Genomic DNA, 70,341 nt, shown 5'->3' on the forward strand with positions numbered 1-70,341 from the left:
CCCTACCCGGAGGGTCCCTTCACGACAGGGAGAGTCTTCTGTCCCACCGGGAGCAGTGCTCCTCCCCAGAGCAAGACTGACCTGTGTGCAGGGCGGAGCAGGCCGGACTGCGGGAGCTGAGGGCAGCTAGCTCGCTTGGAGGTGCTTGTGGTGTGGGAATGTTTTTGCATGAAACTCCGCCTTAATCAATACTGTCACTGGCAGTGCCCCGGGAAGCGTGTGTCTGTTTCTCCCCCACATACACACACAACTTTCTGGTGAAGCCCCCTTCCTGCCAGCTCAGAGCGGGCGTGACCTTTAGAAGTCCCATTGCTACAGACTGCACAATGCAAACGACCCTGAGAGAAGACCCCTGGGGCAGCCACTGCATGGTGAGACCTGAGCTGAGCTCAACGGGTCTCCAACTTTCACAGGGAGAGGCAGAGTCCACGACTTCTGATGAGGTCTTCTGAGGCAGGGTTGCCCCAAGATGAGGAACGACCCTTGGGGGCAGAGATTAGACTTGCCAGGAAATTCTTTGGGGCCAGAGCAAGGTGGGCCCTGGGTTGGTATCTGCAGAACCCTGCTGGGTGTCACCCAGTCTTTTTTTTTTGGGGTCACACCCAACGATTGCTCAGGGGTTACTCCTGGCTCTATGCTCAGGAATTGCTTGGTGGTGCTCGTGGGACCATATGGGATGCTGGAATTGAATCCATGTTGGCCACGTGCAAGGCAAATGCCCTACCCACTGTACTATCACTCCAGCACCCTGTCCCCCAGCCTTGACTGCTACACACAGAGCCATCCTCCTCCTTAGTGAGGGGCCCAGATGCAGACCTTGCCTTGGGGGGCAGTGCTGTCCTGTCCTTTAGAGCAACTCTGCCCCCTCCCCCAAGCAGGCCCTGGCTACCCTTCAGCACGAAGCCTCTCACTGGCCCCAGGGATCCGCTGTGCTCCCCTTGGAGCCTGCAGATAGTGGATGCCCCACCCTGGGCTGTCCCAGCAAGCTGGTGATGGCGCTGCATCCTCAGCTCCTACAGCCCTGCCCGCTCTTGGGACAGGCGTTTCTTCCAGTCACAAAACCTCGTAGATACCGCTCAGCCTCTTGCAGCTGCTAGGGACTTAGCCCCCTAGATAAAGAAACGGGTACACCGACACAATGGAACATTACTTGGCTGTGAGAAAAGAGGAAATCATGCAATTTGTAACCATGTGACTGGATCTGGAGAGTACCATGAGGAGAGAAGGCAGAGGGAGAGGGATAGAAACAGAATGATCTCTCACCTGTGGGATATAAAATAACACAGTAAAGGATCAATGGACACCAAAGGCAACAGAAGCAGAACTGGTCTTTAACAGGTAGCATATTGGAGGGGGCATATAGTTGGAATAAGGGGATAGGAATTGGGGGAACACTAGTCACCTGCTCTTGGACACTTGGGCTATTTCCAAATTTGGGCTACTGTGAATAGTTCTGCAATGAACATAGGAGGGGAATGTCCTTTCTGAGGAGAGATTTTACATTTTTACCCCTGGACTATTTATAATGTAGTACCCTGTATTTTAACGCATTTGGAATGTTCTTTTGGAAAGCAGGAAAACTACATTTGGGGACCACCCCCTTCTGGGAAATCCTTCCACCTGTTCCTTCCGGGGCTTTGTCCCTCCCCGCTGCTGAGGATGGCTGAGTTGTATCTGTGAGGTTTGTAAATCTAGATGGAAAACTTGTGAGAACTCCATTTACAAGTGAAGGACTTTAGATGGTTTTGGAGTGTTTAGAGAGTTATGCTCATTAAATATCTTCTATGGGCCCATTACATTCATTAAACATTCCTGATTGAGGAAAATGCAAAATTTGAATTAGTTCACAACTCTGCAGATGTGAGTTTCCATTAATAATAGAGAGCTCTTGCCCAAGTAGTCCATTCTGATATAGAGACATTTTGATTTTTATACATGGCAGGAACACCTTAGACATTTGTCAAATAAGAATCTAATAAATGGTCACAATATATTCCAGTGGTGTCTGGCACTTCCATTGAGTCTTTTGTCCACATTTATTCATTAAAGCTACCTAATTTTAAACCAATTATCATCCACATCATTTCCACCATGGGCACAAACTATTCCTTTATAACAGCTGCTGGGGGTGGGTTGGGGAGGATATTTTCTATGTATCTCACTTACCTAGGAAAAAGTTTTAATCCCACTTACAAATGAGGAAACTCATCAAAATTAAGTACATTTTCGCCTTTTATACTATGGAGCTTTTCATGGATCTGTCGTATGCAATCCTGACTTTCTACCTCAGGGATATGGGTGTTTCTACCTGAGTGTCTGATTCCGCCTCTTCCATAACTCTGGGAGATAGATCTGTGAAGTAGCAGTTTCCTGTTTGTCTAAGAGCAGGCCCACAAGAAGTGATGCATCTGTCACGGTGCCTGGCAGGCTAACACCCCTTAACTTTTCTCTTCGGCTGCTTTCCCTGGGTCCTGGGCCTTGCTCAGACTCAATCCCATGGCCCTGCTTCTCTCTCTGCTGTTCTGTTGGTGTCACTATCTCCCTAAAATGCCTCCCAACATCTGCTGGGGGGCAGTGATGTCTGTGGAGGTCCCGACCAATGGGCATGGGGGACCTCTAATGGGAAAATGCTTCCAGCTGAGAAGCCCCCTCAGCTGGGTGGGGGTGCGGGATGCAGGGACTCCGCAGGAGGCTGAGTGCAGCCTCAGTGTCCTGTATCTGGGCCACCGCAGCTGCCCTGTCACTCTCCACTGCCTCTGCCTCCACCTCTCCCAAGGACCCATCTCGGTCTTCGCTCACCTCACCTTTCACCTCAGACTTCACCTGAAGTGTTATTCCATAGGTCAGGGGGAAGAGGAGAACTGAGAGTGACTGACACCTCTGTGTCAACTGTGTCACACACGGAGCCCTCTAGGTGCAGGGGCTCCACTTCTTCTACACTGTTTCTTGCTGCTGAGAGTTGGATAGGAATCACGTGAAGCTCCAGAGGACACTAAGTGGTGTCCATGTCAGGACTGCATGAAAACATGACTCTGCAGCCTCAGCCCCTGGTGTATGCCACAAATCAAACCACAGGCGAAGCCAGATCCAACCAGGGCCACAGTAAGTGACAGGACTGTCAGTGTCCTCAGACTCTCGGGGTCACATGAAAGAAGCAAACGAATCAGGAACCAGAGAGATAGTTCAGTGGGTTAGGGCACCCGCCTTGCATGAGGCTGATCTGAGTTTGATCCCTGGCATCCCATATGGTTCCCACGCAAGCCAGGAGCACTACTGGGTGTGCCCCAAACAAAAACAAAGAGAAAGAATTAAAGACACAGAACAGATGGGGCCCACTGGTTCACTTACAACACTTTGCTTTATTGAGGGGCAAGTCAGATGTGTAAAGCTATATGTAGACCAAAAATCTATTCCTTTTCATCCACACCCATGGTTTCCAACAGTGTTAAATGAGCGTCATGCCTACATCGTGCCAACATCACAGTGCCCACTTCCCCTGAAAACATTCCAAGGACCCTCCCACTCCCTTCTCCTTTCACCCCAAGTAAGCTCAGGTCAGGAGATCAACTCAATTGCCGATGTCTTTGGCCATTTGCTGTTCCCTCCCTGTGTCTCTTTACATCTGGCACATGGGAGATGGTTCTGCACCTGTGCCTCTCCTTCTCTCTAGTTCCATCCACTTAGTGCCAAACTGCATGATTTAATTTTCCTTATTGCCGAATAGTATTCCATTAGGTAGGCTTGCCACACTTTCTGTATCCACATATCTGTTCTGGGGCACTGGGGTTGTTTCCAGATCTTGGCTACTGTGAATAGTGCTGCAATGAACACAGGAATGCAGAATTTTTGTTCTAAATAATGCTTTTAGGCCTTTGGGTAGATGCCTAGAAGTGGAATTGCTGGGTTGTGCAGAAGCACAATTCTGAGTTTACATTGTTTTTAACTAAATGTGTTTTAAGCCTAACAGAAATACATTTTTTAAAGCTATGGGTGAAAATTAATAAAATACATCTTAATCATCAACACTGTCATTGTCACTGTCCTCCCATTGTTCATCAATTTGCTAGAGTGGGCCCAGTAACATCTCCATTGTGACAATTGTTACTGTGTTTGGTGTATCGAATACATCACGAGTAGCTTGCCAGGCTTTGCTGTGTGGGTGAGATACTCCAGGTATCTTGCATGGCTCTCCAAGAGGGGTGGAGGAATCAAACTCGGGTCGGCCATGTTGGCCACTTGCAAGGCAAACGCCCTACCTGCTATGCTATCGCTCCAGCCCATCATCAACACACAGACAAAAATTGAATATAAAATGAGCATTCAAAGCATGAGACATATCTCATGTGGAGGGTCCTGATTGAGGCTGGAATGCTGACGGCCCACACTCAGCTCTATGGGAAACCCAGAGAAACCCTGTAGGGGTGGAAGTGTGGGCCACAGTCTGCTTTCAGGGCAAAGGTCTGGCAAGGAAGGAAAAGCCATGTCCTCCCCCTTGGCCGCTGATTTAGGTGATGACAGTAAAAAGTCAGTGAGTGAAGATCTTTTAGTGCTGCAAAAGAGCAATGCACAACCTGGGCAGGGGTTCAGCCATAAATGCAGGGAGATTTTAGTCTGCATTTTAAAAATAGTCTTTTCTCTACTGAACAGAGCATGAGCAGCTCCAGCGCCGAACAAGAGTGTGATGGATCCATACACACAGGCAGAGCTGCAGACAACATGAATTTAAAAATTAATCAGATTGTGTATTATATGCATTGCAGATTAAAGTTTTATTAGATTGCAGAGTGCCTTTTTATGGAGATAAAGATGAACATATGCTTAGACAAGATATCCTGCCACAAAGATACACATAAAATGTACAGATATGTTACAGGGGACAGAGAAACAAGATTGATCGTGATTGCATTTACAGGAATTCATAAAGGCTTCTCTGGAGGGAACGTGTCACAATTCAAACTTCTCATCTTGAAAGTAATCTGCAGAGTTGAGATAGTCTTGAAGTTGGCTGTATTTCTGGGTGTGCAATAGAAAAGCAAGTTACTGAGGGTGGCACGGACAGAGAGGGAATGACTCGCCAGCTACTGACAAGGTTGGGAACAAACCCTGTTCATGGTATCATGAGAAAAAAACACATCACTTTTGTTTTAGCCATACACAGGGACTTGGTTTCAAATAAGTGTTTCCGAATCCTACAGAGCACTGAGGGGAGACGAACCCTCACCTGACGTGCCTCTCTTGGCATCAGGGGCTATTCTACAACCCGTTCGTCATGAAAGTAGAACAGCCCAACAGAAGTATGGTTCCTCACAGTCCAGAACAGCAGGGACAGAGCCAGCAGGGCCGCGCCAGCTCCAGAGCCCAGCATGGTGACCACCAAGGCACAGACCCGACAGAGGTGGGGTTCTGGCAGGTAAGGCCACAAGAGTGGCCTGTGCACCCCACAGTGACATTTTTTATCTGGCAGAGATGTGAAGGGCAGCGGCTTCTGTGGATATCAGTCCACACCCTCTAGGGGGGACAAGATGGGAGAGCGAGGGGGACTGACCACAGCAGTTGGCCCCCAACCAGGAAAGCAAACAAAATATATACATGCATGGAATCTTCACAAATGTTTTCCAAATTAGTTAACATAATTAACTATGCTAAAGCCAGAATTTCTGAAAAGAGTGAGACAGACCTGCATACTTAAGGATTCTTTTTGTGATGTATCTGAAATGTAAATACAAGAGCAAAGCAGAGACTGCCCTTGGGCTGCTCCCTCCACTTACCTCCTGGTCTCTTTGCTCTTTCCCTGGCGACCTGCTGACCCCTGAGTGCCCAGGTGGGCATCATGCCCTGTTCCTTTTTTTTAAGCATTTTTTTGGGTCACACCCGGCAATGCACAGGAGTTACTCCTGTCTCATGCACTCAGGAATTACTCCTGGTGGTGCTCAGGGGACCATGTGGGATGCTAGGAATTGAACCCGGGTCAGCCATGTGCAAGGCAAACGCCCTACCCGCTGTGCTATCACTCCAGCCCCCCCCCCAGCCCCTCTCCTCCCCATGCCCTGTTCTTATCCCCCACTTGCCCCTTTGCCTTACCAGTGAGGGTCACACACAGAGCCTTCGAGAGGGGGAGGGGAGAGCCCCATCTGTGTGTTTGTAGGCCTTTGGAGAGGTCCAGAGTCGGGAAGGCAGTGGGTGGAGAGGGCGAGGGCTGTGTGTGGCAGGACCAAGCAGTGGGGTGGGCACAGGAGTGCAAAGGAGAGGGGGAAGCTGGAGGGTACAGGGGGGGCACTGGGGTGGGGACAGACTAGCTGGATCACTTAGCACTCAGTTTGTGACTGTTTTCCTCATTCCTTGAGATGGAAAGCAGGTGCTGGGGCTCCCGTCAGCGTCAGGCTCTCCTTTGTCCATTCAGACTCAGATATTGATTAGGGCTGTCTGGGGACCCCCAGGCAGTTCTCTTGTTGACTCCCAGCCCAAGGCTCACCTTGAAGAACGCCAAAGCACATCCTAAGGGCTCGTGGGGGGCTGCCAGCAGACGGCAGGGCAGCCTTAATGCCCCCACTTTAGCCCTGACATTCACATCAGTGCCCAACAGGACTGGGGGGACATCAGCACTACCTGACAGTGCTGTACCCTGACTCTGTCCAGCATGCGCTGCTAGCAAGTCCCCACATGCATAAGCAGCAAGGGCAGTCTTGGGCTGGGCGCCGCTGGGAGCACCGGCCTTAGATGTGGGGGCCACGCAGAGGCGCCAAGAATAAAGACATGGAGAAGAGAGTCTGGGCCTCATGCAGCTCGTCTAACTATCTCTGCCCCCTTGACAATCACGACTCAGACCAAAGGAGGACGAGACGCTTCTTTCCCATTCCCCTTACCTCCTTAATCCAGCCACTTTCTTTGGACTGATTGAAAATTCTTTCCACTGTCTCTTTAACCTGCTCATTCTCCACCTCTTCTGTCTTCGCGATAGAGCAACATTCCTGGTACAGCTTGAACTTAAAGTGCTTCAGTGCGTGATAGATTTGGGTGCGGTTGGCACAAATCCTGCCGACGGTAAACACCTAGGGGGAGAGACAAGCCTGACCCCACGGAAGGCGGGAAGGCACAGCGGCGGGCACACAGCCTCGGCTTGACTCTGTGCTCCGCGGGGTTCGGGAAATGGGCCTGGCTGCCCCTCTGCTCTCTGATGCATAGTCCCAGTCCCAAATGGAGCAAGCGCTGGGCCTGGTGCTGGGGCTTGTGAGAGGAGCCCCCCCTCCCCCCACATGGTTCATCGATGCCCTAGAGGGGTCCCAGGAGAAGGGGCCTCGGGCATAGGATCTGGAGCATGGTTACCCAAGGCAGGATGAACCCTGGTCGGCCAGGTACAGAGAGCGTTTGGTGGCCGTGCCCAGGCCCCTCCAGGGGTGGGAATGACAGAGAAGTGACTGCAAGGCGATAGCACAGCCTGCTTGGCCTAAGACAACCAAGTCTTATTCTGAAACTAATGAATGTCAATTTATTGCTGAATTCTTTATCCCCAACACTCCCCCCCCCAATTCTGTGTATAATTTTGCATATGATCATATTTTCTTCCTTGATATCTGGGACAGGCTAGTGGCCCTCCTGGGTCAGGTTCAGAAACTGCCCCTTGCCCGCCCTCTCCCTCTCAGCCTCCTGCTGCCCGTGAACACAGAGGGCATCCGTGAGCGCGCAGACGTGCCTGCTTGTCGTGCGACATGAAGTCGTCTGTCTCCATGGTCTTGGTGTTGTAGAGCCTCCCAGACAGGAGCACCGAGTAGCGGCAGAAGCGCTGCAGCCCGCATGCCTGGCAGTTGCACGTCTCTGGGTTCCTCAAGTGGATGGTGACGTGGGAGTAGTTCTCCACCCGCTCCTGGAAGCGACAGAGCGGGCACGGGCAGAGGCGGCCCAGACACATGCGTGTCCCTACCCGGCGTTTCAGTAAAGCAGCTCAGGGAGTGGGAGGGAGAAAGGGAGTGGAGGGATGGTAGGGAGGACCCGAAATAAAAGGAAATCAGTGGTCTTTCTTTGAGTACTGAAAAGCGGAGGGCAGGTTAGCACTCAGACTCTGGATATGGGGGACCCCAAAGAGGAAAGCCTGGGTAAGATGTTTGAAAAACTTTTAAAAAATAAATTTATCATTTAGGTCAGTGAAAGAAAAGAGCCTGACTCAGGGAACATTAATGCCACAGCTCCCACACAAGCCACTACTAGTTTGGAATTCTTACAGATTTTAATTCACATCCCTTTTTTCTTTTTTCTTTCTTTTTTTTCTCTTTTTTTGGGTCACACCTGGTGATGCACAGGGGTTACTCCTGGCTCATGCACTCAGGAATTACTCCTGGCGGTGCTCAGGGGACTATATGGGATGCTGGAAATCTAACCCGGGTTGGCTGTGTGCAAGGCAAACGCCCTACCCACTGTGTTATCACTTCAGCCCCACATCCTTTTTTTTTTTCTTGCTATCTCTAGTTAGTGTCCATCAGCTAGGTAAAAACAGGAAAAAAATATGAGCAGGAGAAAAGTTCAGAGTAATGGAAGGCAAAAATTTTTGTTCAGGTCAGTCAAATGGAGAAAACCAAGATTGCTTTCGTCCCCACCGTGTGAATCAGTAATTAGCCACACTTTGTCTTAGGAATGTCTGTGTTCTCCCGTGTCCCGTGTGAGGGCTGAATTGGCACCCTGGAGCCTGGAGTGTTAAGTGTTGGTTTAATGGGTATAGCCTGGCACCTGTGTTAGCAATGGGTAAGCAGGAAGGACTGGGCACATGCTGGTGAGCTTGGTGAGGCCGCAGGGTTATGGTGTAAGGGCATTTCTGTGTCTGCCCTGGGCTGGCCCCAGATGCTGTGTAACTTACTTGAGGACACCTCAGTGAGGGCATCACACAGTTTCCTCATAGGCAGCAGCCCTCAGTATGGCGCCATTCACAGATCATAAAACAGTTCTCTCCTGTCCAAGCAGAGGGACAGAGTGCCTACACACACCCTGTGAAACACTTCAGTTTGCAAGTAATAAATATATGCATCCCCCCCATCCCCCCCAGTAGTAGATAAAGCTATTTTGGATTGTGCCAGGCACTTTACCTTCAAAAACAATTGACATTTCCCTGTAAATGAGAAGGCACACCCCCAGGAACTGGACTTCAAAGAGTTTCACCAGGGTGGGTGGAGGCGTTGAAATGTAGCCTGATGGGATGCAGCCTCTGTCTCAGTCCCTCCCTAGGCCTGGGCCCCATCCTGGGGGACTTACTGGTGCCTTACTGGTGACTTATTGGTCACCAGATCATCCAGACCCTTGGGGAAACCTGATCTGAGAACAGAGAGAGACCAGCTAGCTCTGGATTCAGTGCCCCTGGCTCCATTCTTGTGCTATTCTTCCTTTTTCTAATCCTCAGGACATGGAAGAGAAGCACAGCAGGAAATCCAGCCCGGGAGAGAAGAAAGGGCTCCTTGAAAGCCACACAGAGTGGCTTCTCCTCTGACACCACAAACTGGAGAGTAAGAGGGTGGGGGCTGCCCTGGCCTGCTCCTCAGGGTCTCCTCCAGGTCACTGAGCTGTTTCCCATCCCGGGAGACCACCTCCCTCTGTGAACAGACAGGCAAACCCCAAGAGAAGCATGCAGAAGCGCTTCATTCCCAGAAGGTGGAGTTACAGCCAAGCATCACTGTGGCAACCGCTTTAATGAGAGGACAGTGGTAGAGGCCAGTTACAGCGATTTTAGGTCTATAGTCTGTCAGGACACTGGGGTGCCCTGCCCTGGCACGAACCCCAGAGACTGTGACCCAAGTAGTACCTTGTATTGTTCTTTCCAGCGGCTTCTAGAAACTAAGCTCTCCAGACGGGGCTGGATGAAGCGGTTGTCCAGATAATGGAGCGATGTTAACATGTCTTGTGCGTAGGTCTTCTGCCTGGTGCCATCTGCTCGGGGTGTAACAACAAAACATCACTTTGCCCTTAGAATATTGGAAAGATGGGGGAGGGGTTACACCGCCCCCCACGAACCAGGTGGAGACCAGTTTACTGGTCGAGTGGAGCAAGTCTGAGGGCATGAAACAGTCTAAGCTGTCTTGGCAAGATTCGAGATGCCAAGAGAGCCTGGGAGGAGTTGGGAGAACTGTTGATTGCTTGGGGAGCTCTCCTGGGACCCTGCAGAGTGCAGAGAAGACACTCTCAGGCTTTAGCAGTCAGCAGGATCCTCCTGAGGACCAGTGAAGGTCTGACCTTCCTCTGGATGCATGCAGAGGTGCATGCTATGCTGCTGTTTCTTATCCTCACTACGCTTTAGATCGACACACACAGGCACACAGTAAGGAAAAGCAGCAGGCCTGCTGGTTCCGCCCCTATGACAGACTTACCATAGAGCGAGCCCAGAAAGGAGGCATCCAGAGCATTGATAAGCAGGGCCTTCACCACACGCTCAAAGTGGGTATAGTGGTCACTAAAAGAATCTGAAATCAGTTTAACATTGATATTAGGACGCAGCAGACAATGAGATTTCCTCCCTACCGTAGGCCCCTTTCTCCAAGGCAAGACACCATTGCTATAAATAAGAGCAAAAGCTATAATTGTCCTAATTTTATCGGGTTGTCTTGGCAAACTAGTTGGCCACTGAGCAAACCTCACTTTTCAGAGGAAGTGATTCTAATTCCAAACATCTGTCATGCTGAATGATTGTCGCCTTCTAAACATTGAGAGGAATCTGCCCAGGAAGGCAGGGAAGGTAAGTCATGAAGAGACCAGACCACTGCCCAGAGCAGGATGGAAGCCTCTGAAGGAATCCTGGCAGCACACCCATGACCTATCTCACTGCTTCATGCTACATGAGGTCACCTAGGTGTCACCACAGTAGCCAGCAGAGCCCCAATGGTGCCACACCAGGTGCCTGTTTTCTGCAGAGTAGTTATTGTACCCTCTGTCCATTTTCTGTAGAACCCCAGTGACACTCCATCCTCTGCCTGTTTTCTGCTTTTCCAGATTCAGGATTGTCCTTGCGCCAATGCTAAGGAACATTCTACCTGCTCTGTGAGCCTGTGAAAATGTGAAAAGAGCCTGAACATGGCAGCAAAAGTGGGACATGCTTGACCAATGGCTGAAGCAAAATAAGGGGACATTCTTGAATGGCAGTTGAAGCAAAATAAGGCCTCTTGATAACATCCACCAGTGGATTGGATGGGTGGATGGAGGCTGGGATTATACCAGACAGTGCTCAGGGATTATGCTAAACTCTGTGCTCACAGATCACTCCTGGCAGTGCTCAGGGGACTATATGAAGTGCCAAGGATAGAGCTTGGGTTAGCCATGCACTAGGCACATCCCCTGCCCTCTGTACGGTCTTCTCTGGCCCTCACCAGCAACACATAGGTCACCTAACAGCCACCAGGAGTGACCCCTGGGCACAAAGCTAGAAGCAAGCCCTGAGCACCACCAAGTGTGACCCCAAATCAAAGAGCAAAACAAAACAGATTTTGAAGTAGGAACTAAAACTTTTTGTTGGCTATTCTATTCTTAACAGCCTCCCCAAATCTAAGGAATTTTCTGGTGAGACTGAGTTATGTTTAGAGGCATGTTTTTGAGGGCTGGGAAGGTGACTTGACTAGGGGAGGCACATTTCCGGCAAGGGCATTGTAAAGCCCTAAGTCTGCCCACTGCCTCACATCCCCACTCCCAAGACAGCAACATAGCCCCAAACACGGCCTGGTCCAGAGATGTTAGCATGTGGCTCCTCTGAAATATTCTAAATATGGGGCCCAGAGTGATCAGACAGAGGCAGGTGCTTGCCTTGCACACAGATGACCCGGCTGTGTGACCCCAACATCCCATTTGGGTTTTCCAAGCCCCACAGAGAGTTATCCCTTAGGAGTCAACCCCAAGGACCACTAAGTTTGGCGCAAATCCAAATAAACATTCTTTTTAAAAAATAAAACCACAGTGAGCTTTAAAACTTAAAATTATTGGGTCCAGAGAGTGCAGTATGTAAGGCACTTTTCTTGCATACCGCCTACCTCAGCTCCATGCCCAGCATCCCAGAGGGACTCCACAGCACCTGCAGGAGTGATTCCTGAGTGCAGAGTCAGGAATAAGCCCCCAGCGTCACCAGGAATGGCCCGCAAAACAAACCAACAAAAATTTAAAAATGTTGTATAAACTATTTTACACTATGCCAACCTTTGGGAGATTTGCATAACCCAGGCAACCAATATTTTCTTGATGCCCAATGCATAATATTACAAAGCCATGCATGTAAGATAACCATTGCCAGACAAAGAAATGGATTATAATGTAAGTAAGGAGGGATTAAATACATGGTTACAGATTCCATTCTGCAATTAACCTTGTCAAACTTTGGTATAGTGTAAAAAGGGAGTATTTATAAGGGTTTTTTTTTTTTTTTTTGCTTTTTGGGTCACACCCAATGATGCTCAAGGCTTACTCCTGGCTCTACACTCAGGAATTACTCCAGGGGTGTTTAGTGTTTAGGGAATTATATAGGATGCTGAGGATTGAACCTGGGTTGGCTGTGTGCAAGACAAATGCCCTGCTGGCTATATTATCACTCCAGTCCTACAAACATTTTTCAAAATTGACTTGAGAACACCCCTCCCTTTTTCATTAATTTTTTTATTATATGAATGAAGCAAATTTGTTTCCACTGACTTCAACAAAAAATACAACAAACTGAACATAAAAGCAAATATTAAAACATGACTGCCTTATGGGCTAGAGCGATAGCACAGCAGGTAGGGCATTTGCCTTGCAAGCAGCCAATATGGCCAACCTGAGTTCAATTCCTCCGCCCCTCTCAGAGAGCCTGGCAAGCTACCGAGAGTATCTCGCCCTCACAGCAGAGCCTGGCAAGCTACCCGTGACGTATTCAATATGCCAAACACAGTAACAATTGTCACAATGGAGACGTTACTGGGCCCGCTCAAGCAAATCGATGTACAATGGGAGGACAGTGACAGTGACTGCCTTATATTGAGCTAGATGTTAAAAATATTTAATGAAGTGCAAAACAAAGTATTTTTTCTGTGGGGAAAACTAATTATAAAAATAATTATTTTTCATGAATTATGCCATTTATGTGAACATATAATAGTAATGCCATTTTGTCAATTCCATATATTATAAATCTGTTTTGCATTTCTATAATGGCAAATGTTGATAATATTCATAGGCTCAAAAATATATAGGCTACTTAATAAATTTTAAGAGTGCAAAGCATTCCCCAAACCACCGGAATTAGCTACTTATAAAGTTACTCAAACATGCAAACATTATTCTGGGTTAATAGTTAGAACACAGTGTCAGAGAGGAGGATCTGGAAGCTCTGTGGGTTGCGCTTGCCTTGCACGTGGCCGATCTGGGCTCATTCCAGGACCCCGTATGGTCCTGAGCTCCATTGGGAGTGACCCCTGAGCACAGAGTCAGGAGTAAGTCTGAGCACTGCCAGTTGTGGTCCCAACGCAAACAAACAAATAAAGAGAGATGAGATGTTAAACAGACGGTGATTGGAACAATCCACCAGGTACTTCTTGTTTGTGAACTTACAAAGGGAATTCTGCTTCACTAATTTCAGCTGTGATGTGGTCAGGTTTTCTCCTTGCTGGCTTTTATTTTCTTCTTCACCCTCCTCATCTTGCACTACAAAGTCATCAATAACGTAATCATCCCCGTCATCACCATATTCTAAATTCTCCTCGTCCTCATCCTCCTCTTCCTCGTTGTCCTCCTTGTTGTTGTCCTCATTCTCATCACTGCTCGGGTGTGATTCCTTTTCAGAGTCCTAATTAAACCCGAACAGAATGGTCGGTCAGTAAGTGGTCCTTTTAAAACAATCAAGCATGACTGTAAAGCACAAAGATCAACTCTGAAACAAACCCAAATAAATAAATAACCCTACACATCAATTTTTCTATTTTCAAGTTTCGAATATTAAAGTGCTAAATGTCGAAGATGACAACATACCTGGGGGAGTGATGGAAAAATTTCAAATGGATGTTAAAGTTACAAACAGAAATTAAAAGCAGGGGAGACCCTCCAAGACAAATCACCTCTGTTTGAAAAAGAAAAAGGAAAAAAAAAGGAAAGTGGTGTCCAGAGAGAGGCATGCTCAGACTATGGGGGTGGGAACTACCCCACCCTGGGGCGCACTTGGGAATGCTGGGCTCCTGAGTGGGTTCCTCAGAAATAAACCCTCGAGTGGCCTGTGGGCAGTAGGAACTCCGCTGGTGGCCTGAAAGCCAGAGCCAGGGGAAGAGAAGGGCAGCGGTGAGCATGGGCACACACCTGCTTGTCGCGGCTCCCAAGACGTCCCCGGCAGGCCCTCTGCCTGGACAGCTCCTGCAGCTTCTGCAGCTGAGCACGCCTCCTGGCCACCAAGGCCTGGCCCGGGCTGCCTGCCTCATCCTCCACTACTCTCCGCGGGCGCTTCGTGCCCACCTTCCGCACCAGGATGTCACTGTCCTCGCTGTCGTCGCTGTCATCCATCACCAAGGATGCCCGTTTCCTCCTCCGGCACTGGATGCGCCCTTCCTCCTCTAGATCCTCGTCCACGGCACCTCCTGCTGCCCCCGACGCTGAGGGCTGCTGGGAGTCCCAGGCATCCACTTTGCTCTCCTCCTGGCCTGTGGCACTGCTGTGGGTGTCTGTGTTTCTCTCACTTTCCATGGTGGCAGATTCCAAGTCACTTAACAGTGCTGACTCCCTGTCCCGCCCCTTGTCACTGCAGAGATCTGTGTCATGATCAGTGCCACTGCTGTGGTCACTGTCCAGCTCTTCGCCACTGTCCAGGTCTTCATCGCTGTCCAGGTCTTCATCGCTGTCCAGTAACTGAGAGAGGCTATTTCTTTTGGTCCGCCTCCAATCCACTCGTGATATCTGCTCCGGCTCTTGTGTCTTAGAACTTCTCCTCGTTTCGTGTCTTCTAACAAGTACCATGGTCACTTCAGCTCCTACAAGATAGTTAGCAGAGCCATAGTCATGACAACCAGGTTACAATGAGGAATGCATTTGTGATAAAAAAAAACGGTTTGCAAAGGAAAAACACATGAGTTATGTGAGGGCAGGTGGCAGAACAGTCATTACAATGGGCTGAGCATCCGAGAGTCGCATGAGCATCTTTATAGCATAGCAAATCTGCATTGAAGAACTTTCCATGCACAGAACATCTAATAAGGAAAATTCCAGGCAGCTTTCACTTAGTAGTACCAAGATAAGGGAAAGAAATTGTGATTAAAACACAGTCAGGGAAATCAGTATAGCAAGTGCTTCACTGAAGATTTTGTTCGAGAGATATGATCTTACAGTCTCCTAAGAATTGGTTACACTGCAACAGAAAGAATGTGTCAAAAGGGGGTTTCAGGAGTTAAAATGATAAGATCAAAACTCTGGCACTGAAAAAGAACATGATAATTTTAGTAAATGTGACTTAGAAGGTGTGATAAAGGCTTTGTGTTGGACATAGAGAAGTGCAGAAAAGGATGGATTATAGAATAATTCACACTGTGTGCTTAGGATTCTGAATAGAGAAATGAAATGAAATGAAATGGAATATAAAGGAAGCTCTAAAGTATTAATTGACCTTAAACACAGAGTACAACCTGGATTAAAAAAAACTATTCATTGAACTCTTAGGCACTATATATTTGAGCAAAGTCATACTGGATTTAAAAATCCCATAGCTAACAATATAATATAATCCAATAGAAAACTTACTAACAATCCAATAATTCAGTCAGGTGGAAAAAAAGTTTCCCATTCAGAAGAAGGGGAACTCCATTAAAATGATCACAAGCATATAGTAAAGGAATAGACAGGAAGCTGGGATCACTGGGATGCACATGCTTCTGAGGTTGCTAAGGCAAAAGATACAGGATCACAACATAATGAGAGTGACCTCACAATGCATATGTAAGAGCTTGTCTATTCAACTGTCTCCAAAAAATAATTAACAGTTAAGGTCTATTGTCCAATATTTCTACTGCAGCATCAATGTTCCTGAAGATTTTCTATGAACTATCATATCAGAAAATATAATAATATGCAAATAACCATAATTCATTGATGCCAAAGAATTGTTTAAATGTCTACTTTATTAACTAATCTATCATATAAATAACTTTTATGAGCTTCTAGAAATAAACCAATAGATAGCATGAAAGATAGTTTTAAACATGTGCAAACTCTGAAGGTGATTACAAAAACAGAATGCCAAAACTTTTCCTGAGCACTGGAAGTATGACTGGAGTAAGCTTATAACTTCTCAGGATGGTTACTTTTTCTGAAGGGATAAAGTGCATTCTCCCAGGTTTCAGAGGCAATGGGACTGTCTCTGTGGTGGTAGCACAGCATCTGAAATCAGAATGAGTAGGGAGATACACTGAAAGTTACAGTGTAGGTGGAATATAGCAAAGGCAGTAACGCTATCACCTAAACTCCGCTCTGCTGGGATAACCCCACTAGGCCTGGTCAAGAGGCCAAATATTCTACTCTATGAGACTCATGTGAACTGTTTTACATTTATATTAAGTTCAGGAAAGATGAGATCAGTTATGGTCGAAGTCACCCTTTCAAGAAACCTGTCACTCCTCACAGCATGTGCCGTGCCATCCAGCTCATTGCTGCCTCAGAGCGTCACTATATTAGGGGGGCTTGAAGACCCCACAAAGGAAGCAGCTTCTATCCTGAATACAGAGAGTTCAGCAAAGCAATTGTTAGGCACCTGGGCCATGCCCCTGCCCTCCAAAGGGCATCTTGCTGCACCAAGAAGGCTCTCCGGACTTCCTTATCAATCCTTCACACTGGGAGCAATAATGAAGACACTTGAAAAAAATCACCAAATGTGGCTTCCTAATATGGACAGGAGAAACAATACAGTAAAAGATGACTCTGTCTATTCATAACAGCAGTTTTTATATGCATTAGATCATTTTCCTGTACAATGAAACTCTGCCCACAGGAGATCATTTATCATATCAGCAGGTGACTCCTGAGACCAAAGCAGAGACGCTGAGAGTGTTACAGTATCAAAACATAGTTAAAACTTGGTAATAGCACACAGTTTTAAAAATCCAAAAAAAAAAAAAAAACAAAACCACAATTCCTTCTGTACAATTATTTTTCAGTGCACTCACATTGTAAAAAAAACCCTGATAAAGATACTAAAGTGGGGGCTGGAGAGAGAGCACAGCGGGTAGGGTGTCTGCCTTGCATGCGGTCGACTCAGGTTCGATTCCCAGCATCCCATATGGTTCCCTGAGCACTTCCAGGAGTAACTCCTGAGTGCAGAGCCAGGAGTAATCCCTGTGCATTGCCAGGTGTGACCTAAAAAGCAAAAAAAAAAAAGATACTAAAGAGAAGTTATTATCTACACATATAAAAATCAAAGTTATGGGCAGAGAGTTAAAAAGATTTACCAAAGATCACATACCTGTTTAGTGTGAGATAAGCATCGATTTGAAATATGGTTCCTGGTTCCCTGTCTCATGCTATACAAAAATTTTCTACCAAAGTTCCATTTGTATAAGGTAGGAAAAAGCACGTCTTTAAAAAATCATCATTTTATCTCTCATTCATGCACAATTTGGTTTCAGAAAATAATTAGAAAAGAACTTAAGAGAATAGAGTTTACAAACATGCTTTTAAAATCATGTCACTAAGTTGTAGTGCACATAGGTTAGACCAGAAACTTCTGGAAATAATTTATCCAAGAGGCAAGAAAAGGATGTGTAAAGGAGATGAAAACCTGCACATTTCCTTCTACCGCCTCATGATGACATTGGTGACAGGATTGCAGGAATCCCATACTCAGTCAGAGTGAAGATTCCAACAAAGGCAGTTACTGATGAGAAGGACATTTACTTTGGAAAACTGCAGTCTTAAACATTTAAGGAGGCATATTTTATTTAAATAAAAACCAAGTTTAAATGGTCACATTCCAAATCTTCAGAATCTCTTCAGGAATTCAAAATTGCCATTTACAGCAAATGTAAAGAATGTATGCTGTCATTTAAAAGAGAAGTGTGTTAGAACAAAGCTGTCTTCTTTTTTAAAAAAAAATTATGGGCATTTACAAACTTAGCTAGGGATGGAAGAATGACAGAATGAAAAGTGAACCAACCTTGGAAAAAATGAGATGGCAAAGCTAAGTTGATGGAATGCCATTTCTAATCAAGATGTTAGAATTCACTCAAATGAGAATCCGTGCAAATGGATGTAATATATACATATGCAGAGGAAACACTGGGTTTCTGAAAGGAGATCAAGTTTCTTGAATGATGCCGTACTTTTAGGGAAAGAAAAACAGACTGCACAGAAGCATTAAGTCTGTGAATGGAAACCACCAGTGTTCCCCATCTGAGTGCTTCATGCTCACAGAGTTAGGCTGGCTGTGCCGGAATGTCTATTGAAGCTGATCATCCATCCTGCTTTCTCTCAAATGTGACTGCACAGATTTTCACCATGCCCCTTGAATTTCTCATCAGAAGCTGTATGCCTTCTCTAAGACTTCAGTGCTAACGCATCGCCAGAAAAAAAAATCCATCCTGGGATAGGAATCAACCACCTGCCCTATAAACTAAGTAACGTGGGTAGCTCACACTGAGTGTTTTTTTTAGGTCCAGGGAGCCCCAAGCATCACTTGAAATTCCACCCAAAAACCTGCAATTTGCTTGCAAAACATCACCCTTCTTCACGAGTCCTCTCAACACCGTGCAACAGCGCCGCAAGTCAATCTTCAGTAACCAAAGAAATAACAAGGATTGTCCACTTAGGTGCGGCTGGGCACCCTGCAAGGCTGCAGCGAGGGGCGGTGAGCAGCAGCCCCCTTGGACAGCAGGCGTAGGGGACAGTCCCCCGGCCCAGGGCTAGGTGCATACCCCCTCCCCTCTCCCACTCCTCCTCCCCAGGAGTAGGCGCGGGCAGGCGCAGGCTGGACAAGCGCCGGGCCGGGTGCGGGCATCGGGGCTGCAAGGACCCCGCTGGGCACTGCCCCCTGCGCGCCCGGGAACGCGCGCCCCTGGGCTGGGCGGGCAGCTCGGACCCTGGACAGCTCCCCGCTAGCCGCGGCGCTGGCTCCTGCCCCACGCCTGGTCCCCGCCCCTTCTTCCCTGTGCAGAGAGCGGCGCCGCGGGCCCAGCCCTACCCGGAACTCGGCGCCGCGGGCTTCGACCGCCTCACCTGTCACCAAGCCTCCGCCCGCGCCGGCCACGCCCCCTTCCGGACCCCAGGGGGAAGTCCCGCCCCGGGGGCGGGCCGAGGGCGGGGCGGGGTGGGGCACGCGGCGGCCTCTTCCGGGAGCGCACGGCGGGGCGGAGCGCGGCCCGTGTGGAGACTGAGGTGGGCGCCGGCCCTGCAGCCCCGGCCCTTCCGCTCTCCCGGCCCGGCGCTGCGAGGCGTCTGAGACGGGCATGAGCTGCGGGAGCGGGGTCCGGGCGGGCCGCAGCGCGGCGGGGCCTGCGCGCCCGGCGGGGTCAGGGTGAGGCGCGGCCCGCAGTTCGCGAGCGTGCGCCCCGTCGGCGGCCGAGGCGCGGCTGAGGCGCCGGTGAGGGGTCGCTGAGGGGCTGCTGAGGGAGGTTGCTGAGGCGCCGCTGAGGAGGCCCTCAGGAGGCCGCTGAAGGGGCTTCTGAGGCACCTCTGAGAGGATCGCTGAGGGGCCGCTGAGGCGCGGCTTGAGGGGATCTCTTGAGGACACCTCTGAGGGGCCGCTGGGGAGGTCGCTAAGGGAGTCTCTGAGGGCACCCCTAGGTGCCGCAGGGGAGGTCCCTGAGACACCTCTGAGGAGGTCGCTGAGAGGGTCTCTGAAGCACCTCTGAGGGGGTCGCTGAGAGAGCCTGAGGCACCTCTGAGGGGGCTTCTGAGGTACCTCTGAAGGGGTCTTTGAAAGAGCCTCTGAGGCACCGCCGAGGTGGCCGTGCGGTATCCTTCTTCCGGCCACACCATGGCCGGCAAGCGGAAGCGGGTGGTCCTGACCATCAAGGACAAACTGGACATCATCAAGAAGCTGGAGGACGGCGGCTCGTCCAAGCAGCTGGCGGGCGTGTACGGCATAGGTGAGACCACGGTACGCGACATCCGTAAGAACAAGGAGAAGCTCATCACCTACGCCAGCAGTTCGGACTCTAGCAGCCTGCTGGCCAAGCGCAAGTCCATGAAGCCGTCCATGTATGAGGAGTTGGACCGCGCCATGCTCGAGTGGTTCAACCAGCAGCGCGCCCGTGGCAGGCCTGTTTCGGGCCCGCTGTGTGCCAAGCGCGCAGAGTTCTTCTTCTATGCGCTGGGCCTGGATGGCGACTTCAACCCTTCGGCTGGCTGGCTCACACGCTTCAAGCAGCGCCACAGCATCCGCGAGCTGAGTGGGCGACGCCCGCGCCCCCGTGGCCTGGCGGGCGACCAGGCGGCCGTGGATGACTTCTGCGGCAGCTTCGATGACTTCCTGCGGCGTGAGAACCTGCAGCCTGAGCAGGTGTACCACGCCGGCGAAACGGGGCTCTTCTGGCGTTGTCTGCCGGCACGCGCCCGGGGCGCCCCACGACCCACAGAGGACCGAGTCACCGTGCTGTGCTGCGCCAACGCCACCGGTGCGCACAAGCTCAAGCTGTGCGTGGTGGGCAAGGCCCGGCGGCCGCGCTCCTGCAAAGCCGCGGACACCGCCAACCTCCCCGTGTCCTACTTCAGCCAGAGAGGCGCCTGGATGGACCTGTCCATCTTCCGCCAGTGGTTCGACAAGATCTTTGTGCCCCAGGTCCGGGAATACCTGCGCTCCAAGGGCCTGCAGGAGAAGGCCGTGCTCCTGCTCGACAACTCCCCAACTCACCCCAACGAGAATGTGCTGCGCTCCGATGATGGCCAGATCTTCGCCAAGTACCTGCCGCCCAATGTGGCCGCCCTCGTTCAGCCCTCCGGTCAGGGTGTCATCGCCACCATGAAGAGGAACTACCGCCTGGGTCTTCTCCAGAACAACCTGGAAGAAGGCAACGACCTGCGCTCCTACTGGAAGAGGCTGACCCTGCTGGATGCACTGTATGAGATAGCCATGTCGTGGAACTTAGTGAAGCCAGTTACCATCACCAGAGCGTGGAAGAAGATTCTCCCGGCCATAGACGAGAAGGAAGGCCTGGACCTGGATGGAGAAGATATCTCAGTGGCCACCGTGGCCACCGTTTTACAGCACACCAAAGGACTGGAAAATGTGACTACTGACAACATCGAAAAGTGGCTGGAAGTGGACAGTACAGAGCCAGGCTATGAAGTGTTAAGTGATAGTGAAATTATCAGGCGAGCACAGGGCCAGACAGATGAGTCCAGTGAAAATGAGGAAGAGGAAATAGAGCTGGTCCCAGAGAAACACATTAATCATGCTGCTGCTTTACAGTGGACGGAGAATTTATTAGCTTATCTTGAACAACAAGGGGATATGATTCTGCCTGATAGACTGGTGATACGTAAACTTCGAGCTACTATCAGAAATAAGCATAAGATGTCAAACTCAAGTCAATAATGGTATTTCAGTGTTCTTATTTGATATTGTAACTTTTAATCTCTTGGCAATATGGCTCAATGTCTTTTGTTTTCTGAATTCACAGAAACAGTCCTGTGAAATACAAGATGTATCTAAGTGGTTTGAGCATTGTGTTTCCCATCATCTGTGTGTGTCTCTTGTCCCTTTATTTGTGCAGCTGTTCAAGAAGCCGATACTGTATAAACAACAAATGTCGTGGACACATGTATTCACTTTTGTACATCTTCAGTTAGCATTTCTCTAATAGCATTTACTGATTTTTTCCCTAGGAATTACAGATAACAATGAGATTGAACACTTTCCTGAAATCAAATCTTTTCTCTCCTTTGTCAGTGCTACTATAGCACTCTATGTGCTATCTGTCTTAAATAGCTACCAGTTTGGTAAATCTATATGCCTGAATGGAATGGAATACTTTGGTTGTTGATTTCAGGGTGATCTATAATAATTCAAAATAAAATCCAACAAAAAAACTAGTCTATAAATTATAAAATCTTAGGAATCACATTTCTGTTATTTTTGGGTGGGTATCAAGATGGGGATAATTTTGGGGAAATGAAATATATGTGGGAAGTGATTAATAAATGAAGCTGATAAAAGATGTTCTGATCGATTTGTATAAAATGAGTTGAACATTTGGGGAATTTTAGGTTATTTATGTAAAGCGAATCTGTAGGATTATCTAATCATTGGGTCTCATGGTTTTATTATTCATCTAATTATAGCACAGGTTTAGTAATGTTATATGTGGTAATATGGATTCCTGTGTTATATATGGGAGAGCTTTTTGGGTATTTGAAAGGTTGTTTTTTTTTCCCAACTGTGTACTTGAAAATGTAATTTGAAAAAATTTGTCTTAGCTCTCCTCCCCTTTAGTTTGATAAGAAGAAAAGAATAAAGTTTTATTATTTTAATAAGCCATAGGTTGTGCTCTATTTTATAAGGGCAGAAATAATTATGTAAAGTGTCAGATTCTAAAGGATTTTATCATTTATTATTTGACACTTCTGAAAGGCATTCTAGAATTTGCGTTGATAAGCTTTCCAGGTAAGCGCCATATATTTATTCAATACACTGAAGACATTTTACCTATTTGTATACTCTGTAACTTCAAAGTGCCCTTATTTTATGTTTCAGTGTTAAAAAAACAAAGCAGAACTGTTCTCAGTCTTTTTTTTAAAGGTTTAATTTCTTTGGAATACTTTATATTTTATAGTGCCTTCTTTAGACTTGTATAACTTAACAAGGATTTAAGCTTTCCATGATTACTGTTATCCTTATGATACGTCTAATTTTTTAAAAAGATGTTTCTGATGATAACTTTAAAAATTGTGTGGCATGAATTGCCTTACTGCAAAGGAAAAGAGCATCAGAAGTTATGTAATATTAGATAAGGTTATTACATGTTTTGTTAACAATAACCTATGAATAATTGTTCACTTTTCTAAAATGAAAGTTTGTATTATAAAGCTTTTGGAATTTCTGTGTGGATTTACTCACCGCTTCAAAAATTTACCTTGTCAGTGCATTTCAGCACTCTCATTGCCACCTAGTGGTAAAATTAACGTTATTGTTTAGGTGTGTGGTTTTAAACTTTAATATTTAGTAAAAGGTTCCCTCTTTGGTGACCTTGAGTTTGAATCTTAAATCTCTAGGCTGTTTAGGCTGCCCTTGGTTCTTTGCTTGATAGTTATTTGCTCTTTTCTGAAAGCTTCCAATACTGGTTAGCTACAATTCTGTTTTGAGTGAATTCTGTTTAAGGATGAAGGTTACAGTTTCATTCTTAAATATTATCATTAGAGCCACCCATTACTGAAGAATATGTTACATCTCAAGTCACGAATTAGGTAGAGCTGCTGCATGGCCCACACTCTTAATTGTTGATGATCATTTGCTGCAAGTAAGAGTTTAAATTTAGGTAACTGACTCCTATCACTTATGCAATCTCTTAACCTCCTATTTTCAACACTATTCTTTTATATACCCCATACCATGTATAACACACTTTTCTGCTTCTTATTGCCCTTGTGGCAACAACCTCCTCTTAATTGCCCTATTACAAGGTTATAAAGGTTATATGGTTAATTTTCCTCTGTCAACCTAATAGAAACTTGAATCACCCACTTTCTGATTTCTGGTTAGTCATGCTCAGTGAGACATTCTCACTCCAACAGTTTAAAGCTCATGATTAAGAAAATAAAATGTGCAAATATTTTGAGTTCATCTAGCAGTCTCAAAGGAAAAACCAACAAATTAAAAAAAAACTCTCCAAAACTCTCTGGTTCAATTGTAAGCTTCCTACATAAGTACTTACCCTTATGTAAAGATACCCTTGTGTTTTCCTTTGCTTATTCATACTTTCTCAGTCTTCTGTCCTCTATATTTACACTTGTCTTTGCCCTTTGTTTTTACCAGATGACTTAATCCATTGCCATTACCTGCACGCTTGTGTTCACAACTCTCTTGAGTCCGGATTTCTATTTTCAACTGAAAAGCAGAATTTAAGTCTAGGAGGCAAATTTAGACTGCCAATTTGCTCACCATCTACAGTAAGCCCTGAGAGGCACCTGGAAATAACTGACTGAATGCTCATTTAAGCTAAGCTCTATTCACCTGATTATTTTGTTGCAGAACAACCAATAGAATCACTTAGTTTCTTACTGTATCTTCTTAGCTTTTCTGAGGTACTCAAAATGCCTTGCCTTAAGCATTCCCTGTCATACACAGTCATAGTCTGTTTTGGAGACTTCATTGTTGTTACAGCACAAAAATGTCTTCATTGTTGTTACAGCACAAAAATGTCTGTTTTACCCCAATTGTCAAAAGGGCATCAAACCATTAAAACCATATTCCTCAGAAATAGACTCTTACCTGTTTACCTTTCTAAGGCAACAGGCTACTTTATGCAGTCTGATGTAATCCTGGGCGATTAGAATTTGGGAGCAAAAGAATGCCCATAGAATAGAGCCAGGGGAGATAACCTAAGGCTGTACAAAGCATAAGATCTCAGATTCTGTCAGACTCATTGCACTGTGAAGGGGTTTCAGGGCTGTGTATCTCAACTGAATCGTGAACATCTCCCAATCAAAGACCAGGGTCAGTGGTGTCGGAGTAGTGCCTGCTCTGAAGCTTGGGACTCAACAGACATGAACTGTATACTTTTTCTCTGTAAGACACATTCTAGGCAATGTGTAGGATACATGGAAATTTACAATGGACAGTAGAACAAGTGCTCAAAAAGGAAGAATGAAGAAGTGGCTCAAAAAGGAAGAACGAATGAAGTGGGATTGTCTGCTGACCATGCAAATGACTCATTCATTCTGATGTTATAAATCTTAACTAAGGAGAAGAATCCTAACATTTAAGTTGGTCTGAACATATAAGTACACTTGCTGGTTTATTGTCTTGGTTACTGCCAGCCATACCCCTGGGGAAAAAGCAATCCCCAATTGGAGGACAAGTGCTTTGGAAATACACATGCACAGACCTGCTTCATGAGCTCAATTATCAAATTTCGTCACCACTCTTCCACCTTTGGCAGTCACTTCCCTTGAGCTGCTTCCTGAGTGCTAATTCAGCACCACATACTTGAGGTTTTTGTCACAACAGCATGCATAGGTCTAGGTAATTCTAGCTGACAGGGCAAACCGCAGAATGTTAGAAATTTAGGATACATGTTGTTTTCTTCCTGTAGTCTTAGGATCATCTAAGACTTGCAGAACCGGAGTTTTTGTCAGATGATACTTGAGTCCCTGCTCCCTCCTTGACCAGCAGACCCACTGAGTCTTCCACACCCAAGAGTTACTGGAGAGAGCATGCAGGAGTTGAGCCATGTCCTCTCAGGACTGATGTGTTGTTTCAGTTTGCATCCTGATGGGGAGATTATAAGAGGGTTGCTTCTTATAGTTGATATGAAGTGTATTTTTCTATTGCTGAAAAATGCCTGAGGGTGCCATGACAATTGAAAATATATAGTCAAACACCACCATTATTTTCTGTCACTGTCACTGTCCTCCCATTGTTCATCGATTTGCTCGAGCGGGTCCAGTAACGTCTCCATCGTGAGACTTTGTTGTTACTGTGTTTGGCATATTGAATACGTTGCGGGTAGCTTGCCAGGCTCTGCCGTGTGGGCGAGATACTCTCGGTAGCTCGCCGGGCTTTCCGAGAGGGGCAGAGGAATCGAACTCAGGTCGGCCATGTTGGCTGCGTGCAAGGCAAACGCCCTACCTGCTGCGCTATGTTTAGGATGGGGCCAGAGTGATAGTACAGCCAGTAGGGCATTTGCCTTGCACACAGCTGACCTGGGTTCCATCCCTGGCATCCCATATGGTCCCCCAAGCACCCTCAGAAGTAATTCCTGAGTGCAGAACCAGGAGTAACTCTGAGCATTGCTGGGTGTGACCCAAAAAGCCAAAAAAAATGTTTAGGACTGGCTTATTTTGATTATGTGAGTTATTATAAATATTATTTTAATAAATGAAATAAAATTGATGCCATGTGAAAAATTACTTGTCAATAAATTATAAATTCTTTGTGCCCTCATTAGTTGAAAATCACCTCTTTCTAATTACAATTGGGGAAAATTTCAAATATTAACAAGATGTCTCTGATAGATATTTAAGTATTAGTTGGATGCGACTATAAAATGGTTTCATTTGTTTATTTTTTCACTCAATTATTTATCTGCTAACAAATACCCACCTGCCCCACAGGTGAATTGAGCCCAATTAGGATATGAACTGTAGTTAATTTGGGTTGATAATGAGTCTGGTAAGTATTCTAGTGAGAAAATTAATTTTCAAGGATTCAATATGTCTCATCAGTTTGCGACAATACATAAGTACTTATATCGTTTTTCTAAAACATAAGACACTTCAAAAAGAGAAAACAGTAGACTTTTATTTTCAGTAATTAGATTATGGCACATTTTTGGTCACTTAATCTTATCACTTAACTTCCCGTTAGTCGTCGATTTGCTCGAGCGGGCGCCAGTAACGTCTCCATTTGTCCCTGTCGCGTGCTAGTGTAGCCCAATGGCATCTGTTCGCTCCGGGAACATGAAGGGCCTCAAACCGATCGTTCATGATCTTGACGAAGAAGTCTGACCATCTGGTAGGTGGGCGGCCACGCGGTCTTTTGACATCCCGTGGAATCCAATCAGTAACAGCTCTAGTCCAACGGTCGTCTTTAAATCTCATTACGTGACCAGCCCATCTGATTTTCGACACCTTGGCAAATGAGACAGCGTCCCTGATCCTTGATCGTCGACGGATGTCAGAACTCCGGATTCGTTCTCTCATTTGAGTGAAACGTGATATTCCAAGCATAGCTCTTTCTATTCTTCTTTGGGAGACCTGAATAGCGTTCTCATCTTGTTTGCGTAGGGCCCAGGTCTCTGAGGCATATGTTAATGCAGGAAGAACAGTGGAATCAAAGAGATGTGCCCGGAGCCGGAGGTTCTTCGTCCTCTTAGCTATTTCTTCGACGTTCTTGAAGGCGTTCCAAGCCGCTCTCTTCCTCCTGCGCAGCTCGGGTGCCAGGTCATTTCTCATGTTGACCTCTCGACCTAGGTAGACATAGCTGTTGCATTCGGAGATGGTCGTTCCATTGAGAGCGAATGGGGCGTCAGGAACAAGGCTGTTTCTCATAAACATTGTCTTCGTAAGATTCAGCTGTAGTCCTACCTTTCCACACTCATGGTCAAAGTCGGCCAGCATTTGTGCCGCTTGGCTGATGTTTGGTGTTATTAAAACAATGTCATCAGCAAAGCGGAGGTGGTGTAGTTGCCGACCATCTATCTTCACTCCCATTCCTTCCCATTCCAGTCGTCGCATGATGTTCTCGAGGGTGGCACTGAAGAGTTTCGGTGAAATGGTATCACCCTGCCGCACCCCTCTCTTGACATCAACGATCACTTCTTTGTAGAATGGTGAGATCCTGGTAGTGAATCCGCAATACAGCTCACGGAGGATCCTGATGTATTGGGCTTGAATGCCCTGATTGGCTAGGGCTTCAATGACCGCTTCCGTCTCAACAGAATCAAAGGCCTTCTTTAAATCAATGAACGTTAAGCAGAGCGGCATCTTGAACTCCCGAGAAACCTCAATGAGCTTGGTTATCGTGTGGATATGGTCGATGGTGCTGAATCCTTTGCGGAACCCTGCTTGCTCGCATGGTTGTCCTTCATCTAATGTTCTGCCAATCCTATTCAGGATGACTCGAGTGAACAACTTGTAGATGACAGACAATAGGCAGATCGGGCGATAGTTGCCTATGTCATGGATGTCTCCCTTCTTGAACAGTAGTACGGTCCTGCTGGTTTTCAATTGGGACGGAACCTTGCATTCAGACAGGTAGCGAGTGAAGAGCCGAGCCAGTGTATTGATGAGTACTGACGGCAGGTTCTTCAGGTGTTCAGGTCTGACCTTGTCTGGGCCGGGTGCTGTTTGTTTCTTTACCAACGAAATGGCGTGTCGGATTTCGGAGGGGAGAACGTTGGGAACAACATACCCATCCTGTGGAATTTGGTATGTTGGCAAGTGGACATGGCTATCGAAGAGATTTGAGTAGAAGTCATGGATAATCTTCTCCATTGCCATTCTGGAGGATGTGATGGATCCATCAGGACGTCGGAGGGCAGTCATCTTGCTCTTATAGTTGGCGAAGGACAGGCGGGCCTTACGAATACTTTTCCCGGCTTCTGCCGCATCTACCAGTACTACTTCCACTACCCAGCCGTTGCCACACTCCACGACGCTTTCCGGACCCGCGCAGCAGCTCCGGCCGAGACCCACGCACAACTGAAGACCCACAGAACAAGATAAGCGGAACTCTCTGAGACCTTGGACTCCAGGCTCGGCGGACCCAGGGACAGAGCTTCTCTGCTTGCTCCCACCACCACAGGTGACAAAGGGATTCTAATCAGGAGCCCCACCCTACCCTGCCCTGTCTGCTTCCATCAACCACCCAGGGATCGAATTGTGCACAGGAGACCCACCCTACCCAGATAAATACCCCACTGGCAGACTTCCACTCTCGACACTACTTCCACTACCCAGCCGTTGCCACACTCCACGACGCTTTCCGGACCCGCGCGGCCGCTGACACATCATAAGACACTAAATACCCATCTTCTGGAATTGTCGTACCATATTTGATAGGGGTCAAATATGGTAACACCTACAAGGGTGATTAGAGGTCACCCCAAAAGCCTCTATCCCTCTCGGAAAGACTGGCAAGCTACCGAGAGTATTCCGCCCGCACGGAAGAGCCTGGCAAGCTATCCGCTGTGTATTCGATATGCCAAAACCAGTAACTACAACTGGTCTCATTCACATTTTTGGTAATCTTTTAAAAAATTCTCTAAGCTGGGGAGACAGGCCACAAGGCTAGTGGGCACCCTTTGCATGCAGAAGACCAGGCTTTGATCCCCAGCAAGGCATAGACCCTGCACATAGCAATGGATGTAGCCCCTGGGCAGAGAACAGGTGTAATCCAACATCCCCACACCCCACATAGAAGAATTAGAGGAAAAAAATTAAAGCATGACTAACTGATAAATTTCATTGCCTAATAAAATTTATTGAAGATATTTGGTGGTGGTGTCTCCAAGTATCTGGAATGGAAAAGAATATGGTTTATAGTAGCTAAGACAACTGAGGAACTGGAGTGCTCACTTAGGAGGCTAAAGTACATGCTTTCTTTGCCCAAGGTCTTTTAGATCTCTGGCACTGCACGGTCCCTTTAATACTGCCAGGAATGAGCCCTGAACATGGTTGAGTGTGGGCTCAAAACAAACTGGATAATATCAGCCAATAATTAATGTAGTGCACATCAGTAACTGAACATTTAAGAGGACTGCACTAGGTACTTTGAGTTCTTTAAGGGACAGCCCTGGGGGTAACATACAGCAAATTCATTTACTGACCTATCGTTAAGCTACCAACAGGGAATTGTTTTGGCCTCAAAATTGGTTTGAGACTGACGTGGGTCTTGTTTCCAGATCCCAGAAACTTCAGAACAAGGGTGTTACCATCACGAACAGAGCTCAAGGCCAGATCCAGCAGGCAGTTTGCTAACTTTTTAGAAGCTCAGCTCCCATGTCGGTTGTGAGGCTTGATGCTTTTCTCAGTGCTGAGATTCACACTGAAAGGTTGTGGAGGGAGCACTGCTCAAACAAGCAAGCAGCGGAAAAATACCTTCAGGAGCGTTCAGACATGCACTTCCTAGGCACCGACCTAGCTCCTCCCGGATAACAGGCCCGGTTCTAATGTCTAAGGATTTTTTTTCTTTGATCAGTGCAGTGGTTTTGTAATGTAAGCTTTTTACTTCATTTCTGTAGAGATTTTAAAAAATCACATTTTACCATAACATATAACAACTGTTGAATATAAGCAAAAAGCAAAAAAGGCAAATTTAGAAAGAATTAGACAACAAGCTTAATAATACGCTTGAGACCAAAGTGGCATAGATAAAATGCCTCTCAGTGTGTTTATATGCTGAATTTTTTAGGGATTTCAAGAGGTCGTTTCTGCACTTGGTACAAAAGACTGGCCTTGGGCAGCTTCCTGGAGACTGCAGGTGTAGAAGCGAGCGCCGCGTCCCGAGCCCAACGGGCTTCAGAAGCTGGCAGGATGAATGTGAGGGTGGCACACAGCGAAGTCAACCCAAACACCCGAGTGATGAATAGCAGGGGCATCTGGCTGGCCTACATCGTCCTAGTAGGACTGCTGCATATGGTTCTCCTCAGCATCCCCTTCTTCAGCATTCCAGTCATCTGGACCCTGACCAATGTCATCCATAACTTGGCTATGTATGTTTTCCTGCAAACAGTGAAAGGGACACCTTTGGAAACCCATGACCAAGGAAAGGCTCGGCTGCTGACACACTGGGAACAGATGGACTATGGGCTACAATTTACATCTTCCAGAAAATTCCTCAGCATCTCTCCTATTGTACACCAACTTCTGGCCAGTTTCTACACCAAATATGATGCTGCTCACTTCTTCATCAACACAACCTCATTGCTAAGTGTACTACTTCCAAAGTTGCCCCAATTCCATGGAGTTCATCTCTTTGGCATCAACAACTACTAAGGGATGTGCCAGGGGAAAACTGCTGGAACAAAAGGCTGTACTATACAGTCTTTTATCTTGAAAGTCTGATAATTATACAACTTTTCCCAAACTGTAAGGACAAAGATACTGGACAATGGGGCTCCCTGGGTCCAATCCTGCTAAGAGTAGATATTTTTTTGAATCAGGGAAGGCAAGTGAGGTAAGGGTCAAATGGTTCCTCTGTGGTAGGAAGCCATGTCTGAGCAGCATTTTTAGTAGTTAAATTTACCTATGTCATCCACCCTCACACCCTTACAGCATTATGCTCTGTTTTCTTTAAAATAAAGTTCTCTCTTTTTTTCCAAAAAAAAAAAAGACCGGCCTTTTCCTTCCTTATTAATCTGCAATCCTTAAATGTGCCACAACAAGGGTATCTCTCACTGAGCATTTACTATGTGCCAATAGCCTCCCATAGGACCTCTCCAACACAAATCCTGTCATGTGCTGGTGTACCTGTGAGGAACAAGGTACCTCATACCTGGAGAGGCTTACTGAGGTGGAGCGCTTGCGGAGATGATGTTAGCTGAAGTGGCAGAGCACACAATAGTAGAGGTAAGGCCAAGTTTCTCCCCAGCCCTGGACAGAGTGGCCCGACAAAGAAGATACAAAAGTCTGGAAACAGCTTCTATTGTGTTGTCAGAGGGTGATGGTTCCATGTGGCACTGGGCACTGAGTTCACAGCATCTTGCTGTGCTGCACAGTGACTAGTGGCTTGTGAAGACACTGAATCATTCCCAGGCTATCACACCTGCATCATGTGACAACTTTTAACGTAATAAGCAACACACATATATTGGCTTTAGAGGAAGAACAGAAATCAATGAAAAGGATTAAGGGGTTTATTTTTTCCTGGTGTGTGTTTATGTGTTTCTGGGCCACACCCAGCAGTACTCAGGACTCACTCCTGGCTCTGTGCTCAGGAATCACTCCTGGGGGCAGGGGATTGGGGGACCATATGGGATGCCAGGGGTCGAATGAACCCTAGCTGGCCACGTGTAAGGCAAATGCCCTCTTCACTGTACTATCACTCTGGAATCTAAGTTATAAATTCTTATCCAACCCATATACCCATATATAAAATTATTTATTCATTTAAAGTTTTTTTTTTTAATTTGGACCTTCCAAGCAGTTGTCCAAGGGATCCTACTGCCAACAGTGCCTCTGGTCCCTAAGCAGCATTCTCTCTCTCTCTCTCTCTCTTTCTCTTTCTCTCTCTCTCTCTCTCTCTCTCTCTCTCTCTCTCTCTCTTTCTCTCTCTCTCCCCTCTCCAGTCCTCGTGTCCTCGTTTTCTCATTCAGTTATTTTTCTGACAAACAATTACAAAGTCTGTGTACAAATGCCTTCCTAGGGTCAGGTGAATGAGACCAGTTGTAGTTACACCAAACATCAGCCAAGCGGCACAAATGCTGGCCGACTTTGACCATGAGTGTGGAAAGGTAGGACTACAGCTGAATCTTACGAAGACAATGTTTATGAGAAACAGCCTCGTTCCTGACGCCCCATTCGCTCTCAATGGAACGACCATCTCCGAATGCAACAGCTATGTGTACCTAGGTCGAGAGGTCAATATGACAAATGACCTGGCACCCGAGCTGCGCAGGAGGAAGAGAGCGGCTTGGAACGCCTTCAAGAACGTCGAAGAAATAGCTAAGAGGACGAAGAACCTCCGGCTCCGGTCACATCTCTTTGATTTCACTGTTCTTCCTGCATTAACATATGCCTCAGAGACCTAGGCCCTACGCAAACAAGATGAGAACGCCATTCAGGTCTCCCAAAGAAGAATAGAAAGAGCTAAGCTTGGAATATCACGTTTCACTCAAATGAGAGAAAAAATCCGGAGTTCTGACATCCGTCGACGATCAAGAATCAGGGACACTGTCTCATTTGCCAAGGTGTCGAAAATCAGATGGGCTGGTCACGTAATGAGATTTAAAGACGACCGCTGGACTAGAGCTGTTACCGACTGGATTCCACGGGATGTCAAAAGACCGCGTGGTCGCCCACCTACCAGATGGTCAGACTTCTTCGTCAAGATCATGAACGATTGGTTTGAGGCCCTTCATGTTCCCGGAGTGAAGAGATGCCATTGGGCTACACTAGCACGCGACAGGGACAAATGGAGACGTTACTGGCGCCCGCTCGAGCAAATCGACGACTAACGGGAAGTAAAGTGAAGTGAAGTGTACAAATGCAAGAAAGATAGACTCTATTTAGACATAACTCCTGACCAGGAATTTGGGGTCCTAAGTGTATCTTCATTATGAAGGCCATACTCAGAATTTTCCAGATCCAAAAAGAAGGCCTTGGAGCTCTCAGGTTAAAACAGATCTTGTAACAACCTTTGTTTAAATGTCATAATCTGGCTTCCTGTGGCAGGAGGGCACTCCAGCTCACCTGTCAAACCAATCCTGACAGGCCTTGGAAAGCACCATCAGAAGCCAGGAGAGAGTCTTTTGTATGAGTAAGGCTTACAGACAGTAAAACAGAAAGGCTGGCGGCTTCTCAACCATGCCCCTACTCCCCCAGTTGCTCAATTATGAATCTCTTGTATCTGCTTTTGTGTGGCTGGTGTTAGATTACCCAATTAGGACTGTTAACTGAGGCTCCAAGCCCACGCTTGATGTCACGGTGTGATGCAGGAAAGGCTCCAGGAAAAGCCAAAAAATCCTCTGTCTGACCAGTCCATCCCTGCTGCCAGCACTCAAAGCACCGTTCTCCCAGGTGTAGCCGCTGGCTTATTTTCCAGCTTAATTGTGCACTTCCCTGTGTGCCTCAGCCTTGGCGAGCACGAGGTCCCAGGCTCGGGACTCACGGTGCGTGCTTTTTACCTTGCAGGAGATCCCCTGGCAGCACCCAGCACACCCTGGGGAGCAGGCAAGCCAGGTGGCAGTTACCATGCTAGTTCGGCGGCCTTGGCGGCGCCCTCCCAGAGTGCTGCTGTGCATGGTTATCCTCTGATGCAGGTTGGTGTGAGGGCGGATGGGGTGTGGAACACGGCTCTGTCCTGGGGGCCGCTGGCCTCTGTGCGGGTGTCGACAGGCGGCTGGGCCTCTGCTCTGTGGCTCCCAGGTGTGCATGGTGGGGCAGCCCCATGTGGGGGGTCCACTGGATTTCGACCCCTGTGGGTCCGTCCAGAAGGGCTGGGGGGTGGGGGAGAGTCACACAGGGCGGGTTTGAACCCAAGCCTCCCGCCTACATATCCTGTGCTCCAGCCTAGACCTGCCCTGGAGCTTCCCAAAGTGCATGCAGGGCTGGGGGCATAGGACAGCGGGGAGGGGCTTGTCTTGCATGGGAACCCACCTTGGTTCCCTCCCTGCCCCCCCGCCCAGATAGTACCCAGAGCCCCTCCAGGAGGGACTCTGAGCCCCCCTAAGGGGCTTCTGTTTGCGTGTGTGTGCTCAGCTCCTTTTTTGAGCTCTTCCTCCCTGGAGACTCTACACTGGCTTGTTTGCTCAATGTTGGCCTTTCAGGGTTCTTAGTATATTGGGAATAAAAGCCTCTTATCATACATGCATTTTGCAGATATTTTCTCCTAGCCTGAGTCTATTTGCTTTTATTCTCTAAACTATTTTTTCTTTTCTTTTTTTGTGGGAGGGCAATGAAAAGATTTAATGGACTAAAACTTTCAGTGTTTTGGAGCTATACTCAGTCCTAACAGGGATGGAACCGGTGATCTGGTGTGCAAAGTTTGCCTATCTCATCCCATTCCTTCGCCACCTCCCTGGCCCTCCAGTGTTTCCTTTTCCGCCTTATATTTTTGGCGTTTTATCTGAGAACATCACCACCACCACCTCCGCCATCACAGTTTCCTAGTCTCTTACCATTTGGACATTAAAGACTTGGCTCTGTGTTTCGTAAGGCTTCACGGGGCACACTGGGAGGGAGTAAGGCCCGTGTCCATCTGATGTGGCATCAATACCCACAAATTCTTCTCCTAGGTGTCTGTTCTGCTGTCTGACACAATGGGCCCCATTTGTGTGGGTTTGCTGCTGGGCTCCATCTTGTCCTGTGAATCGGCCTGTTCCTCACTTGCTCACACCCCTGTTTGGGTTACAAAGTAGTCAGGAGTATTTCCAGCCTTCTCACAGCCTCTGCTGTGTTTTTGTCTTTGGGTAGATCTTCACACATAAAGGTAGAACCTGGGGCCAGAGCAGTAGGACAGCAGGTAGGGTGTTTTCTTCGATACGACCAACCTGCGTTCAATTCCCAGTATCCCGCATGGTCCTGTGAACATCTCCATGAGTGATTCCTGAGTACAGAGCCAGGAGCAACCCCTGAGCATCACTGCTTGTAGTTCCCAAACAAAACAAACCCCAAACAAATAAAGGTGGGATGTTTGACACTATTTGCAAACTGACGTGGTGGGTATCTGATTGCTACTGTAGGTCATGCTGGAAAGAGCTGAGTCTATATTGAGTTTCCCACGAGAGTCAACACGAATATGTCTTCATTGCTCTTATTATTTATTTTGGTCCATTACGTTTTTGTAATTTTCCTCATGCAGATGTTAAACATGTTTTGTTAGGTTTCTAAGTACTTCGTTTTGTTGGTGGTGGTGCTGCTAATGTAGGTGATATTATGTTTCAAATCTAAGTTCTAGTGATTCATTACTAACATGTAGGGGTTTACCCTTCTATTATACAGCCCACTGGAATTGTATTAGTTCCCAAGATGCTTTTGGAACATCTCAGTGGATTTGGATTTTGTTTATGCACAGTTGCTTCACTTGTGGACCAAGGGTTTTTTACATCTTCCCAATCTCCACACACTTTGAACTTCTGGTTCTTTTTTTTTTTTTTCTTTTTGGGTCACACCTGGTGATGCACAGTGGTTACTCCTGGCTCATGCATTCAGGAATTACTCCTGGTGGTGCTCAGGGGACCATATGGGATGCTGCAAATCGAACCCGGGTCGGCTGTGTGCAAGGCAAACGCCCTACCCACTGTGCTATTGCTCCAGCCCCTGGTTCTTATTTTATGGTGTGAACTTGAACTTCCAATATGATGTTGGGAGGAAGTGGTTACTTACATTACTTTAAGAGGTTGAGAGTGGAAATAGGCAAATTAGTTCCATGTTAGATAAACATCCTCCCCATCCCCCCTTTCCCCATGAGTAAGAAAACACTTCAAATCTTCAAGCCAACCGCTGGGGATGGTTCAGTGCTGAGAGCACCTGCCTAGCAAGAGGGGCTGTGAGGTCAGTGCATGGTGCTGTCCGCATGTGCCAAGAGTGACTGGGGCTCTGCTGACTGCCACCCCCATGTTATTGGGGCAGCAGTGACATCTCTTATGTGGTCACTGAAGGCGCTTGGTGTTAACACCATGACTAGAGATGTGGGAGTGCTTTGGGAGTCCACCCGCAGAGAGCACTGGAGAGAGCAGCCCAGTGCCAGAGGGGGAGAGTTTGATAGGTCCAGTACAGGGACTTCCACTGTGTTTAATGCAGCCTGCAGCCTACAGGCTTGCAAGGGAGTCAGAGTAGGGGCTGAGGATGGCCTCTTGGAGCAAGTACAAGGCACTCAGAGGAACACAACACACACATACACAGGGCTCCCTGCTAACAAACATGCACAGCCCCCTACCCCCTGAAGCCACCCCATCAGGCGTATGCAAACACCCCCCCGCACATGCACACCACACATATGCATACTCTGCCCCTACCCAGAACCACCCCGTCAGCACACACACGCACACACACGCACACCCTGACCCCAGAACCATCTTATCAGCACACACACCACACCGCACACATACACCATACACACGTACACCCTTTTCCCAGAACCATCACTGTCAGCACCCACACACTCCATACCACACATAGACATACCACACACACATGCATACCTTGCCCCCAGAACTACCCCATCAACACACACTCATGCACACACACAATCATGCAGAAGCACTTCATGAACGCCTTCTCTAGCGAGGCCCATTCCAGTCTGTCACACACACTTTGCCCCTAAAGCCCTTTATTGGAGGCCACCTCTGCCTCCAGTATTGACCAAGGCAGCTGAGACTGCAAGCGTAGGAGAGCGGAGGCGTCTCACGGGCCAACATCTCCCCCTGGTGCAGCTTCTGAGTAGCGACTCGGCTTCACAGGACTGGGTTGGTCCAGGTGAACCGCTGCTGCCTTGATTTCCAATGGGGGGTGAAGCCTCAGAGATCACTGACTCCTTTAGCCCAAGGTTCCAGAGAGAGCTGGGCTGAGTAGGCTGGGGGTGCGGCTCTCCTGGGTTGCCAGTGCAGCTCCCAGGCTCTCCATGGGCCGGCTTCTGGGGAACTTCCTGCCTGCCCAACCCTCCCCCCTTATCCTAGGGCTGGCCAGGAACTGGGTGAAGCTTCTGGAATTTCCTGCCTCACTGTGGAAACGCTCCTTAGGGAAGACTTGGCTTTGCTGTTGCAGTGCTGGCTCCTTAGCATTGGAGGGTCCCTTTGTCCCCCCCAGGCTTGGGGAGCAGTTTGGGGGGTGGAGGGGGGAGGAACAGCTGGGACATGGTCCAGCCCTGTCCTCCACCAGAACAGAGCATGCGAATGCACACACTCAGAGACACACATCACACACGGATGCACTGATTTATATACACACTCACACACTTGCCCACACACATTCACATGCTGGCACACATACATACATTCACACGCTGGCACACACACACACATACACACACACACACACACACACAGAAACACGGGCACACATGGACCCTGGGCAGCCAATAGCTGCTCACACCTTACCCATTTCTCTGCCCTGTCTTCTGAAGTAGACAGCACTGCCTGGTGTCCAGTGCCCTCTGCCTGCCAGGGGCTCCCCCATGCCCCCAGCCCAACTTGCAGACAACTCCCCACCACGGAAACGGGGCCACTTTGTTGCGTTCAGCATTTGGCAGTATTTCCCATGGGCTGAGCGGGCTGACATGGGTGATGAGCTCTGTGGGATGGACGTTCTCTCAGGCAGCACCAGGGGTGCCTGCAGACCCCTCAACTCCCAGCACAGGCCTGTTGGAGGGGGAGCATCGGAACTCCTTCCCACAGCTGGACACTTTCTTGTCATCCTTCTGCTTAAGTGGCCAGAATACCTGCACTTATCCAAATGAAAATCGAAGGCTGGGGCTTGACAAATGACCTGCGGGCTAGGTTGTGATATGCATAAGGAATTAACTGCCTTCTCTCGAGAGAGCATCTGTTTCCATTCGGTTATTTATGGCTACTCAACAACCTCCGGAACCCCCCCACCCCCAAGCAATTCTTGAAATGTTCACACACACACACACACACACACACATTCACACACGACCTGATCATTGCCACATGCCACGTGGAGACTCATAGATCTTCTCTTGCCAGGGGCTTACTTGCCCAAACTGGTTTCAGTAGAAAACATGGGGGCAGAGTCTGGGATTCACGTGGCAGAGCCCCGGCATCTCCACAGGGAAACTGATCCTTGACTCCTGGTGGTGCATTTGTGTGGGACGAGTGAGAGAGGCCAGTTCCGAGCAATTATGACACGGTGTGCAGGGCACCTGATATCCAGCCTTAGCATGGGGGCAGCACTTGCATCTCTGTCCTCTCAGCTGAAGCTCACTGCTGAGAGAGAGAGGACAGAGACAGCTGGGGGAGGGGGGTGACAGGGCCAGGGCTACCTGTGGGCCAGTGAGGGCCGAGGCAGACAGTGAGGGATTGTTTCAGGATGGTGGGAGCTTCTGTGCGTATGTGTGCATGTATGCGTACATGTGTGCATGTATGCATTTTCTGTGTGCTTACATGTATGCTTGTGCAGACTTCTGCATATGTGTATTGGGTATGTGTGTAGGTGTGTGTGGATGCATGTGTGTGTGTGTATGTTTCTGTGGATGTGTGCGAATGTGTTTTGTGTTTGAGAAAACTAGGGAAATAGGACTGTGGGTGTTAGGTAAGAAAGGAAATCCCCATCTCAGTGTTGAAATGAAGTCAGGTTTTCTTCTTCCTCGCATGCATGAGTGCTTGCTAGCATGCATGCGTTCATGCTTGCATGCATGAGTGCTTGCTTGCATGCAAGCATGCATGCGTGCTTGTATGCATAAGTACTTGTTTACTTGCATGCATGTATGCTTGCTTGCTAGCGTGCACGAGTGCTGGCTTGCTTACTAGTGTGCATGTGTGCTTGCTTATGTGCATGAGTGCTTACTTGCATGCTTGCTTGTATGCATGTGTACTTGCTTGCGTGGATGAGTACTAGCTTTTTTTTTTTTTTGGTGGGTTAGGGCTATACCTAGTGATGCTCAGCGCTTACTCCGTGCTCAGGGATCACCCCTGGCAGGGCTGGAACGGGCATTTATGGTGCTGGGGATCAATCCTGGTTGGGCTGCCTGCAAGGCAAGAGTTTTACCTTCTGTACTATCATTCTGACCCCCCCTCCCCCAATCTCTTTTGAAACCATGGCTGATGTCTTCTTTTTCAAGACTTCCTAGTTTCTGGGAGAGTCCATCACGCTTGAAGTGGGATTTGAGTCTTAACGAGAAGGCCTGGATCTTGAAAGCTGGTCCCATGCCAGGGTGAGGCCTGCAGGAATGTTAATCTGAGATCTGGCTCAAAGGAGCTCTCTGGTCTCCATCTGGGTCCCCCTCCCTGTCCCCAAGTCTCCCAGCAGGGGGAGCTCGGAGCCCAGGCTGCATCAGCCCCTGTGACATTCCAGCTGACCCTTTGCACTGTCCTGGTGATTCTTAATTAACGTTAACTCAGCATCACGGTTTCATCGACACCCGTAAAGTGAGGTGATTGTGACCTTGATTAATAAGATGGGTAATCGTTTCGGAGATATTGGGAATTAGAAATGTGCTAAATGTTTCTCCTTAGTGATTACCTGGACCTGTAATCGATAAAAACAGAATCTGAATTGCGGATGGTTCAGGTTCCTTTGCAGGGTCGCAGTGTTTCTCCTGGAACATAGCGTTGAAATAGGCTTGTGGTAGTTTAATGGTAAGAGGAGACTAAATCTTTCTTATTTTGTGGGTGGGGGTTTAATTGTTTCTTATCTTAATATCAAATATCAAAGAATTTTTTAGGCATGAGTTCAGTGGAGGAGGTTGAAGATATAATTGGTGTTTTTTTTCTTCTTCCATTTCTTGGATCAAGGAAGGGAAGAATCAGTCTGTCAATTCCTTATGAATCAAACGCCAGAGAAGTCACAAGGTGGCGCTCTCTGCTTTCTTTCGGACCATCCCACACAAAACACATTCGCACACATCCACAGAAACATACACACACACATGCATCCACACACACCTACACCTACACATACCCAATTGTTATTAACAATAAACAATAGCCTGCGTTTATTGTTTGTCAATTGATTAGTATTAACCAGAAGACCCTAGTGCTGGGCACATTCCACCCCAAGTGATGTAAGGTCTCTCCTGGCCTCTGTTGGCATGGGGGTGCCTCACTTGGTTTGTTTTCAGACGTAGAGCTGGTCTCCGTACAGCCCGGGTCCCTGCACCCACTTCTTGAGATTCTTGAGCGTGTGCCTCAAGACCCCCAACAGACTTCTGCCTCTGCTTGCTGGGTGAGACTCGATGGTGTCAGGACTGGGGAAAATGTCCCTCTTCTGGGTTCTTCCTGAACTGGAGGGGCACACTCATGACCATCAGACACAGTAGCAGAAGAGATGGGGTCGTATCTAGTGCAACCCCGTGTGTGGCTGGGAGGAGCCGGGGGCCACAGCCGGACTCGGCTGCAGAGAGGAGGGAAAAGACCAGGGCCAGGCGGGGGCTTGGTTTGGGGCTGCCTCCACCATCAGGCTGCTTGGCCACTGCCCTCAGTCTTGGGAAGCTGCTTTTGTCAAAACTTCCATTTCCTCTGGGGCCTGTGTGGGTCTGTCAGCCCAGGTCCCCAGCATGGGGCTTGTGTTGGGAAAGAAAGGCCCTGTAGCATTGGAGGGTGAGCCCTGGGTTGCTCCGTCCCTGTCCCCATGGCCTGTGGCTGTCCTGTCCCTACGCCTGTGGACTGCGGATGCTCTGTCCCTGTCCCTGTGGCCTGTGGCTGCCCTGTCCCTGTCCCCGTGGCCTGTGTCTGCTCTGTCCCTGTACTCATGGCCTGCTGCTGCCCTATCCTTGTCCCCATGGTCTGTGGCTGTCCCTGTGCCCAAGGCTTATGGCTGCCCTGTCCCTGTCCCCATGGCCTGCGGCTGCTCTGTCCCTGTGTCCTGTCACCATTGGGGCAGGGGAGAGGACAAGGCTGCTGGGTCTCCTGAGCTGGCCACAGGCGCGAGTCACTCACCTACCTGGAGCGTTTGGACTTTTTATTGGGGGGGGGAGGGTTCTGAGTAGTGCTGGACCTGCAGTTCCTGGTGGTGCCAGGACTCCCTGGGTGCCAGCAGCTGGAGAAGATAAGAATCTTGCTGTTCACCTCTGTGGCGGAAAAAACTGTTCTGTGGGGCCACTGGGGCCTGAGTCCAGGGTGCCTCGTGGAACAGACCCAGTGTGTTCCTTGTACTGGCCTGTGACTTCGCAGGGAGGGTCTGCATGGTCACTCTCCAGGGCCAAGACTCTGGGCAGTGCAGCCCAAAACGACATGCACAGGTTGTATGTGTGTGTTCATGACATGTGCGTCCATGGGGTGTGTACATGTGTGTCCATGTTGTGTGTCCACGGTGTGTGTTCATGTACATACATGTGTACATGGGGTGTGTACATGTGTGTCTGTGTATGTGTCTATGGGGTGTGTGTCCATGTTGTGTGTCCATGGGGTGTGTGTCCACGGTATGTGTGTCCATGAAGTGTGAGTCCATGGCGTGTGTGTCCACGAGGTATATGCCTACAGGTGTGTGCATGTGTGTCCACAGTAAAGACTGGCCTGAGCCCTGGGTTCTTTGGTGTGGATGGGTGCGTAGGTGAAGACTCTGCTCTCAGGAGAGTTTTTCTACTTTGTCTTCGGGGTAGTGTCCCCGAGTGTGTGGTGCACCCGAGCCCCCAGGCTTCCAGAGCATCCTCCTCTGGAAAGCTGGTTCTAGGCGCTGCTTCTGCAACCGTCTTTCACTGATACTGGTCCTTCTTCTCTTCCCTTGGAAGAGGGAGAGGGAGGGGATTAGGTCGAGCGGTTTCTAGGAGGAAATAAGGAACAGAAGCAGCAAGGCACTGTCCAGTATTCCCAACCCTCCCGCCTCTCTCAGTGCTGCTCCCTGGTCTCTAGCATGTAAAGTCTTTGCCGTGTAAAGTCTTCTGCTCACCAGTACCCAGGATGTCAGCATCTGGTCTCCTGCCCCATAGCGTTCTCCTTGTGTGCAAATAGCACTCGGCAAGATTTCGCTGCTAATTCCACTTTTAGTTACTGTTTATAGCAGCTATTTAACAGAACGGAAATGCCGTTTAAAAAGCTAAACCTGGGTTCCTGGCTGCGATTCCCAGGACAGCAGATCCCGCCCTTAAAGGTAATTTTGAAACAGCTATAATGGCAAATTAGCTTCTTTCTGTTAGCTGAGCGATTATACACCAATAAGAACAGAGCACATGCTATTAAGTTTATAATTATATTTGAGAATTTCACAGTCCACTTCACCTTCCGTTAGGACCTGCCAGCATCTCTGACTCTTTCCCTCTTGAAGAGGTGTCGGTTCTTTGATCCCACCTCTGGTGATGGGGAAGGTCTAGTCAGGCCCAGAGCTTTGGAGATGGAGGTTTAGTCAGGCTCACAGCTCTGGGATGAGGGAGGTCTGGTCAAGCCCAGAGGCGGAGCCTGCAGCTGCTAAGTTCTTAGGGTCATTATTGTGGCTGGAGGTGCAATGGCTAGGTCCTCTGTGTCCACGTGTGTGTGGCTGGGACTTGAGCCTCCATCTCCCCATCAGAACACACAGTGTGAGACAGTACCGTTTCAGAGGAAAGCCCACTGGGTGGGCCAGAAACTAGTCATTTCTGTTCAATATTATTATTTGCCATGTGTTTTGGGAATCCCACGCCTGGCAGTGCTCAGGGATTACTCTTGGCTCAGTGCTCAGGAATCACCGCTGGTGAGGCTCAGGAACTTTAGGGGGTGCTGGGGATCAAACCTGGGTGTGCAAGGCAGATGCCCACCCCAGTGCGCTAGGCTCCAGCCTCTGGTTGTCAATGCTTTGGGGCATCTCAAGCAGTGCTTGGGGCCATACCCAGCCAGCGGGGATGGAGCCTGAGCAGGAAGGGCCTCTGGGGTCTGGGGTCCTGGGGAGGCTAGCCCATGCCCCACCCTGGTGCTGCCACCCCAGCTCTGGACCGTGTGCCCTCACCTTCACTCTGATACTCTGTCAGACTGCCGGGCAGATGCCCAACTCTATGGATCAGAGGATCCACACCGCTCAGCCCTGCGGTTCTGTAGAACGAGAGTTAACTTGGTGGAGTGAATGGTGTCCGGGCATCAGGAGCTAGTGTGCTGCCTCCGAGGGTAGTGTCCATGCGGCGTCAGACATTGCTGTGGCCGCCAGCCTTGGGCTTGGTCAGCTCGGCCTGTGGAGAGTGGTTGTACTGATCTCGGAACTCCTCTTTCCTGGGAGGGAAAGTTGATGGTCTGTCAGGCATCTTATGGTCACCCCTGTCACTGTGGCCTGGCCAGCCATCCCTGCAGCAGTGGAGGAGGGGACGCTTTATCAGACGGGGTTCTGCTATCTTTGCAAAGCAGAGTCTAAAGCTACAATGTGGGAAATGCTCAGGGTGCCCCGTGGTCTCACTGCAGGTGACCGATTGGCGTCACCCTCCAACCCCTGCGTTCCCACTCCCCAGGGGAGGTCCTGAAACTGAAGGGTTTAGCCAGGCTTTGCTCCGAGTTGCTCAGGCTATGCATCCACACAGTTGCCGTTTCATTTTGATGACCTCACCTCTTTTGTGACTCTCTGCGCCTTATTCTAACAGATGAATTTCAGTTCTCTGCCAACTGGGCGAGAGGTATTTTTAGACAAGGGCACCTTGGTGCCAAGGGTGATGCTCTTTCTGGGCAGGCTGGAAACCAACACCTGAGAATCCCAATTATCTCTTATCTTTCTGTTCCCAAGGTTAAACTGTTCCTTTTTCTTTTTTTTTCTTTCCGAAAATGTCCTCAAAATCATAGTTGCTCTCTTTAGTATCATGTTCAAGTTCTGTGCCTTGGCTTTGCGCTCATTTACAGCCCAGAAATGCCGCATGAACACGTCGTGCTACTTTTCCTGTTTACACAGCCCCAGATTAGATTAGATTCCACTTAATTTTGACCAATGCCAGCACTGCTGACACCTGTTACCTGGGGGTTGGTTATGTTTCGGGCTCTCTGTAGCTCTGTAATGTCAGCTACTTCTCAGCTTGAATTTTAATAGTTTTTTTTTTCTATTTCAAAATATACTCTGATGCTCATTGAGAGACATTATTTTACTCCTGCCTTCTGGACTGGGGTCACTGGGAATCTAATTTCCTTTTCTCCAGGTGAGTAAATGGTACTTATCTCTGTCCTCCTGTGGAGGCTGGGCCCTAGTGGCTGTAATGAAGCTCTTTCTTCCCCCTGAACAAGGAGGACAGTCTCCATTGCTGCTGCTGTGGTGGCCCTGGGTATGAATGCGCATCACGGGAACTAAGGTTCTCGCAGGACTTTTTTCTGCACCAATGAAACCCTGGCTTGAGCCCAGGGCATCCCTGAGTCTGCGGTGCCTGGAGGAGTCCCCACACCTTGGGACACAGAATCATCCTTGGAGTGGACAGAGGCCATCTACGGCAAGCACGCGACACTTGGTAGCTCCCTTTGCAGCATCACTGAGATACAGATGAGAAACCTGGTGCTTCTCTGCGAGTTCACTTGGTCCCAGAGAATGGGCTGCAGCGGTGGCCATAGGTGCAGCTGTGGGTGGCTGCTGGGGGGCATGTCAGGACCCAGTGGGGTCCTCTGCCCTTGGGAGCCCTGGGGAAACCTCCAGAGTGTCTGGTGGCTCCCAGGGCCTGACCTACAGGTCCTTACCCAGACGCCTCCTGCGTTGTGGGGTCCTGTAGCCCTGGAGGACCTTGTGGGATCGGCAGTGCCCAGGGAGCTTCACTCACGGATAACCTGGTAGCCCCCCTCAGCGCCCCCTCTGTCACCACTAATGGCCTGTCTCTGGGGAACCCAGCCAGTGCTGGATGTCAGCTTATCCCCCAACCCGGCTCTTCCACGTTCTCACCTCCTCCCGAGTGGCCCCAGGGTTTTCCTTTCCTGGGATGGAGATTCAGAGGTGGCTCCATTGGCCCTGTTACTTCTCTGCTGAGTACCCTGGGGGAACCCTAACGCTACTCAGGGCACATGCTCTGGGTACCAGGTCCAGGGCTGCTTTCCCACACATGGCCCCTTCACGCCTGAGAAGTGTTTACAGGCTCCATGCGGGCATATCGGCTGGTACCTAGCCCAAGACATCAGCAGGGAATGAAGCAAAAAGAAATTTACGCCAAATTTTTCTGGGGGCTCCCAAGTGGTGCTCAGGAGGCCTGGGCCCCCCTGGGGAATTCTCAGACATGCAGGTCCTGGGCTCAGTTCAGGCACTCGGGGGTGCCACACCGCCCAGACCCTGTAGTTCTGAGGGTCTCTCAGGGCTGCCCCGGGAGTGCTGGGGGTCTCCAGACATGCTGCGAGGAGTCGAACCTGGGTCTTGCTGCTGCACTGTGTCCTCACCTCAGCATCAAACTTTTTATCCTTATGTGCTCTCCACATTCTACTCCAGGGTGTGACCCTGTTTGAGAAGCTGGGCTCTGGCTGTCCCTCCTTGGTCAGCACAGGGTGTGAGCAGTCTGGACTGATGCTCCTTCTGGGCTTTGTCTTCTGCTGTCGCCTTCTCTCCCTGCTGTGTTTAGGTGCTGTGGGTTGTTTGTGATGTTTTTGGGCCCATCTGAGAGTTGGTGCATTCTTGCTTGATGTCTCTGGGAGAGGGTGTCTGGCCTCACTGCTTTCATCTCTCCCTGAGGCACTGCCCCCTCTGTGGCTTCAGTTTGTGTTGCCCATCCTTGTCTCCAGTTCTCCCTGGCCTGTGAGCAGTGAGGGCATGGGTGCTGCTGCCTGCCTGTACCCTCCGCTGGCCCTGAGGATGAGAGGGCCCTGGCCCTCACATTTCCATCACTGGAGGGGCACTTTATGTGTTGGAATGAACACATGTATTCTTGGAGGTGGGATTCAATTCTTCACCTGTACATTTCTCACCCGCATTAAAGATGCTTCCTCCAAATCAGCCCCAGGCTTCTGTGAAAAGAGACACATGTCCGATCAGTTTCTGTGTGTGGGACTGTCTCAGCCCCCATCATGCTGATCCCTACATGCCACTTTCCTCCTGGTCAAACTCCTGGCACCCTCTCAATAGCTTAGAGAAAGGGTCCTTCCCAGAAAGTGGGAAAAAGAGTGTCTGTGTGTCTGTCTCTTATGCAGATGGATTGCCCTCTACTCTCTCGAGACATTATGGGGAAAGTCCCTCTGGCTTCGGGTTCATCTCCTGCGTCAGTGTTGGAAGCACATTGTCCTAGCCTGGATCTCTCAAGGTGAACTTCCCTGGCAGCCCGTGCTCCAGTGTTCGCAGGAGGCTGTTTGTAAGATGCATGTGCACTGTTGCGGCGTTTGGCAGCGATGATGTAACTATCATGATTGAAATCAACCCAGGACACACATGCTTCCGCCCTCCTTGGTCACCGGTGGCAGCATTAGATCCACACCATCCATTTAGAATTCGACAGCTTCCCCCCAATTCTACCGACAGCTGCCCAGTCGACGGGCATGTACAGAATTCTTTGCAATTTTCTTTGTTTAGAAACAGAATTTCCAGACGTCTTCTCGAGTTACGTTTTTCTGGGCCAGCAGGATTAAAGGGGAAACCTTTTGTGGGCTAGTCATCTCTTAAGACAGAGTGCTATTGAAGCAGAAAACAGCAGTGGTTGGTGGGGCTGACGATGCCAGGGAGTGCCGTGTTCGTAAACTCACGTGGTCCTTTCACGTTCTGTGGCCTCACGGCCAGGACCCTTAGGTGTCAAAGAGGACGTGGAACCTCAGACTGCTTAGTTTCGGTGCTGTGGGTTGTTTGTGATGTTTTGGGGCCCATCTGAGAGTTGGTGTATTCTTGCTTGATGTCTCTGGGAGAGGGTATCTGGCCTCACTGCTTTCATCTCTCCCTGGCCACTTCGTATCATGCCCAGAAAATGTGATCTCCTGTGCCCGGGGTGGGGGGGGGGGTGGAGAGTGAGAGAGAGAGAGAGAGAAGAGAGGAGAGAGAGAAGAAGAGAGGGAGAGGGAGAGTCATGGGTTGTATGGGTCGTATGGAGGTGCAGTGTTTGTATCACGTGACACTCACTGACCTGGGTGGAGCCTGGCCACTCCCAGGGAGAGAGAGAGAGAGAGAGAGAGAGAGAGAGAGAGAGAGAGAGAGAGAGAGAGAGAGAGAGAGAGAGAGAGAATGTGTGTATGGTGTGTATGTGTGTGTGTGTGTGTGTGTGAGAGAGAGAGAGAGGGAGAGGGAGAGGGAGAAGGAGGGAGAGAGACAGACAGATAGACAGACACACACACAGCTCGAAGATAAGCTGGATGCTGAGGTGCGGAGACCCCAGAGGGCACTGAGTCTTCTGGAGAGGCCCGAGGCCTGGCGCCAACTGCCTAGAGGAGCCCTGCAGCAAGCCCCCGCCATTCCGGGTTTCTGTCCAGCAGGGTGAGGGAACTGTGAAGGCGAGCCTGGCTGCAGGGTGCGTTTGTGTGATCGCTCAGTAACCCCAGGTATGGTAAGAGTTCCTTCTCGGATGTCACACAGCTTCCTCAAAAGGCATGTGGCACGGCTCAGAATGAGTCATGGTGCTGAGTTTTCTGGGCCACCAATGGGACTCAGCCGGGCATCAGACAGAGGTGGAACACGTCCCAGGCTCACGTGCTCTGCCAAGGGCTAAGGAATTAAGCAGCCAAGAAAGGAGACAAAGAATATTCTTGAGGTTAATCAACAAAAAGTGTCTTGTTTTCCTCTTCTGTGGCACTGAGATATTTTTCAAATTTTAATATCAGTAATTTGTAGTGGTTTCATTTCTCTTTCTGAATCAATGGCAACTTTTAACCCTTTTTTAAAAATTTTAAGGCGACTGCTTGAATTCTATAAAGCTCTGGGCTCCCCTGAAATAGATGTGAGCAGTAAGTACAAATGATCACAAAGCTTTTACAGATTAGGGGCCGGAGAGGAGCTCAGGGGTTAAGATGCAAAGGGGCTGGCCTTGCATGGTGCTGAGCCTGACCCTGGTTTGATCCCCAGCATCAAATGTGGGATCCCCCAAGCATGGCCAACAGTAGACCCTGAGCACCGCTGGATGTGTCCCCCAATGGGTCTTATGGAGACTCAGTGTTTGTATCACGTGACACTCATTGACCTGGGTGGAGCCTGGCCACTCCCAGGCTGTGACTGATCCCTTCACTGCCTCCGTGACAGTCTTTGACTCACCCGGTGTTTCCCCAGGTGGTACCTGCTCTCAGCCCAGCCATGGTCTGCCCTCCAGCCTTGCTGTCACAGAGCCCAGCAGGGACCCTGGTCTCTGGGCTGCATCCTTTCTGCATTCACCCCTCATTTCCTTATTCTCCTGGCTTATTGGTGACCTTGCATTATGCCCATTATGCCCCTCAAGTGCTGCTACTGGCTGCGTCTTCACGTGGACACACTCACCAGACAAACTAGAAGCAGAACTGCAGGGCCGTGAGGTCCCTTAGCACCCATGGGCTCAGCTTCTGAAGTGACTCATGCCAGGGTGCAATGCAGGGCCTCCTCCACATGCCCACAGTAGCTGCGACTTCCTCAATTCTGTGGCAGGGCAAGACTTAACATTTCAGCAGTGTGGGGCGTGGGGGTGGAAAGCTTCAATTCTATGCACCTTCTGCCCTTATTCCCCCTTACTTCACCCCTTATTCCACTGATTCCTGGGTAGTTGATGCTTTGAGCATTATTTTGAAGCAGATAGTCTTTTAATTTCTTTTTCTTTTAGTTCAGTATTTGTGCATGGCAATGCAACAGATTCTTGTATGTTAATTTTGTAACCTGCTACCTTAGTGTATTGGTTTATTATTTCTAAGGATTTTTTTGGGTGAAGTCTTCAGAATTTTCAAAGGGATGGCCAGTGTCAGCCATGGGCAAAACCATTTTCTGCTAATCGCTTTGACTGCCCATGGACAGGACTGGCCACCGGGCATTGAGGACTAGAGTCGGGATGGCCTCCAGTTTCCATCAGGCAGTTCTTTTACCCACGCCGGAAGGTTGGTGTCCCTTTTCTGTGGGAGGGGGCTCCGCTCACGGACATCCCAGGGGCCTGCCTGTGTGGTGTAGGTTGCTGGGACAGAGGTGGTAGCTGTGACACAACCTCACTCCCCACTGCACAGACCAGGTGGGACAAAGCAGGCCCTTGTGACTCTATGTGAGTGTGTCTGCATGAGTGTGAGTCTGCATAAATGTGTGACACTTGAGTGTGAGTACATGTGTGAGCGTGTGAGTCTGCATGAATGTGTGACACTGTGTGAGTAAATGTGTGAGTTAGTGTGGTGTGTGTGCGAGTCTCTGAGTGAGTCTGTGTGACTATGACATTACACAAGTGTGAGTCTGTGAGTATGAGTCTGTGTGAGTGTGAGACTGTATGAATGTGCAACACTGTGATGCTGAGTGATTGTGAGTGTGCGGCACTGCATGAGTGTGAGTCTGAGTCTGTGGGAGTAAATGCACATCTGTGTGAGTGTGAGTCTGTGTGTGGTGTTGCATGAGAGTGAGATGCTTCGTGGGAGGCGTGGGCTGAGGCGCCTTCTCCTGGGATGGAGCTTTAGGCCAGTGGCCTGCAGAGATCCTCGTTTTCCCCCTTCCTGCCCTAACGTGGCTGATGTGGGGGAGACTTTTTTGAGGGTTCTTAGCATGTGTCTGAGTTTTAACTCCAGGTGCTGTCATGCACTTGCCTTTGAAGTATTTAAACAAAAAGTCTTGGATCCTCTTTTTCAAAAAGGCAATTTGAGTTTTATTGATCAGCAGAGCTTGAGTTTAGAATGCACAGATAGGCTTTTAGATGCTTTCTGGTAATAAAGGTTTCAATATTAGATGGCCTGAGAGTTATTGCAAAGAAAATTGAGTTTTGGGAGAAGTGTTCTCTGAGATTAACAAGGCAATTACGGTGTCTTGGGTTTGTAAATTTGGTGAGAATGCACGTGTGTGTTTTCTCATATTTGGGCCACACCCAGCAGTGCTCTAGGCTTACTCCTGGCTTTGTGCTCATGGATCACTCCTGATGGGCTTTGGGGACCCTCTGTGGTGCCGGGCTCAAGCCAGAGTAGACTGTACGCAAGAAAAATGTCTTCCTGTCCTGTCTCTCCAGTCCAGGGTGCTTTCATTTTTTGAAAATCTCAGTACATTTTTGTAAAATGTTGAAGCATGTGAATATTTTTTTTTTGCTTGTTTTTGGGCCAAACCTGGTGGTGCTCAGGGCTTGCTCAGGAATCACTCTTGATGGTGCTCCAGGCACCTGGCCCTGCACAGTCAGCACCTAGCAGGTCTGTGGCTGGTGCAGATTCTGCTGGGCGAAGGGAGAGGGTGCTCGGCAGCTGGAGAGGGGCCCAGGCGTGTGAGCATGGCGCCCCACTCCCTGGTCTGAGGAGGGGCCGAGAATCCGCGGTCGCTTCCTGCCCAGCTCCCGGTCATTTCCTTTTCGTCACTCACCCTGCTGCCTGCTCTCCCTTGGACTCTTTCCAACTGCTCCACATTCTCCTAAAAGAAGCTTATCTATTACAAAAGAACTATTCTGGGTCATCATTACTTAAAGGAAGACCGTGGGAGCATTTAACGCTTTAAAAATGGCCACTGGATGTGGAGAAATGAAATGGGCTCATCTAATAATGAGGATGGTGGGGATGGAGGGGAATAAGTTACTGCGGCTGGGGCAGAGCCTTGAAGGAGAGTCACGAAGCCTTGGGGCTGAAGAGAGCCGCCCTTGGCCGGGAGAGCTGGTGGCGGAGAGCAGGAAGGCCCGAGAGGGAGGCGCCTTATGTGAGAGGGCCTGAGACGCTGACCCTGATGTGGACACAGATGTCTGAGGGGGCAGATACTCTGCAGGGGGCATTCGAATGCTGCTGAGAGAAGCTTCCTCCTCCTGGGGCCGGGGAAGCCAGCCTGGGCATCTCCCTCAGGCACTGCTGTTCCCTTCACTGGCCAGCATGAGCACTGTCCAGGAAACCCCAGAGAATTTGTGAGAGACACCATCCACCAGTTCTATACATCAGACACAGCCCGAAATTCCAGAAAGCCGAAAGCTGAATAGACATACATTGAAGTCTCTGTACTTTGTAGCATTTGGAAATCACTGGTAGATGCCTGGATTTTACCCTCTTTAGGGACAGTGATAGGTTTTTTTTTTTTTTTGCTTTTTTGGGTCACACCTGGCGAAGCACAGGGGTTACTCCTGGCTCTTCACTCAGGAATTACCCCTGGCGGTGCTCAGGGGACCATATGGGATGCTGGGAATCGAACCCGGGTCCGCTGTGTGCAAAGCAAGCGCCCTACCTGCTGTGCTATCGCTCCAGCCCCGGGACAGTGATAGTTTTATCATCAGGATAAAATGGGGGCAAAGCGAAGAAAAGCAGTATTTGAGTAGGCACCTTCAGTTAAAGCCTGAGTTTTCACCTCTCAATTCTGCCGGCCCTTACAGCAGTGACTTTTGGACAACTGCTCTTTCTTTTTTAAAAAAGGTTTTTTTCCTTGGGGGTTTTGGGCCAAAGCCAGTGCCCGGGGCTCACTCCTGGCTCTGTGCTCAGGGATCTCAGCTGGTGGGGTTGGTTGTGTACTCACTGTCTTTCTGGCTGTGCTCTTCCTGGCTGCGTGCAGACCCAGGTCTCAGGTAGCAGAGATGGAAGCAAGGTGGGGGTGGGAGTGCAACCCGGCTCAGCCCACCTGTCTGTGTGGGAGGAGAGCAGGAAGGGGTGGGGGCTCACAATTTCAGCTCTCAGGATGACTTCCAGACCATTTATTTACTGCCTTCTAGAGAGCTGCGCCTGGACTGGGGTTCTTGGCTCAGAGCCAGTTGCCCTCCTGGAGGCGCTGCCTTCCAGGGTGCAGTGGGGCTGACATTCCTGTGAGACAGGAGAGAGCTCTGGGCAGAGAGAAATCGGGAAATGCATATTTCCAGGGCTGGCAAGTCCCCATTTCATTAAACACACACACACACACACACACACACACACAGAGTCAGCAAGATGAAAGTGATAACAGGAAAGACAGCTATCTGAGCTGAAGGCCAGACTGTGTCTCTGCAGAGCTTGCTGGCTCTGCAGAATGGCAAGGCCTGTCCCTGGGGGTCCGCTCAGAGCTGAGCAGTGCCCCCAGTTGCCTCTAGGGCACGCTGGGGAAAGAGGAGGGAGGGAGGGAGGAAGTAAGAGAGAGAGGAGGAAGGAGAGGAAAGAGAGGAGAGAGTGAGAAGGGGGAGAGCTAGAGAAGGAGAGGGAGGAGAAACAGGGAGGAGTGAGGGAGAGGGAGGGAGAGGGAGGGAGAAAGAGTCAGGGAGAGATTGAGCGCAAGGGAGCACAGGCCTCCGGTCTGGGACTCCTGCATCCCTAAATAAACTCAGGGGTAAGGGACCCCAGTGAATCCAGTGTGAGGGGATGGAGGTGAGTATCAGGGGCTAATGCTCTCCTCCACGCTCAGCCTGGATACAGCTGCCTGGCCAGGTGTGTGTGTTCCCAGGTGTATGTGCCCCCAGGTGTGTATGTGTCCAGGTGTGCGTGTTCCCAGGTATGCATGCTCCCAGGTGTGCATGCTCCCAGGTGTGTGTGCTCCCAGGTATGCGTGCTCCCAGGTGTGTGTGCTCCCAGGTGTGTGTGTTCCCAGGTGTGTGTGCTCCCAGGTGTGTGTGTATCCAGGTGTGTGTGTTCCCAGGTATGCATGCTCCCAGGTGTGCATGCTCCCAGGTGTGTGTGCTCCAGATATGCGTGCTCCCAGGCGTGTGTGCTCCCAGGTGTGTGTGTTCCCAGGTGTGTGTGCTCCCAGGTGTGTGTGTCCAGGTGTGTGTGCTCACAGGTGTGTGTTTTTTCCGGTGTGTGTGCTCCCAGGTATGTGTGTGTCCAGGTGTGTGTGCTCCCAGGTGTGTGTGTGTCCAGGTGTGCCTGACTTTGTGCCACCCCAGCAGTTCGCAGGGACCAGATGCCGTCAGTGATGGCTCTGGGTGTGCTGGGGCCAGGCAGGCGCCTTTCCCTTCTGTTGACTGGTTTTGACTCTTATGTCCAGCTTTTTGGGTTTAGAGTTTGGACCAAGACTATAGTAATTTATACTATAATTTATTGTTTCAAAAAATAGCATGTTATTTGTTTTATAGTACTTGGTGACTGGGCTTTAGTGTAAGGTGAGTGCTGTGTGTATAGGTATAAAACTGCTCAAAGTAAAGATTTATTTTAAGTTTAAAACATTACTTATTCTAGAGTCTGATTTTATAAGTGGCATTTTCCTGGGAGGTGATGGATATTAATCACTTGTTCAATTTGGATGATGTGTATACATAGTGTTCTCATAAAAAAAACATGATCTGGAATAGCCCTTATGTCACATTTTTGTTTGTTTTTATGTTTTTGGGTCACACCAGGTGATGCTCAGGGTTCACGCCTTGCTCTGCACTCCACATGGATTGCGGGGGATCCAACCTAGGTCAGCTGCATGCAAGGCAAGCACCCTGCCCACTGTTCTCTCGCTGCAATTTCCTTCTACTCCATATGTCTTTTATTTATTTATTTATTTATTTATTTATTTATTTATTTATTTTGTTTTTGGGGTCCCACCTGGTGATGCAAAGGAGTTAGTTATTCCTGGCTCTGCACTCAGGAATTACTCCTGGCGGTGCTCAGGGGACCATATGGGATGCTGGAAATTGAACCTGGGCCGGCTGCATGTAAGGCAAACGCCCTACCTGCTCTATTATCACTCCAGTACCCCCATATGTCATTTTTAATGTTACCTAATTTTACTTTCTTATATTGGGTATTTCACATGTTTTCCAGTGTTTAGTTTTAAGGTCACTCTCTGTTTCAAAAATAATTCTTCTTCTTCTTCTTCTTCTTCTTCTTCTTCTTCTTCTTCTTCTTCTTCTTCTTCTTCTTCTTCTTCTCCTCCTCCTCCTCCTCCTCCTCCTCCTCCTCCTCCTCCTCCTCCTCCTCCTCCTCCTCCTCCCATTGATTAAGCTGATTGAACTGGGCATGAACTCCACATTACTTTTTTTCAATTTTTAAATTTTGTAAGTTAGTTCACAATGTTTGATTACATTCAATATTCAAACACCAATCCCAGCACCATTACACCTTTCCACCACCAAATTCAGGATGTTTCCATCCCAAGTCCCAAGCCTTGTCCCAAAACACAACTGAAATAGTATATTTCGTATTGTCTGTTATGAAGAACTGCTGAACATGCTTGCAAAAATGTGTTCTTATAGGAAACAGTGTGAAGATTGTTCTATTTTGGCAGGAGCCATTAAGACATTCTATAGGAGTCTATCACTAACATGTTGTTAAAGTTTGGGTGATGTGAGCTTTGGTATATATATCTGAAAATATGTATATATGCATATGTATTTCCCTCTATGATTTGTTGTCTACTACCTGAACTCCATCAAATGTGGTGCGGTAATTATGAAGAATGGGTAAGGAGTGTTTTATGATATGTCGTGAGGCCCCAAAAGCAGCCGTGCAGTCCAGGAATATGTTTACTCATATGTAAGGCTTGGACCAAGTGCGTGGGGAGTGACCTTGAGTGTGGCAGTGGTTGGGTTGTGGAGGTTTTTGGCTGGGTCCCTTGGGGCAGGGAAGGCGCTCACCTGCGGCCCCCCCCCCCGGGGGGGCGCCCCATGTGAAACAGCCTGGGATGGAGTCCAGTAGCATGGTTATGGGGGTCTCAAGTTATGCTCCCTTTCCGGAGAAGCAGCCGTGTGATCTAGACGGTGGTCAATGATGAGATTATCTGGAACTGGCAGGAGGTGACTTATAGGCGTGATCCCTGGGTCACCGAGACTGGGGAAAGTGGGCAGAGGATCTCTGCTTCTGGTCCCATTGAGCCCAGAGTCCAAGGTCACGAAGTTCCGCAATACTTGTCAAAATACACTGTCCAAACAAACACTGTCCTCCTATTGTTCATCGGTTTGCTCGAGCGGGCCCAGTAACGTCTCCATTTTGAGACTTGTTACTGTGTTTGGCATATCGAATACATCACAGGTAGCTTGCCAGTCTCTGCCCGCAGGGGAGATACTCTCGGTAGCTTGCTTGGCTCTCCAAGAGGGGCGAAGGAATCGAACCCGGCTCGGCCGGGTTGGCTGTGCGCAAGGCAAATGCCCTACTGCTGTTCTATGACTCCAGCCTTGTCAAAATACTTCTTAAAAATAAAATTTTGTTTTTGCCTCACTCATTTCCTTCTTTGAGTTTTCCTGTTCTCTTTTACAATCTAAAGCTAATCTTTGACACTCTGATTTCATGTTTTTCACTGATATTTTATATCTCAGGTATTTGTTAAGATACCCATATTATCTAGTCATGAGAACCCAAGCCTCAGGAACCTCTCACCCCATGCAGACATCAGTGTTTGCTGCCTGACACCATTGAACTATAAGCACTTTTGCGTTTTGTGCTATGATTTCATCTGCAAGCCCTGAGTTTTTAAGGAGTTTATTACATGGGTTACTTTGCCTGTGGGTTTTGAAAGTTAATTTTCAGGTGCAACTTTGTGGGCCGACACTTGGTGCCAGTTCTTTGCTCAGTGCCTAGGGGTCTGTCTGCTCCGTGGGTCCCTGTGGGTTGCCGAGAGCTGGTGTGCTGGGAGCTGCCTGAGGCTCCCTGCTGAAGGATACTCCTAGTTGATCTCACCTTTACTTCATTGATGAGTGTCTCTTGCTGTGACAAATATGCAAAGGCCTTCCACTGGAGCATGGGCTGGTGATTCTCTGTTTTCCCTGGCTGTGGTTATCCATTTTGCATCTGTGTTAACACCAGGCTTTCTTGGCTGCTGTGTTACCTTTATGACCTTCTGTATGCTGTGTTGCCTTCATGTCCTTCCTGCCAACTGTGTCCCTAGGACCTTCACTTTTATTTTCAAACCTATTTTGTGCATATATTTTGTTCAGTGCGACCACCTGTTCTGTATGTCTTGGGTTTACCTTATAATGTGTACTGGCTTGAAAAATGCAAACAAATTTCTTTGCATTTGCATGTTGTTGAAGCGTTTAGAAATTAATTTTTATAGTTTCACCAGTGTTTTCTGTTATATTTCTCCTTTTTAAAATTAATTTTCATTTTCTTGTTTTTGAATTCATTCAGGAGCTTTGGAAAGTGTCTCTCTTTTTCTTCTCTGTGCACATCCTCATTTTACCCCCTGGGTTGCTGGGATTTGGGGTCTGAGAGACTCTGGGCTAGGAGTGACATTGAGAAAGTTGCTGTGAAGTGCTCTGGTTTGGGTTTGGTCCTTCCAGGAGTTTACCAGGGAGAGAAAAAGAGGGCAGTGAGTGGAGGAGATGGAAGAGGGAGGGAAGGAGAGAAGGGAACGGAGGAGGGGTGAAGAGAGAAGGGGAGTAGCCTGGAGGGGTGATGGGAGGAGGCAAGCAGCCTGGAAGGGTGGTTTCTGTTTCCCCCATTCTGAGTGTGAGCCCCTTCCTCAGTCTCCCTTGGTGTCAAGATCACGTCCTAGAAACTGCCAGCATCTCTGGATCATGGTTACAGGACACACACACACACACACACACACACACACACACACACACACATTTCCCTTGAGTCTCACTTCTATCCCTTGGGCCTCCCTTTCCAGGGCCCTTGATAACTTGGAGGGTCTCTGGTCCCTGATGAGGCAGGGGCAGCAGTGGGGAGAGGCCCTGGCTTTGCATGGGGAGGGGAAGCGGCTTTCAGGGATGCTCTGGGCTAGTGGAGAAGGTGAGGAGCTGGGTTTCCAGTACAATGAGTTTTTAATGTATCTCATCTGATGCTGCTGAAGTGCCTTGGTCCTCAGCTCAGGGCCTGGACAAGAACCAGAGTGGGAACATTTTCCCAGAGAATGAACATGAACTCTCTGTCTGTCTGTCTGTCTGTCTCTCTCTCTCTGTGTGTGTCAAATACTTCTAAGCATAGAAAGTAAAGGGGCAAAAATTCCAAAGTGAGGTATGTGAGCATTATTCCGTGATGTCTGTTAAGAATCATTCCTGCTTGATTGTCGGGAATCCATTTCCGTATCAGTGGACAGGTCAGCTAGAGAGAGGAGCCCCAGTCAGGACCTTGGGCCCTAGGGAGCATCCACTTGGGGTCAGTCTCCAGTTCTTAGATGTCCTCCCTAGGGGCAGAAATGCTCTGTGCCTGAGCTCTGTGCTTGTCCTTCCGTGGGCTGAGACGCGAGAGCACTTCTCTGTCCCAGGTGCTGCTGGGGATGCTGGTAGGTGTGAGGTTGGTGGGTCAGGGTCCACGGTGCCTGCTGGCCACCAGAGAAGAGTGCGCAGTTGACATATGTCTTGTCCTTTTAAGAGAAAAGTCCTGAAAAAAAATTTTTTTTCCAAGAGAAAAATGGGACTTGCTGACTTTCTCTTTATCAGATAGGAACGTGCCTGACATTGGAAACCCAAGCCCAGAAGTGTTGTGTCTGGGTAACTGGAGCAGGCTGGAAGCCGTGTCTGGAAGGGTTTCTCCTGTTTCAGTGGCAGCAGGAACACGTAAAGCGTCGGGAAGGCCCGGCTGGTAGCTGAGTGCAGGGCTGAATTTCCAGGTCTTTGCAGAAATCTCCCCTTGGTGAGCTTGGGGATATCTGATCCAGGTCACGGACTCCAAGGGCTGTGTCCTCTGTTGCTTTATTGCCTCTGGAACATTATTCTCTTGTGTGCCCCTCTCCTGCCCCCCAGGGACCAGCTGGGGGTCCCTGTCGCAACCTGGCATTGCTGGGCAGTGTTCCGCGATGCTCCCCTGCGCTGACTCTGGCCAGAGAAAGCTCAGGGTCACGGCTCATGGAGGCACAGAGGGGGTGCCAGGGTGGAGGACAGCAGGATGTCCATAGCACAAATGCACTGTTGCCGGGACCCGGCCTCTGTCCCCTGGAGACCGCAGCCAGCAGGGTCCATGAACTCATGAGACAACATTCCGTGAGGCAACACTGGTGCCTTGGTACTTTCCGGGAGCCCACGCGTGCTCTGGCAGATTTGGCCCCCCTCTCTGAGGCCCTGCCCCTTGGGACATGGAACCGTGGACCCCAACTGGGCCTGCGGGGACTGTGCCAGCCTTTCTCAGGGCCGCTGGCCGCTGTGTCCTGGGACTCAGCAAACAGCCCCTAGCCCACATGGTCACTCCTGCTCTGCACCGCCCTTCAGCCCGAGGCACGCTGGGCCACCTGGTCACACACTGAGTCACCCAATTTCTTCCTTGCCCGCCTCCTGCTGTCCAGGCTCAGGCCGCTGCAGGGCTTGTCCTGGGCAGATGCCGCTTTCTGGCTGCCCAGTCCTGGGCCACAGCAGGAGCAGCTCAGAAACAGTGCATAGACTGTCCGGTGTCAGAGGCCCGAGGGAGCGGCAGGCTGAAGCTGCTTCCCGCTGGACAGGCTGGCCGAGTGACCTCTCCTCCATCCCTGTGGCTCCTTTCCCACTGTGAGGCAATCAAGAACACTTGAGCCTCATATTACCTGATTGATGTAAGACAAGAAACCATCTGAGCAGAGGTCTCTGGGTGTTTGCACCCAATCTGAGTACTGGGTATTCCCTATATGGCGTATTTTGAATGAATATTTGTGTTTCTAGTCACCACCAGTGCACAACTTGTAAATAGAGATGGGCTTGAATGGAACAGATGGCAAATTAAGCTCTAACATGAAAGAGATGGATGTTAATGCTGGACATTGTTTTTATTAGTGCTGTTAGAATGTCCACACCCAGTAAATCTTCATCAATGCTAAAACTCAATGGCAGTGAGAGATGCTCTGGAATTGCTTGAACATATAATTTAAATATGAGTTATTTTGAATTTAAAAACAGTTTAAAAAAATCCCCACAAAAACAGATGCCCACGACAAAACAATTCAAAATCTATAACGGGCAAAGGAGGAAGTAAAGTGCTCTAGTGGTGTGTAACTCAGCATTAATGCATTAATGTGTATTAATGCTTGTTACTCTCCCTCCACACCTGTCTCACCACACACATGCACACATTCACATATGCATATAATTTTACATGAGATATTGTACATGATGTTTGACCCGAGTTTTGAGTCCATACATTATTAGTAATCATTTCCTATGTCAGTCGGATAGAATGACCCTCTTGTACGTAACATCCCATCTCATTAATTTTCATGTTTTATGATAGACACAGGTTATTTCCATTTCTTTTCTAGTATGAACAATGCCAGAGAAGACATTTTGCTGAAATAATGATTTTTCATGCTGTCCCATCTGTCGTTTTCATTTGTTTGTTCTTTCAGGGCTTGTCAGCCTGCTTGCAGGGATGGTTTGCGGGACTGAACTCGGCCGTGGTCTAGGGAACTCTGAGGCTTTAGTAGACTGACAGGCAGGCAGATGCAGTGGCAGGGTCGAAGATACAGAGATGTGATTTGGTCTGTGGGCATGCAGATACCGTGGCAGGGTCGATTCTGAAATGACCTTCCAGAGGCACTCAGAGGAGTGTTCACCCATGTCACAAAAAACCATCAAGTCACCCCAGAGTTTCGTTAACTGTCTAAGTCCTTCAAAGCGTGGTGAGAGAAACCAGGTGTCTGATGGCCATCCACATTGATTCCATGAGTGTCAAATATCGGGCACTGTTCGTAATAAGCCTGTTGTGTGGCTCAAAATCACAAACTTGTCTGTGTTTTTTTCCCCCTTTCCCAATCAGTAAGAAATCCTCATGCCTTGTTGAAGAGTTACCTTTTGGTCAGGTGCTGGGCACACACTGCTGCCTGTGCTATACAGAGCGTTCCTCTGCCCACTTGTTCTATACAGAGTGTCCCTCTGGCCACCTGTGCTATACGAGTGCCCCTCCTGCTGCCTGTCTTATATGGAGTCTCCCTCCCGCTGCCCAGGCTATACGGAGCGTCCCTCCCACTGCCTGTCCTGTCTGGAGAGTCCCTCCATCTGCCTTGGCGTCACTCTGCTGACTCTGGTGCTTCTGACTTGACTGTAGTTCCCTCAGGCCCACTTTGACACACTCTCCCTTGGTGCGACCCCTGGAAATGCACCTTCACGTGCTCCCTTGGGAGGTTTTTGCTGGTTCCTGCTTCTCACGTATCAGATTGTCGTGTGGTTGATGCGCTTACTGGTCTCCTCTGAGAAACTTTGGTCAGTGTTTTTTCCTGAGTGTTCACATGCAGGAATGAGCTGGCCTGTCCCAGATGGGTGCTGCATAGTATGTGCTCGGGAGAAGATTCCGCCTGTTCTCTCACGTGGTGGTTCCACCTGGCACCTGCCACAGCAGTCACAGCCCATAACCCCAGGCTCTGGCTTCGGCTCTGTGGGACACATGGCAGTCGAAGAGCTGCACTGCATCTGGGTTTCCATGGGTGTTTCTTGATCCTTCATGAGGCCAAGCGCCCTCGTGTGGGTTGATCGCCCAGAAAATGTGTTTCGGATTTGCTGCTGGGAACAGAAAGCACCACCCAGAGCGAGACTGTGGGCACACCCCATAGTGCTGGCACCTGAGGGCCGGGGGCGGGGGTGGGCAGCGTGGCCTGTGGGGTAGGGTCTTGGGGCTTGGGTGGTTGGTATGGGTAGTCAGCTGGGTTCTGAGGAGATTGGAGTCATGTCTCTGAAATACTGGTCGCCGTGTCAAGCAAAGCTCTTTCAGTAAGGAGAGCTATGAACCCCTGCTCCTCCTGCCTGCAGCCTGGGTGAGATTTCAGTGGCCACTGGGACTGCTGCTTGTGCTATACGGAGTGTCCCTCATCCCTTGTGGGCTCCAGCATCTGGGGGGTCTTATACTGCTGTGTGTGGGACCAACTTCTCTAGACTCTGCAGAGAGGGGGAAGTTTCCTGGACCTGGCAGAGTGCAGCACACGGTGATGGCAGTGCCCTGCCAGGCCTCATGTGGGACCCTGGGATTAGAGAAGATTCTGGAACTGTCATCGGATCCTTTCTTAACATCCTAGCTGTAAGCACAGGCCCACCTAGCAGGACTCGCCCATGGAGTTGGGGGCTGGGGGTGTCCAGTGTGCTGATCCCCCAGATGTGGGCCCCAAGTCTCGAGGGAAGAGATTCTGTCGGGGAGATGGCCGCCTTGTGAAATCTCAGATGCTCCCAAGGTTTTGCTTCTTTTCACGTATTCCTGATCTTCAGGGGTTACATTAAGTGGCGCTGAACCATTTGGCTTATGTTGCTTTGAGGCCCCCTTTGGTGGCAGGCCAGGTCATGTATACTTTAGGCTTCATGTATGGATTCTGGGGATGTTCAGCTCATAGCCCGCACCATGTTTGCAGCAGCATGGCTGAATTCAACATCACGTGCTGCATGGAGTCACCCCGTCCTCCTGGCTAGCATTGCCAGGCATGACCCCAGGACTCTGAGCGTGGTTAGGGAGCCCTTGGCTCCCACCCCCAACAAACATCTATCCAGTGCATTTTCTTTATGGCAGAATTAAGAAAACGTAATTCCATTTCATATGCGAGTACTTGACGTTATAGTGGGTCAGAGGGCTGGAGGCCTGGCTAATGTATGCAGAATTAAATGCCCCGCTCTAGACCATGGGGAGCGATAGCACACTTTATTTGTTTAGTACAATTTTAGAGGAAATATTACGAATGGGATTTCCAAATGATGGTGCCAAGGTTTAATGAGGTGTAATTACAGGTCCTGCAATGTTGTGTGAGGGAAGCTTTGCTGTATACCATTAAAGTGTTTTATGTGGGATGCTGACTGACACAACCCATTATGAAATTTGAATAAGCTTAATTGTCTAAGAAAAATAATTGAAAATAATCCTTCAGATGTCAAAATAGGGCCATTTATCATATGAATCTGTCAGTTGTTATTTAATATTCTTCCTGGTTATATACGTGCTTTTGGTGGCTCATTAGTTATGTCACTAGGAACACAATATTTTTAGCACTGTTTAAGAAGAAACCCTTATTCTCAGTGTCTGGAACTCGAGCTCGCACAAGGACAGCTGCATTTAAACAATGCGATATTATCCATGTGACCCAAGCACTCTGCTAATTGAAGGGTAAAGTTGAAACTAGGAGTAATTATAATTTATCAGTTGTGTTTCTGAACACTTCCACGAAGCTTAATTATATTTGGGAACGCTTCTTTAATTGCAGTTCCACATGTCACTCGACTGAGGAGAGAGGCCATAGCGACAATTCCACTTTTAAAGAGTTTGTCATACCTTGCAACTAGAGGGCACAGAGAGGCAGAGGGCAGGGTGTAAACGGAGAGGAATGAGTGAGTCTTGGACTTAGAGGGGCACAGACTTGGTCTGGGCTTCTGTGAGACACACACATCTGACTCAGGGATTTGCTAACAGCTAAGATATAAAGTCGAGCGGGCCCAGTAACGTCTCCATTGGAGACTTTGTTGTTACTGTGTTTGGCATATCGAATACTCTCGGTAGCTTGCCGGGCTCTCCGAGAGGGGCGGAGGAATCGAACTCGGGTCGGCCATGTTGGCCGCTTGTAAGGCGAATGCCCTACCTGCTGTGCTATCTTGTTATTCAAAGGGCTGGAGCGATAGCACAGTGGTAGGGCATTCGCCTTACAAGCGGCCAATATGGCCGACCCGAGTTCAATTCCTCCGCCCCTCTCGGAGAGCCCAGCAAGCTACCGAGAGTATTCGATATGCCAGACACAGTAACAACAAAGTCTCCAATGGAGATGTTACTGGGCCCGCTCGAGCAAATCGACGATCAACGGGAGGGCCTTTACCTTTTTTTACCTTTAAGATATAAAGTCCTTTGTAAGAATTGGAATGTCCATAAACTGAAGCTCAGTGGTTAGGTAAGGAGTATCACTTTTCTTTTTCATCTTCTTTTTTTTGGGACCATACCTGGTGATCCAAACTTACTCCCGACTCTGTGCTCAGGACTTAGGGGATCACATGTGATGGCGGAAATTGAACTTGGGTCAGCTTCCTATCATCACTCAGGCCTGAGCATCAGTTTCCTTGTCCCTCCGGCCATGCAGGATTATCTCTGAGTGAACTGTTGGTTAAAATTGTGCAGAGACAGGAAAAACATGCTGGCCCAGTGGCCAGGAGCTGCTTCAGGAGATTGAGAAGGGTGATGTGCTTTCTCAGGTGTGAACATGGGGCAGGGGACAAGTTGCTGGTCACTCTGCAGGTGCTGGGACAGAAAGCTGGGTTCAGACATTCTGTGCCACTTTAGGGAACTCACTTCTGCTCTGGCTCTCGATGCCAGCCAGTGTAGGCCTTCTAGCATTAGGGAAATTAAGGTCACCTGTAAGGGGGCCAGTCTCTCGGAAGAGTCCAGGGAAGCACCCTGAGGCACAGTTAGAGTGTCAGCGCCTAAAAAGTGGGGGGGAGATAGCTGGGTCCCCCGAGGGCCCTGGAGCTGACCTTCTCACTATCCACCCCAGGGCAGGCATGGAAGGAGCAAAGAATGGTGTTTGGTACCGCATGGTCACGACTGACCTTTCCCGCTGACATTGGGCCCAGTGATGGGCTGACCTCTCTCTGTGGCATTGGGACTGTTAACAGGCTGACCTCTCTCACTGGCGTTTGGAACCACACAGTTATGAGCTGACCTCTCTATACGGCTTCAGTACCAGTTATGGGGTGCCCCCTCCATGGCATGAAAGGGGGTGAAGAGCTTTTAGGGAAGATTCTCCATCTATATAGAGGCCTTCACCTTATTTTCCCTTTTAGTTATTGTTTATTTGCTTTATGGCTTTCACCAGAAGGGGTGCAAAAAATGTCTTTTTAAAAAAATTTAAAAGTAAATTTTTATTGCCTCCAGAGCCCAGTTGCTTTCATTTATTTCTTATTATTCCATTGCAGCCTAAGTCTTGTGTGGGTTTGCAGCCCATCTTTCTGTGTTTGGTTGGACATGGCCCTTCGGGGGCAGCTGCTGTGTGTGTCTGAGTATGGATGCCGCGTGGCCTGGGGGAGCAGGGCTGCTCCATCCCTTTCTCTTCCTGGATGGTGGGAGCAGAGGACAGGCTGGGTTCCGGTGGAAGCTTTCATATGGAAGCCCGCAGTGACTCGCCTTCCCTGTCCTCTTCACTTGGTCAGTGAGGCAGGCGAGGACGTTTCTCAGTGCACAGCACACCTCCTGAGTAGATCCCGGCTTCCCCGCCATGGACAGGCCGCAGTCAGGGTGAGGGGGAACTCCGTGGCCAGCTCATCTCTGTTCTGCCTTTAGCAGCATCTTCCCTGTGCGCAGCTGGTCTGGGGTGAGCGAACAGGCTCCCAGTTCTGGCTTCTGCGTCAGGACCCAGAGGGAGGAGAGCTACATGAGGTGGGGGTGGGGGGCTGGGAGCAAGGAGTGGCCGAGTTGCTAGACTGCTCATTTTTCTCTCTCCACTGACCTGTGCTTGCCGGGGGACGCTTGGAAGGGGGTTTTCAGAGATGATGGTTTGGGGTAGGATGCTGAGACTGTGCTGCTGGGAGGTCCCTGTTGGTCCTCCTGCTCAGGAGGGTTTTATGGCTGAGAGCAGGGCTGTTCCTCGCACCTGATGCTTTCTGGCCTTCTTGAATGGTACTTGAATGGGGACGGGGGAGGTTGTTGAGGCAGAGGGAAGGGAAGGAGGCAAGGCAGTGGTTCCGTGTCTCTTAGGTCTTCACCAAAGCTAACTGGATAGCCTCTTGTTACCAGGAAGGATTCATGAGGGTTTGTCTTTCTCTGAGCGCCCTGCACTGAGACTGTGGAAGTGGCCGGCAATAGGTTCTGGTTCTAGTAGTGACCATATCTCAGTGAGAGCTGGCCAGAATAAAGGGCAGACTGGAAGTGGGCTGCTGTGTCCAGTGGGTGCACAGAAGGTTCAGCTCAGATGGTCAGAGCCATGGCAGGTGGTGGTGATGGCCACATACTACAGGCTATGTGCTCATTCCTGGTGGGGCCTGGGGGACCATTTGTGGTGCTGGGATTTGAACTTGGGTTTGCTGCATGTGCGGCCAATGTCCTCCCCGCCGGGCTGTATCTCTCTGCTTAGCTCACCTTTGAGTTTTTAAGGCAGGAGGATAACCAAGTCACAGTGGGTGTGATTCGTGCCTGTGTTGTGTGGCAGGGAGGGGTGAAGCAGGGTAAACCCACCCACAGGGCAGAGGGCACGGGGGTGGGGGCGATGTGTGTTGCAGTGGACATGTCCTGGCTGTGAGGAGAGCTTCCCTGTGGCCAAAATGCTCATCACATTCCATGGTGACACGGGAACAAACACATGGGTCCCTTCTCTGTGTCATGTAACCTGGTGTGGCCATGGGGGAGGTCCTGGGCCCGAGACAGAGATGACTGAGTGAGCCAGGCCGGGTGCAGAGGGGAGAGGCAGAGGGATGGAGGTGCTGTGGAGTGCCTGGGAGTTGGGGAGCAGGCCCTTGCAGGCCAAACAGAGAGAGGCAGGGGTGGGGGGGCATCAGAGACGTCTGCCCCCCCGCCCCCGAGCTGTGTGGTGCTGGGGAAGGAGCCGTCCTTCTGGCACTGTGAGGAAGATGCTGTGTGGGCTGCGGGCTGACTGGGACCTGAGCCCATCAGGGGCCTGGGAGACACCTGGCCTGGACTCCTGACCACGGTGCCCGCCTATGAGATGGCCTAAGCAGGTGGGCAGAGGTGCCAACCCCCAGCTCATGTGGAAGTGGTGGCAGCGGACACCCAGGCCCCTGATCTCCAAGGCTGGCTCCAGGGTCCTGTGCTTTGCTCCCGTCTCTAGTACACCTATCCCCACACAGGGCCAGACCCGTGGGAGACCAAAGGCACCCAAAGGCCGCAGTGATTTATTTTTTTTTTCATAGGAAGGAAAAGATTATGAGCATTATGAGTTCTGGGACCCCCAAACCATTTTTCAGCAGACACTTTGCAGCATCACAGTGCAAGCACTTCTGGTGTGGGGGTTTTGCGGGTGCGCCCTGCAGCAGGGAAGCTTCCGGACACCCTCTGGGTTCACAGCTGCAGAATCCACGCAGGACTCCAGCTCAAGGGAGAGTGAGAAAACATCTACTTGCCTCAGAGGATGATAAAGAACAGTGGGATCCAAAGGCCCATTAGGAAGATGATGCCAAGCTTTGTTTTACTCATTTGCAGAAGAGAAAACAGGCCTCAGTGAAATTTTGTCAGAGCGATGCCACATGGGGCCCCATCATGAGAAATGAAGAGACAATCAAAGAAAACCAGAAGACTTCTTTTTCAGTTTTTTTTTTCTTTTTTGGGGTAGATTCAGAGCTAGGCGCTCATTTATTTTTGTAGTTTTCTCTTAATAGTCCAGTAGTTTCTGCCATGCAGCAATTTCATTAAAGCCTTGATCGTACCAGGAATATAAACTCAAGCTTTTCTGCAGAGGCTTCATTGCCCTAAAGAGTCAGTAATTGGCCAAATGGCTTTTAGAGTTTTGCTTGGATTCAGCGCAGTACAAGTAAAAATTAATTACCCCCACAGTTTCTGCAAAGCTGTAATATGAGGGTGTCAAAACTTGTCTTTTTAAATGGCAAGGCTTCGCCTGGCACTGGATAGGGGGCTGGTTGTAAATGTGATTTGTGAAAACCATTAGTGAAGTACGAGACCTAATTGACTTCTCTTAGCTTTATGACAACATAAAAAAAAAAGTTCTGTGCTGGCGAGGATAATTCTTCCCAAGTTCTGTGGTTGGAATCCACGGTTATATATTTTTCCAATGAGGCAGGACTCGCCACGGTTCCACATGAGGGGACAGCAGGAATTGGGGAGCAGGGGGCGGGTGTGTGTGTGTTGAGGGGCCCCCCTGAAGCAGGCGGTGGAGGGGGCAGTGGGGTGGGTGTACGTAGAGGGGGTTCCCATTCTTCACTTGGTCTGTACTTGCTGCAGCAAGTGAGTCTCTGTGTTTGGTCTCGTGAAGGTGCCCTGGGGTGAGGGCACAGGCTGGGCTTCTCAGAGTCCCGGGAATGCCTGCACACGGGCACAGAAGGGCAGGGGAGCTTTAGCATGGGATCGTGTGCAGCTCTCGGAGAGGACTGCTTCCAGTGTGATGCCGTCAAATATGAAAATAGGCAAAATAAAGTCCAGTGGAAAACTGTCTAATCCTGCGCCCACCTCAACACCCGGAGTGGCACCACACTCTCTCTCTGGGTCGTTCTCTCTAGGCTCATCTTAGAAACGACATCTTTGTGGGCCAAAGCAAAAATAAAAACGACCAAAAGGGAATGCTGAGAATGATGAAGATGACAGCAGTGGTGAAGATGAGGATGACAGTGAGGACGATGAGGGTGATGATAAGGGTGGGAACATTACGGGGTCCAGGGCAATGCGTGTTAGTTTATGGCCAACTAGCAATGCCTAGGAAACAAGCCTGGTATTCATGCTTCTCTTTGTTCATGGATAAAACAAAATGATCTGAGTCAGACTCTGTTCGAGTGACAGTGCCCAGGCCTGGACTGTGGTCAGAGCAGAAATATGAACTCACTCACAGATCTGCTGTTTTAGGACTCAGGAAGTTCAAACTTCACTTGAGTTGGAATTCTGAAACATTATCTCTTTTGTAGTTAAATCACCCCCATTTCCAATTGGCTACACTGTTAGTGAAGTCATGCCTAAGAAAGTAGGGTGACAACTCACAATATAGTCTTTTTAAAAATTATTTAATTTAATTAATTGATTTATTTATTTTGTAAAGTTTTATTAGTGAGACACCATGAGGTACAGTTGTAGACTTACAAATTTTTGTGCTTGGGTTTCAAATATACAATGATCAAATACCCATCCCTCCACCAGTGCCCATTTCCCACCACCAGTATCCCTCCCACCCCCCATCCCCCCATCCCACCTTGCCTCTGTGGCAGGGCATTCCCTTTTGTTCTCTCTCTCCTATTGGGTGTTGTGGTTTGCAAAAGAGGCGTTGAGTGGCAATCATGTTTGGTCTATAGTCTACTTTCAGCATGCTTCTCCCATCCTGGGAGGATCCTCCCAACACCCTTTATTTGGTGCTCCCTTCTCTATCTGAGCTCAGACAAAACAGTGTTTGATGCTAGCTCCCATCTTAGAACCTATAGCACTGTAGCACTGTCCTCCGGTTGTTCATTGATTTGCTTGAGTGGGCACCAGTAACATCTCCATTGTGAGACTTGTTGTTACTGTTTTTGGCATATTGAATATGCCATAGTAGCTTGCCAGACTCTACTGTGAGGGCGGGTTACTCTTGATAGCTCGCCGGGCTCTCCGAAAGGGACGGAGGAATCGAACCTGGGTCAGCCGCATACAAGGCAAATGCTCTATCCACTGTGCTATTGCTCTATCCCCTTAGAACCTATAAGAGTTCTTTTTTTTTTTGTGAACACAGTTCTCATATATTTCATAGTTTATATATATGTACATATATATTTTAGGTAAACACAGCTCTCTTATATCTCACAGTTCTCATATTTTTAAAAGGTAAATACAATTCTTTTATATTTCACAGCTCTCATATTTTTAAAATAATTTATTTATTTATTGAATCACTGTGGGAAAAGTTACAAAGCTTTCAGGTTTAGGTCTCAGTCATGCAAATATCAAACACATTTCCCTTTACCAATACTTATTTTTTACCACGAACCCCAATAAAACCCCACTTCCCACCCCTCCCAATTCCTGTGAGGCAGATGAGTTATAGTTAACACTCTATCTACTTTGACTAGATTCATTGTTTCGATAAAAGATGCACCATTATTATTTAGAGTTTACCCCCTCCCCCCAATCAGACATGCTGAAAAAACGTTGTGAAATGATTTGCTTTCTACAGCTGGGTTCAAGAATTAAATGTTGTCACTGCTATTTTACGTATTAACCCTGGAAGTATTTCTACTAAAAGTCAGATAATTAAGAGATTGGTTTCTGTGCTCTGGAGTCGTGGCCGTGCTGGAGAGCCGCTTGTGGGGGGCAACTGGTGACCTCGGTAGAGCGTGAACGGAATGCCCCCCTTCCCATGAGGTTTTCGTCGCCCCCAGACCCCTGGCTCATACCTGCTGTCCACAAGGCTCCCATGAGGCTGCCATCTTTCTTTCCAGAGTTCTCATATTTTTTATGTAAACAGAGTTCTCTTATATTTCACTATTTGAAAAGAAGAAATGTGTCTAATGCCTCATTTAAGATGCAGTAGAAGCATTCTTGCATCAGTAATTTTCCTATTAAATTATGACTATTAGTGTTGGTTCCTCACCCTAAAGGGAACCAATAAAATCACCTACACTAATGAAGCCGTTTCCAGCAGCACGCTCCTCCTTCTGGGGTACTTCTAATTACTGTTCAAACCAACTGGTGAGCGGCCCAGAGCTCTAAAGCAGAACCGAAAACAGTTGTGATTCTCCTCCTGGCCCTCGCCCTTCAGTGGCCTGAGTCATGTCTCGTTTATAAGTACTGGTGGGGCAGAAGGGACCAGCGAGAGTTCCGGACTCAAGGCCCAAAGAGCAGAGGCACCGCGGGCTTCGCTGACTTGGCTTCTGTGTCTCTGCTTGCTGGCATCTGAGGCCTGTTCCTCGTGCCCAGTGCAAGCGGGTGTGCTTGGGTTTCACTCTGGCCCAGGCCACGAGGGATGGTGAGGCAGCCAGACCGCAGGAAACGTGGTCCAGGCAGGCGCTTTTGAGTGCATTTGCTTGTGGCCTGATGTCCCTGCTGGGCTCTGTGTGGCCCATAGCTCACTTCTTTGCGAGTCACAGGTGACATGGCACCATGGGTCAGAGCCCAGCTGTGTGCTGTCTCAATTCCCAGTGTGGACTTGAGAAAGGAAATAGGGGTTTCCCACTGGTCTCCCCAGTGGCAGTGATTCTCTGTGATCTGATACACATTCACCTCTCCAGGCTTTATGCTGATTGGCTTTAATTTTACAGAGCACAGGAGAGACAACTGAATAGTAAAAGGTGTGTGTGTGTGCATGTGTGTGTGCATGTGTGCGTGTATGTGTGTATGTGTGTGCACATGTGTGTACGCGCGCATGTGTGTGCATGTGTATGTGTGCGTGTTTGTGCATGCATGTGTGTGCACATGTGTGCATGTGTTGTGTGTTGGAAGAAAATTGCTAGGCAGGACAAAGCTCTAGTCAACCTTTTTTGAAAAAGAACACGGAAATCTGCAGGGGCCTGTGACTTCTGTGCAGCAGGGATAGGAAGGGTGGGTCGTGCACAGTGGGGGGGTCTGCCATCATCTCCCATGCACCCTCTGTGTCCCTTAAGGCCCCTCCCTCTGCCATCCACCTCAGGCTCTTCTCCAGAGCAGCTTGTGGGAAACGGGAATCCTGGGGCCAATGAGTGCCTCCACCTGATTCTGTGTCCCGAAAGCGAGACGGACTTTGGTACTTTTGTAGGTTGGAAGAACCATCTTTCCCCCAGAAGACAGCACTTAGTGAGTGGCCCAGGGCTATTATCTGAAAGGTGTGTGTTGGTACCCATGGAGTGGGCAGCCTGTGGTTTGTGCCCCGACAGAGCTGACCTGAACCCCCTGGATGTTCTCGCAGACCTGGGGCAAGCCCCTGCCTGCCGTGACTCTCCAGGAGCAAGGCAGGGGGGTGGCGGTGCGGAGGGGGCGTTCTCGGGGTCTGGGTGGGCCAGGATCCAGCCCTAAGCAGATGTTTCTGGTTTCAGGGTAAAGGTCTCCAGGGCAAAGGCCTTTGGAGCTATGCGGGGGACCTGGGCCAGGCACACAGGCAGGCACAGGTGACACCCTCTTT

At 49.1% G+C, this 70,341-nt stretch overlaps 3 protein-coding genes across 4 annotated transcripts; 2 read left to right on the forward strand and 1 right to left on the reverse strand.

The window, feature by feature from the left end:
- Positions 1–4,465: 4,465 nt before the first annotated feature.
- Positions 4,466–18,821, reverse strand: CCDC82 (coiled-coil domain containing 82). Of its 2 annotated transcripts, XM_056114980.1 has the most exons (8): positions 18,107–18,219; positions 14,275–14,939; positions 13,537–13,771; positions 10,344–10,436; positions 9,782–9,906; positions 7,691–7,861; positions 6,864–7,049; positions 4,466–5,013 (listed from the first exon to the last, which is right to left on the reverse strand). In XM_056114980.1, exons 2-8 carry the CDS (start codon positions 14,923–14,925, stop codon positions 4,945–4,947), a joined length of 1,530 nt encoding a protein of 509 aa, XP_055970955.1. In that variant the 5' UTR covers positions 14,926–14,939; positions 18,107–18,219; the 3' UTR covers positions 4,466–4,944. The 2 variants fall into 2 exon arrangements, with proteins under 2 accessions (XP_055970955.1, XP_055970954.1); XM_056114979.1 differs by lacking the exons at positions 4,466–5,013; positions 6,864–7,049; positions 18,107–18,219 and adding an exon at positions 18,671–18,821 and having other exon boundaries at positions 7,513–7,861.
- Positions 18,822–19,749: 928 nt separating this feature from the next.
- On the forward strand, positions 19,750–22,424 carry JRKL (JRK like). The gene has a single exon (XM_056114984.1). The coding sequence runs from the start codon at positions 19,925–19,927 to the stop codon at positions 21,482–21,484; it is 1,560 nt and encodes a 519-aa protein (XP_055970959.1). The 5' UTR covers positions 19,750–19,924; the 3' UTR covers positions 21,485–22,424.
- Positions 22,425–30,126: 7,702 nt separating this feature from the next.
- On the forward strand, positions 30,127–30,919 carry LOC130024399 (ORM1-like protein 2). The gene has a single exon (XM_056115135.1). It carries the CDS (start codon positions 30,142–30,144, stop codon positions 30,601–30,603), a length of 462 nt encoding a protein of 153 aa, XP_055971110.1. The 5' UTR covers positions 30,127–30,141; the 3' UTR covers positions 30,604–30,919.
- Positions 30,920–70,341: the final 39,422 nt, after the last annotated feature.

The sequence above is a fragment of the Sorex fumeus genome, unplaced genomic scaffold, assembly GCF_029834395.1.
Source record: "Sorex fumeus unplaced genomic scaffold, SorFum_2.1 ptg000028l, whole genome shotgun sequence".
NCBI lineage: Eukaryota > Metazoa > Chordata > Mammalia > Eulipotyphla > Soricidae > Sorex > Sorex fumeus.

What these genes read in the sequence shown, in the direction of transcription:
- JRKL (XM_056114984.1), top strand. Translation starts at nt 19,925, where the DNA reads ATGGCCGGCAAGCGGAAGCGGGTGGTCCTGACCATCAAGGACAAACTG.
- LOC130024399 (XM_056115135.1), top strand. Translation starts at nt 30,142, where the DNA reads ATGAATGTGAGGGTGGCACACAGCGAAGTCAACCCAAACACCCGAGTG.
- CCDC82 (XM_056114980.1), bottom strand. Translation starts at nt 14,925, where the DNA reads ATGGTACTTGTTAGAAGACACGAAACGAGGAGAAGTTCTAAGACACAA. An exon ending in GCTGGAAAGAACAATACAAG is followed by an intron (nt 7,862 to 9,781) that starts GTACTACTTGGG and finishes TGTCGCTTCCAG; the next exon opens with GAGCGGGTGGAGAACTACTC. An exon ending in TCATGTCGCACGACAAGCAG is followed by an intron (nt 7,050 to 7,690) that starts GCACGTCTGCGC and finishes CTCTCCCCCTAG; the next exon opens with GTGTTTACCGTCGGCAGGAT.